The following is a 72,089-nucleotide window of genomic DNA, read 5'->3' as shown; positions in this document are numbered from 1 at the left end:
CTAACATTTCAGCAGAGAGTTTGGGGAGAAACTCAAGAACACCTAAAGAAAAAGAAACCTGAAGACCAGAGAGTAGCATGTTATAGCCAAATTCTGATTAAAATGTGTTCTTTGACATTTTGAGAGGTCTTTCGATTTCTAAGTAAACGTGTTTTGATTGACTTAGGTAGTCCTGTTGAACCTGTTAGGTAGTTTTGTCCCATGTCCCTTCTATTAAAGCTTCAATTCTCTTTGATATTTGAGAGTGAATGGTGTAGTAATTTGTGCCATGACTAACAAGGCTGAATTACTTGTCAATACTGTGGTGGGCACCTGTTTCCTAGTAACTCTTCATGGGTCAGGTATTGAGGTCAGTTCTGAAGAACTTGAGGAAATGAGAGTAAGTAAGGAGAGAAACGTTGGGTCAGACCTTACATTTAAAATTGTTTTTCATGGAGAAAAACATGATCTTTATGAAGATGGAAGCAACTGTAAGCGTTTATGGAATGTCTAGAAAATTACTATGAGGTAACCCTAAGGTCAATGGAATGTATTAAAATATATCTGCTTCTAGAGAAAAAATAAAATGAGATAAATGCTTAGCCAGAAAAAGAAAACATGAGATCAAACTTCTGCATGTAATGTTTTAAAGAGATATGATTCATTTAAATAACTTTCCAAGCCTCTGTTATTTACAAGGCAAAAAAAAGATCATTTGATTAAATTTTAATGGAAGTTTCTTTTGCTTTTCATGTTCATTACATACCAATTGTTGATGGTGTCCAACATATTTTACGTGCTTTCTATACCCCCCATTTGCAATACAAGGTGTCTTAGATATGATCAATAGATTCAGTATATTGATGTCCTTTGAATGATACTGAGAGCACAGTTTTGTGTTTGTTTTCTGCCTAATCATTTTCAGAAGCCGCTATAATGACACATACGGCAGGATCTATAATAAAGCAATTGTGTGTATATAGAAAGAAATGAACCTAAAGTATAACTTTGTATTCATGGAAAAAAATTGATATTGGATGGTGAATATTGCTAATTGCAGTAACAAGTAAAACATTGAACGTATATGTAGTGGGCTGAGCAGAGTCCTCCTGAAGTAAATACCCATGTGTAATCTTATGTGACCTCATTTAGAAACAGGGTCTCTGCAGAAGTAATCAGTTAAGGTGAGGTCATACTGATTTAGAGTGGACCTTAAATCTAAAAAATGGTGTCCTCCTTATAAGAAGGAGGAGGATACACAGAGAAACACAGGGAAGAAGGCCAGATGACCACAGAGGTGTGGGACAGACACTCTCCCAGAGCCTACAAAAGGAGCCAACCCTACTGACACCGTGATTTCAGACTCCTGGCCCTCTGAACTGTGAAAGTACATTTCTGTTATTCTAAGTTTGTAGCCATTTGTTATGACAGCCCTAGGAAACTAATATAGCATATTCTGATTACACTTAAAATTCATTAAGTTAACTCTACCTCCATACATCCCCATACACTTTGTATAATCTAATTTTTAAATCAAGATAATATGATAGACTTTAAAAAAAAATCTTCCCAAGCTACCTAATTAATTTTCTCCCAATAACATTACTCAGCATAGTTTTTATTTCTAACAAAAATATACAGCAGAGGATTATTTATAACGTGATGATTAACATCAGCGTCTTGCTAAGAGTATCTCACTCTTAAGAAAGGAGACCTGTCTTTCCGATGCAGTTTCAATGCAGTGCATGTGGTGGTGTGCCTCCCACTGCCCCCTGGAGGACAAAACGCTCGTAGCCCAAATGCCCAGAAGGTTGATCACAGGCAGTTCTCAGCTGAGACCCTCTCTGCAACTTCCTTTGCCAAAGACAGCCACTTTGCCCCAAGGCCATGCCTCCTTTTTGGGGTAGCACACATAGGATGCCAAACAACATCAGGAATAAAGGTCAGCCCCTTTGCTTTCATTAGGCAATGCTCTAGTGCCTTTCCAGTTAGAGCCTACTGGAGTGGGTGGGTGTGACTGCTGAGGTCTTGTGAGAGTGTGAAAGCTTTCCACTTCCTCCTTTGCCCAATCCTGCTTGTTCTTTCATTACCCGAGATGTGTTCATCCCAAAAGAACCCCAATACATTTCTTGCACACAAACATCAGTCTCACAGTTTTGCTTTCCCAGAAACCCTGAGTCACAGGAGAAATATCTTCAAGTCCAATTTAAGCCACCAGTTCCATCACACTTAGAAAAAGTTGATAGAATATTCCGCCACAGTTTTCTCCCCAACAAAAACAAGTCAGTACTCCTGGTTATTTGATTTAGGTCTCCTATAGGTCTAAACTACTGAGCAATTCTATAGCTATTCCATATATTTGCTCCCAAATAATACAAGCCCAATATAATGGCATATGTTGGTTATGAAATCTGGAAGGGGTTGAGCTGCAGATGTGAATAATAGTACAGCAATACATATTTTCTGACCCACAGTCTGTTCAATATTTAGGTTTTTGCAAAATGAAAAGAGATAATAAACATAAGAGACAGGAAAAAGAGAGAAATAGGGAAATGAAGAGACTGTTTTGAAAGAAAAGAACTAATTTTTATTAACTTTGAATATCAATGCTATGGTCAAACTTTAGCAGTCCGTGTTAGCACATGGTAGGTATAACTCACCTGAAACAGAGCTTTTCTTTTCTTCCCAATTTTCTCACTCTAAAACTTATGGAAAAAAAAAAAAAAAAAAAAAAAGGACAAAGAAACAGATGAGATTTCTTTCTTGCACACTCACTTTTATACTGTAACGGGAACATTCCAAACAAATACTGATTGCAAATTATATAAGGGATGCTGCATTTTGAAAGAAGTTATAGCCTTACCTCTTTTTCCTATTTAGTACAAGTTTTACAGGCTAAACTTGCCCTCTGAGTAGACTGTTGAACAGGCAAGTAAAGTAATTTGCTTGGTATAATCTTGGTGCTGAGGGAGATAACTCCCTCTGTATGATATTTGTATAACGAGTCTTACACCCACAATTAGCGTTAGGATGCCATCTTAAAGGTGACCTTGATTTATTTAGCTGGTTAGTCACTAGATACTTTATGGAGTTCAATATTCTAAAGATTGATCAGAAAAGGAAACTTTTAATGTCCTTAATGGGGACATTAGTGATATTACAGTGTGAAATTAAACTGAAGGACAATCTCAACAAACCTTTTTTTAGTTCTAATAGCATACCCCAGGGAAAGTTAATAGCTAGTATAAATTGGTGCCTATTTCCTTTATCTCATTTTCTTTATCTGGCTAAAATAGATAGCAGATGATTACGTTGAATATAAATTAGAAGCATTACCTGTTTTCTAAACTTGACTCTTATAAAAATAAATGCATAAACCTTCGTAAAGTCAAGGAGAATTTTTATGGAGATTCAATAGTACTTTCCAAAACTTGGGTGCTTTTTTATGGTCAATAATAGAACTCTTAACATTTTTCACTGTGGAATGACAGCAGTGGATGCATGACTCAGTCACTGATTTCAATTTTGATTTGTGAATAATTACTCCAGATGATGAAGTGTGGGTTGCAATTCTCATCAGGATGGAAAGTATCAGCCAGAGAGACAGTTTTCCACTTCCTAGGACAGAATACAATTTCATGTGCTTCACCCCAGTGAGGACTCTGTGATGCCTGGAGTGAACTCTGGACAGAGGTGAAAGAGTGCTGATTTCCATGCAGGTTTTGCCAAGTTCTCAAGAGCACCATCTACTGAGTCTTTTCCTGCCATTCTTTGGGTTGTAAGTAGGCATGTCTTGCTTTCTGCTGTATGGTTTACGTAAGAATCAAATCAGACAATATGTGCAAAAGCAAGCTAAAAACTATAAAACAATACATAGACAAAAGGCATTTGAAAGGTATTACTATTCCTTATTCAAATCTGACTTTATCTTTCTTTTCTTTTCTTTTTCTTTCTTTTTTTTTTTTTTTTTTTTTTTTTTTTTTTTTTAATAATAGAAAGAGATTTAAAAGAACACCTGAAGGGAGACAGGAAGAGAAACAGAATATGAAGAGGATTCAACCAAACAGAGTCAATGAAGGAGACAAAGAAACTTAAATAATAAGAGCAATTTTTAAAAATTAGACAAAAAGGAAAGGATACTCAGTGCATAGTTGGTGGCTTAAGAAAATAAGATTTTTTTTTAAAATTATGCTTTAAGGTCTAGGGTACATGTGCACAACATGCAGGTTTGTTACATATGTATACATGTGCCATGTTGGTGTGCTGCACCCATTAACTCATCATTTACATTTAGTATTTCTCCTAGTGCTATCCCTCCCTGTTCCCCCACCCCATGACAGGCCCTGGTGTGTGATGTCCCCCACCATGTGTCCAAGTGTTCTCATTGTTCAGTTCCCACCTATGAGTGAGAGCATGTGGTGTTCGGTTTTCTGTCTTTGTGATAATTTGCTCAGAATGATGATTTCCAGCTTCATCCATGTCCCTACAAAGTAGGACATGAACTCATCCTTTTTTATGGCTGCATAGTATTCCATGGTGTATATGTGCCACATTTTCTTAATCCAGTCTATCTTTGATGGACTTTTGGGTTGGTTCCAAGTCTTTGCTATTGTGAATAGTGCCACAATAAACATACATGAACAAAAAGAGTCCTTTATTAATGATACTTTCTTGTTTCTTGCTGAAATAAATGAAAAAATCCAGTATGTCCAAATATCCTTTATAGCTAGGACAGGTGGTATAAGAAGCCAACTTTAAACAGCTTGTAATAAATATGCAGGGAAATCTGGATGTTAGAAAGTCCAATGGTAAATTCAGTATAAATTTATCATTATACATATTAAAAAGTAAAGTAAATACAAGCACCAAAAAGCCTACTAGAGCTAATAAACAAGTTTGTGAGATCACAGAATACAAAATGAACATATATAAATGAATTAAACCCATTTACAATAGTATCAAAGAGAATAAAATATTTAAGAATAAATTTAACAAAAGCAATGTAACATTTGTATGCTGAAAACTACAAAATGATGATGAGAGAAATTAAAAATCTAAATAAATCAAGACACATTCTATATTTATGGTTGGAAGTCACAATATTGTTAAAATACCATTTCTCCCTAAATTTATCCATCAATTTCAACAGAATCCATTTCAAAATCCCTGTGAGCTTTTTTCTGTAGAAATTAAATGTCGATCCAACAAATTTATACAGAAATGAAAGTACTTGAACCTTAAACAGTTTTCAAAAAGAGGAACAAAGTTGTAGGACTCATATTGCCTAATTTAAAACATTACAATAAAGTTGTAATCAAGACATTATGATATACATAAAGGAATAGGTTAGACCAGTGAAACAGTGTCAGCGTCAAGAAATTTACCCCTCCATTCATGGTCAATTGCTTTCCAATAAAAGTGCCAATTTAGTTCAGTTGTGGAAAAGATTGTCTTTTTACCAAATGGTGGCAGGACTATTTAATATCCACATAAAAAATAAGAAGAAGGAGAAGGAGGATGAGCAGGAGGGGATGGAGGAAAAGCTTCATCCTTACCTCCTCATGGCATACACATAAAGAACTCAAAATGTATTACAGACCTAATTGTAAAATCCAGTAACAGAGAGCTTCTAGAAGAAAACACAGGAAAAAATCGATATGATCTTGAGTTAAGCAAAGAGTTTTACATGTGACAGCAAATACACAATCTATAAAAGAAAAAGAAAAAAATTGTATTTCAATAAAATTAAAACATTTTGTACTTCAAAAGATACCATTCAGAAAATAAAAAGACCTATTATAGACCAGGCAAAAACATTTCCGAATCATACATCTGATAAAATACTTGCAGCTAAAATGTATTAAGAACTCTTGCATCTCAGTAACACAGACAACTCTATATTAAAATGGACAAAAGGATTTTTTTTTAACAAAGAAGACATATGCATGGTTAATAAGCACATTAAAAAAATCATTAGTCATTTTGGTAATGCAAACCATAACCCCATGGAGATATCACCATATGTCACTAACATGGTTATAATTCAAAAGACAGATAATATCCAGTATTGGTAAGAACATAGAGAAACTAATCCTCTCACATTGATGAATGGGATGCAAATTGTTGCAAACCATTTGAGAAACAGTTTGGCAGTTTCTTAAAAAGTAAACTATGAGCTTATTATAGATTCCTACAATATTTCTCCTAAGAATCTACTCACTAGAATGTATGTATCCACCCATGGACTTTGACATAAGCACATACTGCAGAATTATTTGTAATAGCCAAAAACGGCAACATTCCAAATGTCTATCAACTGATGAATGAATCAACAAAATGTGGTATTTCTATGCAGTGAAATGGTAATCATGATAAATGACATGAATGAACTGCTGACATACATGACACACTGAACTACATGACATACTGAACTACATGACATAGATAAAGCTAAACTATCGTAAGCCAGACATTCGCAAAGTTTTTCTTAAAGGGCCAAATAGTAAATGCTTTAGGCTTTTCAGGTCCTATGGTCTCTGTCAATAACTCAATTCTGTTGTTACAAAAAAGCAGCCATAGACAATGCATAAACACATGAGCATCGTGTGTACCATGATAACTTTACAAAAAGAGGCAGTATGCCCACAACCCATATTTTGCCCCAATCTGTGCTAAGTAAAACAAAGCAAATGCAAAAGTCTACATATTATATCATTCCATTTACATTAAATATCCAGAAAAGGCATATTATAAGCATAGAAAACAGTAGATTCCTGGGTGTGGATGAGAGAACTGGGATTGACTGGAAAATGACTTGGGGAAAGTTTTAAGGGAATATAGTAATGCTGTAATCGTGGATTATGGTGATTCCAGCACCACTATATAAATTTACTAAATATCATTATATTTTCCACTTATTATGAGCAAATTTTGTGATATGTAATTTAAACCTCAATACATTTTGGTAATGTGAACCATAACCCAAGCTGTAATGAATAAACAAAAAGAAAATTCGAGACTAAATAAAATAAGCAGTTGTTCAATTCCTATCACTGGAAAGGGAAAAAGTGAAAAATATTTACAGAAAATAACTTAAATGCCCTTCTTATTACCTTTGTACGAAAAAGCAAATATTGGCAATTAATTATGAAAATATTTCTCATCGACTCATGACCAAAAATGAAGAGAAGTTTCAGAAAATTTGCCTGCTCTGTCTGATTGATTTTTCTGCTTCTAAATGATTCTCTCCAGTCTCTTGATAACTAGCAAGATTTACAAGCTCTGCCAATGTCAATTGTCACCCATGTTGCACAATATTCAGCATAGTCTGAAGACCCTGGTGAAAGGGGAAAATATAACAGATTTTCAATAAGTTGGTGTTGACAACTAGTAAAATGACTATAATTTTAAAATTTAATTAATAAATGTAAAAGTAGTAGTAGCTGAACTGCCATATTCTATCTTGAAAGCATATATGGAAATATGTTTATAAAACATGCCTGTGATATAAATTTGAAAAATTCCAAAAAATAAAATAAGACTGAGAGAAGCTGGTAGTTAGTATATATATTTCAGATCAAAATATGAATTTCAAAAAAGCCAAAACAGTTTTAGGACATCATAGACTCATTCTGTTATAGTATGGAAATAATAAAGGATCTACCTACACTTCCATGGGCTGATAAAACTAAACTTCACCCAAGCTATTTTGTTCTGGGTATTATATTTAAGAAAAATATTTTTAAAATTTCACAGAATGAAAGCACATAGTCAGATTGAATTGCAAGTGCTCATGATGGACAGTGTGGTGATGAGTTCAGGAAACTTATTATATAAGGGAAGGGAAAGTTGAAGAACTAATCTAAACTTTGACCAAATATGAGATATCATTAGAATCATCTAATGATGAAATGGTTTGGCCCTAAATGTAATGAGTTTTCTAACATGGGATGTATGTAATTAATAATTTATTCAGGATTGCAGCACTGTATTAGAGAAACAGCAATAAATGCCACTCATTGACTCAAAGGAGCTCCAAGTCTAGCACTGAAGGAGGCAGGTTAAAGGAAAATTATAATGAGTAATGACACAAGTTCAGGACAATGGGTGTCCTTGAAATCCCTTACAAAACTGAGACCTGGAGGACAGGAAAAGCTTCTTAAAACAAGTTACAACTGAGCTGATATTTTAAGGAAGGAATAGGACTTATCCAGACAAAGAAAGGAGGATGGGATGTTACAGACAAAGGGATGTGCAAAGGCATAGAGACATTAAAACTCACAAATATTTATTATTCACAAACATTATTACGCACTATGCATCAAGCATTGTAGGTGCTGGAAATACAATAGTGAATAAAAAATACATATGTAAGTTGTAAGTATGGTTTATTCGAAAATAAATACTACATGAGAAATGCAGCAGGAAAGAAACATATGAAGTGTCCTGAGTGGAAGGGTCACAGTTTTCAGTGGAGCAAACTGGAAAGTTCTCACTAAGAAGATGATGTTGAGTAAAGATCTAAAGGAAATGTAAGAGCAGAGCTCTCAGGCAGAAATGGCACAGCAGTGCAAAGGCCCTAAGCAAGAGTGTTCCTGGTCTTCCCAGGGTGAGCGGTCCTGGGGGATGGATGAGAGTTGAAGGAATGTATCTGAGGTGAGACCAAAGAAGTAATTATTTGCTCTAAGAGGACATATTGTTTCAGGCTCATTTAAGGTCTGATAAAATGAGAGAAAATAGCTGTGAACTCCAAATATTTGAGACAGTCTCAGTTAATTTAGAAAGTTTCCTTTGCCAAGGTTGAGAACCTATACCCATGACACAGCCTCAGGAAGTCCTGATGACATGTGCCCAAGGTGGTCAAAGCATAGCTTGGTTTTATGCTTTTTTTTTTTTTTTTGAGACGGAGTCTCGCTGTGTCGCCCAGGCTGGAGTGCAGTGGCACGATCTCGGCTCACTGCAAGCTCCGCCTCCCGGGTTCCCGCCATTCTCCCGCCTCAGCCTCCGAGTAGCTGGGACTACAGGCGCCCGCCACCGCGCCCGGCTAGTTTTTTGTATTTTTAGTAGAGACGGGGTTTCACCGTGTTAGCCAGGAGGGTCTCGATCTCCTGACCTCGTGATCCACCCGCCTCGGCCTCCCAAAGTGCTGGGATTACAGGCTTGAGCCACCGCGCCCGGCCGGGTACATGAGACATCAACCAATATATGTAAGATGTACATTGGTTCCATCTGTGAAGGTTAGAAAACTTGAAGCAAGGACCGGTTTCCAGGTCACAGGTAGGCAAGAGAAAAACAGTTGCATTCTTTTGAGTTTCTGATTTGCCTCTCCAAAGGAAACAATCAGATACATATTTATCTCAGTGATCAGAGGGGTGACTTTGAATAGAATGAGAGGCAGGCTTGCCCTAAGCAGTTCCCAGCTTGACATTTCCCTTTAGCTTAGTGGTTATGGGGTCCCAAGATTTATTTTTCTTTCACATTTCCCCCTCTTTCTTTTTAAAATTTTTTGGAGAACGCATTTTAGAAGAAAACGAGTCTCTTGTCTCAGGCTTCATCTGATCTCTCATGGCTAGGATGGTTTATATCTAGATGGGTAGGTCCCCAAGTTATTAGGAAAGCTCACTTTTAGCATGTTGTAAGTCTCATGACCTACAAAGAGAAAATAGGGGGAGGAGGGGAGAAAAACAACAATCAAAAGGAACAATCCTGGAAAATCAATATAGTCCATATTACTCTAAGTCCATAGTATATCAGTATGCAGGTATGAAAGTGGCTTATGTATGTAAATAGGTTTTTGTTATTTTCTTTTGGACTTGAAGTTGTCTAGCTTCAGTTCACAAGGCTTTAAGAAAGCACAGCTTAGTTTTCAGTAATTTCAAACTAGGAAAAATGAGGGGAAAAGGAAAAGAAAGAAGAAAAAAATTGAAAACATTATTTTGGAGACTTGTAGCCAGGAAAAATTAAAATTCAATCCAAACTAAAGAAAATAATAAAAATTGTAAACCATCAGGTAAGACTAGAATTTAACTGCAGATGTATTACAGTTTTTGAAACAGATTTTTTGTCACTCCAGTTTCCCATTTTTACTATGACAAATCATGATAGGACTGATTTGCTTTATTACACCTTGCCTGATTATTTGTACAAAATGAGGTAAGAAGAATTATGTTTTACATAAGCTTTTTAAATTGACTTTCACTTTGTTCCGTAGAAGGAATCTCAGATAAAACTTTTTTAAAGCCAAGGCCAGCCATGGCTTTGTACCATTAAATCCTGTGAGTTGTCTAAATTCCTCTCCTCTTGAGGTCCCAAGATAACCTTGGGCTCCTGGACCTGTCAGAAAGTGACATTCTTTGCTTACCACAGGTCAAGAACCCTGTACATAGACTGTGCAGACAAGGTATGAGGCCAGTTTTCCGAAGGAGCTTTTATTGACTGTATAAGTTAAGTTTGATTCCTTAAAGGAAAGCACATCAATCCAGTTAAACTTTAGAAAATGACCAGTTTCTCCAATGGTGTCCTGTTGCAAAAGAAAACATTCTTATTGCACTTACACAAATAACTATATTGCCATAAGTTAAGAATTCCTCACAAATACTTTACAAATTCTGGAGAAATCAGGCAGAAAGAAACAAATATGCTCAAATTCTGTTCACAGGAGTATATTTTACTCAAATGCTACTTGCAGTAAATAGCTCAAAAGTTTTCTTGACTCTGAAAAACAGAACAAAGAATTAGCAATGTCTTAAGCAAAAAACTCAAAATATTACTTTAGTCTTCAATTAGTTCAGTCCATGCAGTTAACTCTTGTTCTTCAAGATATTCATGGACATTCCAACTCTCCATGAGAGTCCTGAAAGTTTTACTCTATTCTAATTTCACAATCTCCAAAGTTATCAGAACCCAAATTCAAGAACAACTGTTAGAATTACTGCTGATTATAAAACCACCTTCTAAAGAGGACCAAACCAAGGCAACAACTGTCTGTGGATGACAAAGTTTTCAGGACAGCCATAGTCAAAGACACAATTGACAAGGAAATTGGTTACCTCTGTGGCATGCAATAATTTATCATAATAATTATAATTATTAATGACAATGTACACTGAGTCATATGAGAATTGTAGGAGTTTCCCATAATTTTGAAACACATACCAATAACATATTTATGCAAATACAGCTCAAAGAAGGTCAAACACCATTTCCTATTTGGCAATGCTTCCTTTATAATTGTTATACCAAATAAGCCAAATATATCATTTTTGGACTTTAGAGAACCTAATATATTAAAGGATTAATTAGGTCAGAAAAATTCATAACTTGTAATTTGATTTTGTAAAGTTTGTCAAATATCAAAGGTTTATAACACTTGATATCACAAAATAGAATCGCAGGTTATCATAAACGAAGTCATTCATTCAACCAAAGTGATAACTCAAGGATTTCATAAAAAGGCAAAAACACTTTTTTCTGAGAGAGGAGTCTTAATTTTCCAAACAATAAGCTCTAATAAGAACAGCGTAAAGCCAATTAAATTTGTTTTTCAAAATTTTATAACAATATATACAATTTTATTTATCTTGACCATAAGAGATAATTTCCATAAGTCTTTTTCAACCTTTATTAAGGAGTCTGTTAATGCTTCAACAAAACCTTGTTATTCTGACACAAGGGCCCATATGCTGGTTTTGCATCAATGTACATTTGACATTAATGGCTAATTTATAGAGAAACTGAACTTATTTATCTCTCAAAATTGGTCCTTAAAATCTCATGCACCCACCTCTTCGACAACTGTCCCAGGACCTTGAGGAGTTAAATAGTTTTAATTTCTGGCCCTGTGTCTCAGAAATACAGTTTACTTGGATTGGCATCTGCTATAGAGACTGAAGATGAGGTTTTGACTGCTATTGGTATAAAGATTTAGCAGTACGTGGTGTCCTTTTAGACCCAGGCATCAAAGCCCTGTAATTTAACGGCACAATGACTTTAAAGCACATAGAGAAAGTTATGTGAATGAATAACCTAAAGAAAAAAAATTAATCTAAATTTTTTCCTAAGCAAACCAAATCTTTATAATAATGGCAAAGAAATTATTTCAATAAAACATAAAATCTGTTATAATTTATTAAGAGTAAATCAAACCCTTAAGAAAATTTTATTTTTCTAACCAATTATTTAATGTAAAAGTGGATTTTTTTATATTAAACCCAATTTCTAGAAAGATCATTATAGCCAGGTGTGGTGGCTCAAGCCTGTAATCCCAGCACTTTGGGAGGCCGAGACGGGTGGATCACGAGGTCAGGAGATCGAGACCATCCTGGCTAACACGGCGAAACCCTGTCTCTACTAAAAAATAAAAATAAATAAAAAAAAAAAAAAAAAAAAAAAAAAACACTAGCCGGGCGAGTTGGTGGGCGCCTGTAGTCCCAGCTACTCGGGAGGCTGAGGCAGGAGAATGGCGTAAACCCGGGAGGCGGAGCTTGCAGTGAGCTGAGATAAGGCCACTGCACTCCAGCCTGGGCGACTGTGAGACTCCGTCTCAAAAAAAAAAAAAAAAAAAAAAGGAAAGATCATTATAATTTCCATTTAATTATAGACAACTTGATTATATAACAACTTTTTTTTTTCTTAAATAAATCCCTTTATTGTGACTTACACAGACCATTCATCACATGCTTGGACTTTGTGGTTTGACCCAAACATCCCTCTTTCTTAAACAACCAGTAATTTTATTCTAAGACTAAATTTCCCAAATAAGATTCTTTCTCACATAAAATTATTTCTGTTTAAGATTTTATCAAAAAATACCCTTTTATTTTTGTAACCGTTTTTACATCTCTCTTATTTCCTGGTTCCTTTTACCTTGTTTTATATATAACCTTTAGATAAGCTTTGAATTAGACAAAAATTCATCTTTTTAAAAAGGACCTTTTTTAGAAAGAATGTTTTCCTACAATATACTTTTATTGGAAAATACCTCAATAATGAAGTATCTAATATTGAATTTAACATAACTTTAGATTCTAAATTATGAAAAGTTTGTCTACAAGTATTTACTCAATACATTTACCAAATTATTTTAATCATTTACCTAGATTATTTATGAAAACTGTGATAATTCTTAAAGTTATGAAACCACCATTGCAAACTTGTAACTGAGGCAGTAAAAAAGATCTGAAGTAACTGACCCCATCTTGCTTCTAACCTCCAAGCTGTCCTTGTTAATTCCTAAGTGTAGGCCGAACTAACTTTGGGAATAAATTATAATTTAACTTTGAAACAAAGATGATAACAGTCCTTTCCCAAAACAAACCCCCTTTCTGACTGTGGTCTAGACTGTCTAAAGCCACAAGATTAGAAGTTTTAATTATTTTACTAAATAATCCAAGATTTAGCTATTTTTATTAAACCAGTATCAACATCTTATTTATCAAAAATTACACAAGCAAAGATTATTCTGGGGGCTGGAGTTTTGTAGTTTTGTAACCCCTATGCCAAATTTTGACACCTATGGCATTTGGCAGGGATAAGTATGAAATTGTTTGATTAATAAATGTAAATAAAAGTATATGCTGACAATAATTAATACATCATTAATATTAGTTTACCAATAATTTTAAAGCTAGCTTATTTATTAAAGATTTTACTTAGGTTATGTAAACTCAGAAAAGCATTTGACTAGTCTTTCCTTTTCTCTAATAATGTATTTAAGTGTTTTATTTTTCTTCAAGCCAATTAATGAGAACTCTTTTATACAGTTTTAATAGTGAAACATTGTGTACGCAACACATAAATACATAGATGTTTTAGGCATACCAATAGAAGTACATCTTATAGATTCATAAGACCTTTCTTTTTTCCTGATCTTAGACTAGCAAACTCTTGATAACCTGTTTCATTACCCTGGCAGTTGTCAGCTAATAGCCCTAAATCAGCAAATTGAAGGCAACAACTCTTAGGTGAAAATCAAATAGCAAAATTTACATCTCAAGGTACAGAGAGAAAAAGGGTGGTGATGCTAGAGGGAGATTAAAGACAGATGCCAAATCAAACATAAAATTATTAGAAATCTATCATAGGATTATATAAGGAGATCAATTTATTCAGATAGTGACTACCTATATTTTAACTGGATCTCTGAGCTCTGGGCAGAGCCCACACTGAATCCTAGCTCTCCAAAAGGCAAGAATTATTATGAGACTAGACCATGTGGTGCTTTTACAGTGCACTTAATTTTATTTTTAAACAACGACATTTCTAAGTGTCTAAATTACAATCTCCCTTAAAAACCCAAGAGTAGCCTCTGTTACAATAACTGTTTTAGTCAAAAATCCAGATAACACAATACAAAATCAAGCAGTTTAAGAGCTGAGATGAATTTTTCTGTTTATACTCTTGGGACCCCATAAGAAATAACAGAGGTTTCTTCCTAAAAGTAAGTCTGGCACCTTCTCCATTTTCTTTAAGAAATCTCAGGCTACTTTAAACTATTTTAGTTTTCTCATGCAGCAGGGGGTGCAAGAGAAAGGAGAGACAGCAGAAGTAAATGAAGAAAATGGAATTTAGTCAACTGAGAAGAAATAAAAATTGCTCAAAAAAGACCAAGTCCTAGGAGAAAAAAACAAAAACAAAAACACAAAGACTTTTTAAATACAAACATGCACACATAGACACACACATTTTGGATGTTAGCTTTTAATTAATCTGACTTTTAACCATTGAGCCTCTTCAAAAAAATGTTTTATCTCATTACCATATGTCATCTAGGACAAATTGCTGCTATTTCAGGATTATCAATATGAAACCAGAAAGGGCTTAATTTAGGAACCAAACCCAGACTGTCATGAAAAAAAAAAAAAGGAAGACGGAACTTTGGCTAGGGAATTGCAGTGTGGGGTGAGAGCTGTTGCTCTTTCAGTTTAACATGGCTAACAAAAAGGTAAAAAGCTGGCCTTGTTACATAAATAAAGCCTCTTAAATAGCCAAAACCAAAAATTGTTTTTATTTTTTTCCCTTTTGCTGGTTGTTTTTCTCCCCCCACCACACCACCTTTTGTGTGTGCATGTGGTGGGAATTTAGCCACTTCAGAGGCCTTCTTCCCCATTATTTAGAACTTTCCTTCGGATTTGATTGAATCGAACAGAATTGGTCAAACCCAATGGGAAAAAAAATTGAAACAACTACAAAATCAGAAACAAACAACAACAAACAGTTAAGCAAAACAAACAAGCAATTGCACAACTTACATGGTTACTGAGCACTCTAATCATAAGGAGAAATTTAGACCAGCTTGTTGTTAATCTCAACTTTAGCCAAGACAAACCCCAATTCTTACCTAGGGATGGGTCTCAGGCTGAAGACTACTTTCTACCATCTGAGTAGCAGGAAAACAAAAACAAAACAAAACAAAAAAACAAAACAAAAACTCTATAAAGGAGTTACCTGCCTTCCGTCATCATGGAGGCAGGAAAACTTGCTTCTCTTGTGTTGGAAGCAAGTAAATTGCCAAAAAAATGGAGTTATACAGCAAAATGAACTTTAGGTATCAATCATATTTGGGGAGATCAGAGATTCTCTGGAGGGGTTGCCTCCAGGCCTTAGCAAATTATCTTATTGGTTTGAGCCATAAAGATAGCTTAAGCTGGTACCAAGCACAGATAAGAGATTTGTCAAAGATTCGGAGCACCTCCACTCAGAATCCTATCGTGGTTGCCAAAACGTCAACCCTCAATATCTGGGACAGGTTTCAGTTATTCTAGAAAGTTTATTTTGCCAATGTTGAAGATGCATGCCCATGACACAGCCTCAGCAGGTCCTGACGTGTATCCAAAGTGGTCAGGACACTGCTTCGTTTTATACATTTTAGGGAAACATGAGACATCAACCAGTATATGTAAGAGGTACATTGATTCCGCCTGGAAAGGCCGGACAACTCAAAGCAGGGCGGGCGTGGGGGTGGGGGGCTTCCAGGTCACAGGTAGGCGAGAGATAGATAAGCGATTACATTCTTTGAATTTCTGATTAGTTTCTCCAAAGGAGGCAATTATGCATTTATCTTGGTGAGCAGAAGGATGGCTTTGAATAGAATAGGAGGCAGGTTTGCCCTAAGCCGTTCCCAGCTTGACTTTTCCCTTTACCTTAGTAATTTTGGAGCCCCAAAATATATTTTCCTTTCACATAGTACTTTCACAGAACTTGAATGTATTCAGAACACTCATAGGAAAATCACCAGGAGTTGCAAGAAGTAAAGATAAATTGAGCAAGCAGGCACAATTCTGTCCTGGAGCCCCCTGCGTAGGATGACCACTGGCCAGGTTTGTTCACAACAGCCTAGTATGCTCCTGTTGTCCTGGAGCGATTTTTGGTAGCACCCTATTTCATTCTCAAAGGTATCCTGGTTTAGAGACTACATTTTATGGTGCCTAAATTTCAATTTGTATGACCCCACTACATGAAGGAACATGCTTTTGGACTTACAAGAAAAGCAAAATGCTGGAGGCTGGCAGCACATGAGCTCAACATGGAGGCAATGTGGTCAAAACCAGGCTGTAGGCCAGACACCTGTGCCATGGTGCAGGCGAGACCTGCTCAAGGCTGCAGTCAGTGCAGCGCTGGCATCGAGGGCAACTCCAGGCACAGAGAAGCTTGTGCTCATTTAGTGGCTCCATTCTCCATCGTAGCTTGCACTCCTCCAGGGAGCATCCAGGAAGACAGTCTGCTGTCACACGTGCTGTCTTTAACTGGGCTGTGTTTTTTTTCCCCCTTAAGAGGGGATTGTTTGTTCTCTATAGAGTGCAGTAAAGGCTTGTGCCTTAGTAACCCCTTCATGCTTCATGAGCAGTGGTTCTGATCCCAACATTAACAAGTTCAGAAATCATTAGACGATTTGGTCGAATATTCTGGAATGCTATCGAGTACAAAACACCCTACTCAAAAGTGCTTATATCTGCTGAATGCCTCTGAAATGGAGCATAATTCACTATTAGCATTATAGTTTTATGCCACAGCATCTGTTATGTAAGTAACTTCAATCTCATAAAAAATTTACAAGTAATAATGCTACTCTAATTCTAAGGAACTCCACCAGACAGCTGAATCAACTAAAGTACCAGAGTCTGGCTTCTTAAGCAATGTTAAAATCAAATAAATTCTAATTTTTGTTTTCAATAAACTTCCCACATAAGAAGACTATTCATCTTATGCATGATGGGGAAAGAAATTAGCATTAATTGAGTAACCATAATATATTAGACAACATTTAAGTATTACCTAATTTTTGATTTTTTTTATTTTTAATGATTATGGATGCATAATAGTTGTATATATTTATGGGGTAAATATGATATTCTGATACAAGCATACAAAATGTAATGATCAAATAAGGGCAATTGGGTATCCATGTCCTCAAGCATTTATTATTTCTTTGTGTTAGGAAGATTCCAATTCTACTCCTTTAGTTATTTGAAATAAACAATTATTATTGTTAACTCTAGTCATCAAATATACACATTTTATTTTTTTTTTTCCTCTCTTTTTCTTTTTTTATACAGCTTATTCTTTCTATCTAATTGTAATTTCGTTTCCATTAACCATCCCATCTTTATCCCCCCTCCCACAATGCTTCCCAGTCTCTGGTGACCATCATTCTACTCTCTGCCTCTTATATCCTGAGGTCATTATCATGGGAAAATTAGATAATGTCATCATGGCCTCAGAACGTAAGTCTTATCTAATTTAAAGATGAAAAAACTGAGGCTCACAATGGTTTGGTAACTTGCCCAAAGACATTTAGTAGGTGGCATAAACTTCATGCAAAGCTAGTCCCTTGAACTTTAAAGCCCCACTTATTTCACTAAAATGCAGTCTCTGTTACTGTTTGCAACAAATATTCTACTGCATTGCTGATAGATCAACAGTCTAATTGTCTTTAAATATAGAAAACACATTCCATTAAATGTACTGGTGTTGGTGTCCTTTTTATATGTAAACTGACTGGGTCATTTCCTGGGATGATTGATATGTTTCACAGAATAAATTGGTAATAATTCTAATGGACACAGATAGCCTTCACTACATTCAAGGAACTGTTCTACCTACTTGTATATGAACTCGTATCATCTTCTCAATGATATTATAGGGTTACTGGCGCCATTCTAAAGATAAAGAAAATGGAGTGTCATGATGCTAACAAGGAAGCTGTCTGAATGTGGTTTTGTTGATCACCTGGGCTGCCTGGAAGCCGGTGAGCTGGGACCATTCTCTCAGGGACTGGCACTGCCAGTTAATTGACTCGAGTCAAAGGTGGTGAGACTAATTTTTAACTTAGTCTTGCAAATAAGTGGTTATTATTATTTTACTGTAAATAATTTTTTAACAAATTTTAAAAAATAGAAGGCAGTTTTAGAGTGCATAGGCAGAAACAAATAACAGTACAGCCAGGATAACATAACATTTAAAAACAAAGAAATAAGTGACTTAGACAGTGTTTCACTTAACAAAATTTAGAAAACAATACAGTTCAAAATATATGCCATAAATGTTGCAAAACATAAGATCTGCCTCAAAGTACAGATTGGATTGATTATTTCTGGCAAATGCCTAAGGTGTCTCTCTCAGGAAGAGCCCATGTGCCTTCATTTCTCAGGTTATGCTTTCACTAATAATGGTTTCAGTTAGATGTAACTTTCTACTAAGTTGAGAAACAAATGTTTCACCTCTGCAAATTAAAAGCCTTGTCCTGGCCTATACTGTGATATGAAAAATTATTTCAAAGGGAAGAGCACATCTAACCATGAATGACCTTGAAAGTGAAAATTGGAAATTTCACTTTCTGCTCTAGATAAACCAACACTCCAGATATTCAAAAGATATAGAAAATAGACACCATATTAATGCATTGTTTTAGATTATTGTCATATATTAGACAGTTTTGTGTACACAATAAAGAGAATATTCAATTTTGCTTTGGAACACAAGATATTTATTTATAACTTCTATAATGTTAGAGGTATTAACAGGCTGTCCTTCTATTACTTTTATAATTTTATACAAGTATAAAAATTACTTTTATAATTGATTGTATTCAAAGTGCTTTATGGATTCCACAGAAATAAACGTTCATGAGAACAAAACATTAAGCAAATTGTTTTATTTTGGTTCTTGCTATATTGGAAAATTGTCTTCTTAATCTCATTGATTTTTTTAGATAGAAATGTATGATTTATTGCACATAAAAATTTATATGAGTATGGATTTTCTTCAGTGTTGGTCCTCAAATACAATGAACACCATGTTTCAAATAAAAGATTTTATACATAGAAAAGATTACACATTTATCACATATAAAAGTCTTACAAATTTAATTTTTATTGATCTGAAAATGCTGAGAAATTACAGTGCTATTATCAATTGCATAAGTGGAACCAGAGAGGAAGAACATAAGAGCCATCAGCGTATGTGGTGGAAATAGCAAAGAAAGACCTTTAACACCTAAAATGGATATGCTTTGTCATTGACACTATAGTGTTTTGTTACTGCTTCTATGATATTAACAAATCCTACTTTCATATCCCTTTATAGAAATGGAAATTTTATTCAAAACACTGTGCCTTTTAAACTACAGCTTTCTAATCACTAAATATATAAATAAAATGTTTTTTATTTTAATCATTTTTCTGATTTCCAATTTTTTAAAATTTTACTTTAAGTTCTGGTATAAATGTGCAGAGCATGCAGGTTTGTTACATAGGCATACATGTGCCATGGTGGTTTGCTGCACCTATCAACCCATTCTCTAGGTTTTAAGCTCCGCATGCATTAGGTATTTGTCCTAATGTTTTCTCTTCCCTTGCCCCACCCCCTGACAGACTCTGGTAAGCAATGTTCCCCTCCCTGTGTCCAGTGTTCTTATTGTTCACTTCCCACTTACGAGTGAGAACATGCGGTGTTTGGTTTCCTATTCAATTTTTTAAACTGTAGAAAAATTCTCAATAAACTGTAAAGATCGATACTATGAATACTGGCAAAGTATTAGTCACAACACTGCTTTCCATTTCACTCTTCAAAAAATTTATCATGAATTATTTCTCCAATCAAATTATATGAGGAGCTTACCCACATACAAGAGGGTTGAGCCTTTTCAGTGAGCATTTTCATGATCCATTCGATTATATCAACATGGCAGTCTCCACTGGCTCATTTTCTATATCCACACATGCTAAGCCAACACTACTGAAATTTTGGTCAGTTTCCTAGGCACTTCAAATCATGAACATTTTGTTTCAACATCTTTACCAATGCTGTTGTTTTTCTGAATTATAGCGCACTGCTCTGCTCTATATTGTAAATTTAAATGGAGCCATGTTCCCAGTTCAATTAAGGAGTGTGCAGCATGGGTAAGCCAGCTATTTGGCTACTCTAATGGGCAGATCAGGGCACTGCAAGACCCAGCTGCATGGCTGTGAAATAAGAGGATATGTGGAATAGTTGAAAATGCTCAAGAGTTGGCAACAAAAGCTGTAGTTATTTCATAAGGTCTTGTGTTTATGTTAAATTGTTTACTTCTTCATTATCTCTTTCACCTATTAGATTGTAAGATCTCTGAGGGCACAACTTGATTTTATTCATCCACTGTAACTTCATTGACTATCGTATTTTCTGCCACACAGGAGAAGCTTAAAAATTAATTTTTGGTTTAACAGATTAGGTCATTTTTGCTATACTGAAGTCTTAATGTAGCATTTCCATATATATATGAACATATACTACGAAGATTAAATATAATTTGCATTGGAAAATTGCTTCTGTTAGAAGAATAAATAATATGTAATTATAAACATAAAAATTTGCAGATCTTTTAAAATAAAACTATAAAAGTTTATATAGAGACATAAAAGAAGACTAAAAACGCACAGAATTTCTTATGTAACCAGACACAATAGCGAACAGGTATCTACTCTACAGATTTTCTACACATGTCATGAAATTAAATTAAAATATAATATAGTTAAGGAAAGACTAAAATCAAGAGCTATGATGAGAAAATGTCCCTATCCAATATTGAAATGAATTATGAAATAATAATGATTAAAACCTTGTGGAACAGACATAATATTAGAACAGGCAAAAAAATTTAAAGATAGCTTCAAATCACAAAGGAATTTGTTGTAATTTGATGTTCTAATAAGTAGGAAAGTTTGCTTATTTGGTAAAAAACTGAGGGATACTGGCAACCAACATGAGAAATTATCTAGATATAGTAAACCAAAAATGAAATCCTAAGCTCCCTACCAACTGAACGAATCCCCTCCTGGCGAAGGGGACCCCAGAGAAATCTGAAAAATGTCGCTCCTGGCCATGACCCCAAGGGAGGTGGGACATACCTTATTATATTTCCTCTCTTCTGGAGTTTAGGCACAACTGACTAGGTTAAAAATAGAAATCACGAAACTGACAGAACAGACTCTCAGTGGCATAAGATACCAAATTGTAAACAAAACCTAAGACCACGCCAGGCAAGGCTTCAGTTACTCCCTACAAAACATAAAATCTCATTAAATGGGGTTTTTATTAACCCGGTATAATGTGGCTGACTTTCCAACTTAATGCTGGTACAGCATCACATGTTAGATAGCAGCCCCTGAAGGATATCAAAATATTTTATCCCAAATACATGCATTTGACGTAGTTTGAAATGGCTCTGCAAAGCCGTCTTTTTTGCGGGGGCAGGGGAGGGGCGGGAATTTGCTTCTGTAGGGAATGTCCATTAATACAACTATGCCTTTCTCAGATCTAGGAGTGATTAACTGAAAATCTAATGTCATTAATGCCTGAAAAGCAACGTCTACCATCAATTCTCTTTGGGGCTGCTACTTATGAGACTTCATCTATGTAACAAGAACCTTGGCTGCCACAATCCCCTTATCTTAACCCAAGCATTCATTTCAACTGGCTTCAAGTCCTTAGACAATAGCTTAACTCTCTCAGCCAGTTGTCAAATAATCCCTAAAACCACCTATGACTTGTGAGCCTTTGCTTCAAGATGTCCCACCTTTTCATGCTGAACCAATGTATATCTTACATGTATTGTTTGATGTCTTTGACTGTAACCCTTGTCTCCTCAAAACATATCAAACCTAACTGCAACCTGACCAGCTTGGGCATGTTTTCTCAGGACCTCTTGTGACTCTACCCCAGATCCTGGTCAGTCATATTGGCTCGGAATAAACCTCTCTAAATACTTTATTTTCTGTTAACAATATACATCTCCCTCATTAATCTATTTCAAAGTAAATTTCAGGGGTCCAATGATTTAAGCATAATAAAATGAAGACATAAAAGTAACCAGACAAAACTTAGAAAAAATTTGACACTTTTGGGGCTGGGCACAGTGGCCCATGCTTATAATCCCAGCACTCTGTGAGGCTGAGGTGGACAGATCTCTTGAGCTCAGGAGTTCAAGACCAGCCTGGTCAACGTGGTGAAATCCCACCTCTATTAAAAATACAAAAATTAGCTGGCACGCACCAGTAGTCCCAGCTACTTGGGAGGCTGAGGTGGGAGGATTGCTTGAGCCAGGGAGGTGGAGGCTCAGTGAGTCAAGATTGAGCCACTATGCTCCAGACTAGGTGACAGAGTAAAACCTTGTCTATGAAGAAAAAAAAAGACGCTTTTGGTAGTATAAAATATTGTTAAAATGTTTAAAATTTTTGCTAATAAAGATACTCCATCTTTCATAAAAACAATTTTGGATAATTATTTTTCACTCATTGAGATAAGAAAGATTAATTACCACTTGCAGTGGTAAATGAGGAAAGAGAAACTGATACTCTCATGCATAGTTCCTAGGAGTGTAAAATCACGTGAGGTTTTTGGAGGACAATACAATGCCCTGTATAAGATTAGTAAATACACACACCTCTTTACCGCACAGGTCTATTTCTAATAGTCTATCTTCATATTTATTCTACAAATGTCTGTTGATGCTATAGAGGCCAATGAGAACTTCCCCTTCGTCTTCTGAAGGTTTTCTGAAAAATCAACTGTCAGAAGGCAGGTTAATAGGAGAAAAGGCCTACGATTTTTTTTAATATGCACGGGAGTCATGCACAATGTAAGAACTCAAAGAAAGGCAAGATGGTTCACCCTTTTATACCACCCTGAGGTTACAGGAAGAATGCAGGCTCCAAGAATGACACAAAAGAGGTTATAGTGCTAAATGTATTTTAGTGGCAAGACAGGTTAAGGGATGGAGAGGCGGTCTTGTTATGTAGACGTAACTTCATAGGTAAGCAGCCCTCTGACAGAATACATGGTCATTGTTTCTTTCAGACGCTTAAAGCTGGCAGCCTTTCAGTTAATCTTTCTAGATCTGTAAAAGGTAAGACCTCAGAAAGCTTGACTGCATCAGCAAAACTCATACACAAAAACCAGCTTTGCAGAGATACTTCTGTTTGCAGGCAGTCTCAACAGCCACCTCAAAATATCAGAAGTATTATATTTTGGAGTGAAATAGTTTAGTTTCCTTCAATGCAAATACAAAAATTATACTTGAGGCATTATATGAATTGAAGAAAAAAGAAAAAAAGAAAAGCCCTGAAAGTCCAACAACAGATTCTGAGAAGGTAACTGGTAGCACATCCATACCAGGGAATTCTATGTGAGAAATCAAAACTCGATGCATTTGGAATGTGGTCATGATAACAAATAATTGATTTTTTCTAAATTTCTGTGTGATATATTCCAAAAATATTATCAAATGATAGAATATGTAGGAGAAATGTTTCACAATTTATTATGCACGATTATAGTACAAATTCACCCTTGCTAGAGATAGGAAAACAATTAATACTTAAAAAATCCTACATCTTAAACTTTGTATTTTTCTTGTAATTCATTTCCCATAAGTTAAATTTTGTTCATAAATCATTTGATGGTGATAAATTGTCTAACATAATTCAAACATTTTTTAGGTATTTTAACAGATGTTCCTTAAACATTGCAATAAAGAAAGAAGCACTTTTTGAAAAGCACTATTTTGTGGAATTAAATAGCACTCATGAGAGCAGCAAATCACCTAATTATTTTTCACAACATGGGAAAAAGATTGTCATCTGGGTTTAGTTGGTCTGGGCACATTTATGTGTTTGGAAATTTCAGAACTGTGTGTTGGATGAGCTTTTGAGATTTAGTTTTGAAGGAAACTAGTAACTCTGCTAGTTTAATGATTTAATATTTCTGATTTTTCAGAGATCTTGGTTGTTTAATCCAACTTTAGTGTGTGCAGATCAGAGGAATGGAAGAAGACAGTGTGGCTATTTTCTAAAACCTTTCCATAACTTGTCTGAATATTTACCCACTCAAGAAGTGTTTACCAAGCCTATTGTTAAAAATACAATTTCTGAATATTTCTAATACTTTAGAAAAATAACCTGTATTCCTTAAAAAATGTCATGAAGAAATTGAATTTTGTTATATGAGGGAAAAGCTTTTATAATTCCCAAGACAATAAGTTAAGGTATTGAATTATACACAATTTAGTCAAGTAGAGCCTGTTAAAATGTTCATTTTCTAATTTTAAGATAGAATATTTGGAATACATATATAATTATGTATTATTTAGTATTGTGAAATTAAATAACTCAAAGTTGTTGGATCTTTATTCTGAGCCTTGAGAGGAATGTGACTATGCAGCCTGAGTCATGCAGCAGGCAGCTCCAACATCTGCCTTTTTTTTTTTTTAACTGTAAAGGATCAGGAAAACCAAATGGTGTCAGAGATAAGACCTCTTCAGATTGCTCCTCAGATTACCTCTCCTTAACATGTAATACAGTCATCTTCCTTGGAATGCAGCAGTCTGTAACTGATCAAATTTCTATCAAATCTCTGTAACATATGCACTGGTCTTACATGGGAAATATCATTATCCTGTTAAAATATCTCTGTCTCTACCTTTATAAGTGAAACTTTAACTTCACTTTGTAACACTGTGTACTAGTCCATTCTCATGCTGCTATAAAGAAATACCTGAGGTTGTGTAATTTGTAAAGGAATGATGTTTAATTGACTCAGAGTTCAGCATGCTTAGGGAGGCCTCAGGAAACTTACAATCATGGCAAAAGGGGAAGCAAACATGTCCGTCTTTACATGGTGGCAGCAAGGAGAAGTGCTGAGCAAAAGGGGAAAAAGCCCCTTATAAAACCATCAGATCTCATGAGAACTCACTCACTGTCATGAGACCAGCATGAAGGTAACACCCCCGTGATTCAATTACCTCCCACCAAGTCCCTCCCACGACATAGGAGGCTTATGGGAACTACAAGATAAGACTTGGATGGGGACACAGTCAAACCATATCACACTGCCCATTCATTTGGAGCCAGTGTTTCCGAATGACGTTCCTTAAGTTTTATATTCAAATAAACTCTCTACTTCATCCTATTTTCTGATTGACAGTATACCCATATATGCACAAGTTGAGCACTTTTATCATAGTTGCTCATGTCACATCTCCTCCTCTCCTCTTTCAGTTTTCTTCATAGAACTCATCCAATGTATTAAGTATGTGAGTATCTATTTGTTTATTGCCTATCTCCCCAACTAAATTGTAAATTCCATAAGAGCAGAGATTTTTGCCTACAGATAAATATTTGTTTCATAGATGAATATCTAAAGCTAACAGTCTGAGACTGGGCATGTTGGCTCGTGCTTATAATCCCAGCATTTTGGGAGGCCTAGGTGGGTGGATCACCTAAGGTTAGGAGTTCAAGACCAGCACGGCCAACATGGTGAAACCCCACCTCTACCAAAAATACAAAAATTAGCTGGGTCTGGTGGTGCACACCTGTAGTAACAGCTACTTGGGAGGCTGAAGCAGGAGAATCACTTTAACCCAGGAGGTTGCAGTGAGCTGAGATTGTGCCACTGCATTCCAGCCTGGGCAACAGAGCGAGACTCCATCTGAAAAATAAATAAATACATAAAAAAACCTAACGGTCTGGTTGATAAATACATGGTGCATCGGTCATAACAATATACCCTTGATGTCCAACTTCTACAATTCTCTTATGGATGGAAAATAAACTGTTTCCAATTTCTAAATGCTTTTATCTACTGAGGATTTTAGATAACATTTATACAAATATTTTCCTAAATGTACTAAAGATAACATTTTTAATTTTCTCATGGAGATATTATGAGGATTAATAAAATAATGCACTTTATGTTTCAAATCTAAGCAACCACAAAAACAAATTACTTTCATCACTATGTGGGAAGTGCATTTGGAATTTGCATAGTATAATGCAGAGGAGTTTAATATAATAATGACTCTTTAACAGAGTTATTGAAGCAAACAGGTTTATTTGCAGATAGGTTCTAAGATAGAACAATATTAGCTTCAGGGTGACACAAAACTGTAGGAAATTATTTGGAATGGCAATAAGACCATTATAGATCATCTGCCAGACAAAATAAGCTACCACTTTGATTGTTTATTATGCTTCATTGTAAGTGCTTTATAAAAAACATCTTTGCTTAATTATCATAAGTTATATCTTTAGCAACTAGTTCCATCCCTGCTCACTGTGTAATTTTGTCAAGTTATTTAACCTCTCTGTCCTTAGTAGCTTCATTTGTAAAAGGGGATAAAAGTATCCTCACTGAGTGGAGTTTCGAGAAGCATCACCTGTATCAATTTTGTAAGGGGTCTGCTATATAGGAAACACTGTGAAGGTATTATTATTATTATTATTGTCAGGAGGAGGAGGAGTGTTTATAAAAAAATAAAATATGAATTTTATTACTAATTACAAAACATTAATACATATTAAAACTGCAAGGTGTCAGGCATTAAATAAATCCTACTCCAATGTGTATAGTAGAACACTATTTGTTGGCTTTATCAAATCATAAGAATATCAGTAAATTTAAGAAGAAAGATAAAAGACAAATGTGAAGCAACAATATATATCAACCAACAATTATGGAATACATTGAAAGGAAATAAGTAGCTTTTACTAACTTGTGTGACCTGGATAATTATTTTCCAGTTTCATTTCTTTCAGTATAGCATTGCCTGAATATGCTGCAATCTTTTTGACCATTTTGCTATTGAGAGGTGAAGTCAGCCAGGCTTCTGGGTTGAGTGGGGAGTTGTAGAAATTTTGGGTCTAGCAAAAGGATTGTAAACTCACCAACCAGCCCTCTGTGTCTAGCCAAAGGATTGTAAATGCACCAATCAGCATGTGTAAAAACACACCAATCAACACTCTGTAAAATGGACCAATCAGCACTCTGTAAAATGGACCAATCAGCAGGATGTGGGCGGGGCCAAATAAGGGAATAAAAGCTGGCCAGCCGAGCCAGCAGTAACATGCTCCCCATGCTGTGGAATCTTTCTTGTTTCACTCTTCACGATATATCTTGCTGCTACTCACTCTTTGGGTCCACACTACCTTTATGAGCTGTAACACCCACTGTGAGGATCTGCACCTTCACTCCTGAACTCAGCAAGACCACCAACCCACCGGAAGGAAGAAACTCTGGACACATCTGAACATCTGAAAGAACAAACTTCGACACACCATGTTTAAGAGTTGTACCACTCACCGTGAGGGTCCGCAGCTTCATTAAGTCAGCGAGACCAAGAACCCACCCAAGGGAATAAATTCTGGACACACTATCAGCTGGTGTCCCTATTATTTCCAACATTCAGCTATTATGAAGAGGTTGCTAAAAACATATGTCTATGCTGTGGCTCAGAAAACAGTACCCAAAATGAAGGCCTTAACAGCAGCCTCACAAGCAAAAGTTTTTCTCTGTCCTCTTGCCTCCGGTTCCTTAGTTCCATTCTCTCCTAAGGCAAGCCCTGGAAACCAGAACTCCTTTCCCCAAAGCCAACCATAAAACCTAAAATTATTACTCTAACATTTACTTTCCCCTATCTTTGTAAAAACTGTCCATCAAGAAATTATCTTACCCATCGTATTTGACTGTATGTCATAAGATCCCCACATTGCAGAGAGTGCCTTACTCTACCTCCAGAAGAAAGGAGTACATGCTCCAGAGACTCAAAGAATCCAGGCAGCCTTGGTGGATCTCCCCACTCTTCTACAAGTATCACATTATGCTGTTTTTGTCCAATCACATTTCTACACAGCTCTCCACACTTTGTTAAACCTAAGCATAAAAATGGACGATTTCTCTGTGCCTTTGGGCCTTCATTCTGAAGACTCCCATGTATACATATTAACTAAACCTGAATGCCTTTTCTCCAATTAATACGTCTTTTCTGAGTTAATTTTTCAGAGAACCTTCAGAATGCCAAGGGTTTCCCTTCACCCTTACATATACATATGAAAATATGCAAATAAAAATTTGTATTGAACTAACAACAACAAAAAAAAGCCTAAAAGCATAAAAGCATAAAGCAGGAAGAAAAATGACAAAAATAAGAATATTATTTAATTATGAGAGTACATTTAAATCAATTAAAATGCTCTCTTCTTATGAATTGACAGAGATTATTGAATTGCATTAAAACACAATACTTTTAGCTCTAAAGAGAGCTAAACAGAGTCAACTAAAGAGAGACTGTAAACAGTGACACAAAATATTTAAGACATCACCAGCAAATATTGTAAAAGAAGAACTCATTCTGAAACATTAAATGAGGCACAGAGGATATTAATGTTTTATAGATACAATTGACAAGTCATTCGAATCATAAATATTTTTCTACTACATGCTATAGTAATTGCAAAAAAGAAATTAAAATTTAACCTTCAATTTTAAATGTGATGTTAAATTTGTTAAGCTTTAGGAAACTGAAAAGAATAATTCTTTAGGATAATAAAGGATATTTAAGTCAAATACTAGTATTTTATTTAAGTATAAAAGTAGACACATAATTACTAAAGTAAGCAATTAAAAATGCATATGTATCAGCAAAACTATCAGTATGTTGAAGACCTTCTAATAATTACTAAATTACCAAAGTCGATGGAAATATTTGATACAGGTGTCAGAAGGAAAAAGATAAATATTGTTTTTATATAATTTTGTCGACTTCGCGAAAGACATGAAAATCTATAAAAATGAATGTAAGGCTTCAGAGAATTGACTAACCACAAAAGTAAATTAATATTTTAGGTTGTAACAGTTTTCCAATGCACAAGTACTGTCCACTAGACTGAGACAGACAGAGATAAATGACAGATGGAAGGATGGAGAGACAAAGTGGCATTTCAGAGAGAAATTAGATGCTTTAGTTTCTTAATCACACTCTGCTAATTGGTTAAGATTTCAGAAATGGTTTGAATTAGATTTCTAGCTTATTCTAAAATTTCAAAATTAAACATAAAATTTAATATAAAAAATGAAATCATGGAGGTAATGGATCCATGTTTAGGTAAACTTGTGGTAAAAAAGGATTGTTTTCAGCATGACATCATGACAAATGTTACAGAAATGTTTGATAGCCTCCATGAGATTTTAATTTTTCTTCCACTGACTGAATAGAATGTTAAAAAATCTGTATAGAAAATTGATCGAGAACCATGTTTAAAGTAAAAGGACACACTATAGCACAAATATTTTCAGAGAAGTGATTAATATATTGCGTGAAGATCATAAAAATAATACTGATACCCTGGTAAAAGCCCAGTAGGAGAATGGGAAAAACACGTGACCTTGCAGTTCACAAAAAGAAAGAAATCAGCCAGTTATCAGAATGAAGAAGGAAAGGGAAGAAGAGAAAGAAAGTGAAGGAGAGGTAGGAGAAGAAATTTAATGGAACAATATTCAAATAAAAGTAGCAAATATATATTTCTGAATATGAAAACAAGCAAGTGACTGCTCCCAGCACTTTGTATTGCCCCCATCATTCATTTACACATTTATTCTTGTATCCGTTCAACAGTGAATTCCAATGTTTTCAGCCCCTATGACATTGCCAATGCCAGACGAGCTTACAGGTTTTAAAGGTAAAAACACAGGAAAAAAAAATCTGTGATTTCTTGGTTTAGAAATTCTGTGGAGGCCCTTCTCACACCATTCTGTTATCTGCGTTTAATTAACTACTGTGCTGGAAGGTCCTCAGGTTGATGCTTGTGTCTTCTTCATCGTAGCTCTGGTATCTAAAAAACAGTTGGAATATATTAGATAGGATATAGATATTTCAGGGATTAACAAAGAAATACAGTGTTACAATGGCAAGGGTAAGAAAAAGTGAAAATAGTTTAAATTGCTAACAGTATACAAAAATTGATATTCAAAAAACTGGCTTCTATTCGAATATTAAAAGGATAGTTACAGAAGAGTATGGATTTGAAAAGATACTAAAAAATTGCTAGAAAAAATCTATTATTCTACTTAAAAGAAAACTATCTGTGGTTGACATGGCAAATATAGGGACCACTATTTTCACTATGGTGTCTTGTCTTGGTGTGCTTAATATTCGATTTCTTTTTCTTTACTTCCCTCTATTTTTAGAATTTTCTCAGATTACTCAATAGTAATTGTGAAGTAGAAATAAAAGTGAAAGCATGTTTTAACTCCTTAAAACATGATTCGAGTAAAAATCACCTATATACCCTAACTTTTGCACAAACATTCATACAAAACCAATTTTTAGAGAATTTTTCCCTTTCTGTTTGTCTTTTTACTATTACTGTTGTTGTTATTATTATTTCAGAGACAGAGTCTTGCTCTGGTGTCCAGGCGGGAGTATAGTGGTATGATCATAGCTCACTGCAGCCTTGGATTTCTGGGCTCAGGTGATAACTCCTGCCTCAGCCTCCTAAGTAGGTTGAACTGTGGGCTCACACTACAATGCCTGGCTAATTTTAATTTTTTTTTTTTTTTTTTTTGGCAGAGACAGGGTCTTGCTATGTTGTCCAGGCTGATCTTGAACTCCTGGGCTCAAGTAATTCTCCCATCTTGGTCTCCCAAAGTTCTGGGAATAAAGCTGTTACCTACCACACCCATATTTATTGTTTGTAATATATGTCTGAAGTTGCTTTTCAATTTTCTTATCTGTGTGTTTCAAAAGTATTACCACCATTTTAAAATTAGACGTACATGATTAAAATTATTCTACATGCATGTCACAGAGAAATTTATTTATTTATTTACTTTGTAAATTTTTTGCAGGGTCTTCCTATGTTGCCCAGTCTGGACTTTAACTCCTGACCTCAAATTATCCTCTGCATTGGCCTCTCAAGTTGCTGGTATTACAGGTGTGAGTCACCATCCTGGCCCCATTACAGAGATATTTAAGGTACAAATTTGTGAAGAATGTTTAAAATGTACTGGCTTACACAATCCGGATAAAAGCCACAAAGGCACATATAGCCCCAAGGGTTGTGGTAAAAGCATTTTCTATAACATTCCAAATTTCTTACAGTATTATTAAGATCTGCCGTTAAATACTGCATAATTAGGCTTCAATTTGGCTGCACTGTTTCTTCTGCACGTTAACTGTGTTTTTCATTATTCTACTTTTATAAGATTACATTTACCTTTGAGCCTGAACTTTTCATTCTAGCTGTGTAGTCTTGATAATATGGTTAAATAAACTCAATGCTGATCACCTAAGTCATTCTGCCAAAGTTTCGCCATCCCTGAGATTTTCCTGTGATTTACTTTTTATTGGCTGGATGTTTGGGTTGTTGTTTAGTTATCTTCTGTTTATTTTGTTTTTAAGAAGTGGAACTGAGTACCATTTTGCCGGATTTATTTAGCTGTTGTTGCTTGTTTTTTTCTTTGAGGTATGTAGCAACCTGACTGGTTATAAATATTATTAGTTTAAATTTGATTTCCTGAGTTTCTTGGTAAAGGTGATTCTCTACTCTTCTGGCATTGAGTGATCTATAAGAAATTCTGAGGCAAGAATGAGTTATCTTCCACATCTGTAGGTGTGACCTCCACCATAGGTAACCTGTTCTTTTCTGCCATGATGCTGTTTAAGGTCTGCTTTTTTTTTTTTTTTTTTTTTTTTTTTTTTTTTTTTTTTTTTTTTTTGGTAGGGAGTCTTCTTGCTCTGTTGCCCAGGCTGGAGTGCAGTGGCACAATCTCGGCTCACTGCAACCTCCACCTACTGGATTCAAGAAATTCTCTGCCTCAGCCTCCCGAGTAGCTGGGATTACAGGCACCCGCCACTATGCCCGGCTAATTTTTGTATTTTTAGTAGAAACAGGGTTTCACCATATTGCCCAGGCTGGTCTTGAACTCCTGACCTCGTGATCCACCCGCCTCGGTCCCTCAAAGTGCTGAGATTACAGGTGTGAGTTACTGCGCCTGGACAGGTCTGCTTCTTTAATGTCCTTTTTAACCAGCTAGAGATGAATTCTGCTCCTACGGGATTATTCCTCCAATTCAGATGGATTGGGCAAAGTTGGACTCCTTGATGGCCCATTCTGCCTCAACTAAGAATCTCCATTTATTGTGTTGGGCATCATTATTTTCTCCAACCCACTTCACCATTCCTTAGTCTGCTTCTCCCCCATAATTTGGTTAATGTCAGTGAGAAATTATCTTTTACTGACCGTCTCTTTTCATTCAATATAACTTTAGTGATTTGGACATAGGTAAGGTCAGGGGCCACATCATGTTGCAAGGCAATATTCCATCTAGTTCATGCCTTGCTTGCGCTGACATGGCATGGGTTTTATCACCTTTTCATTTCACTATCTTCTGTTGTTATTTTCTAGCAATAGATGCCAATTTGACTTGATTTTATCAATGTCTTCTAATTTCTATTTTTAAATTAAGCAAGAGGCCCAAATTTAGGAAGCCTATATCTTTTTGTATTTTACAAACAGAAAAAAGATTATGGAATGAAAGGTATTTGCAGATAAAATGATATAGGCCAGAGTTCAGCAAATGTTTTCCATCAAGGGCCAGGTAGTAAATCATTTCCTCTTTATGGGCCAAATCATCTCACGTTCACACCACAAGGCGCAAGAAGCCACAGATAACAGATGGCATGACTATGTTTCAAGAAGTCTTCATTTACGGACTCTTAAATTTGATTTCTACATAATTTTCACATGTCACAAAATAATATTCCTCTTTTATTTTGTTTTTCTTTTACCTATTTTACAAAGCAAAAATCATTCTTAACTCATGGTACAAAAACAGGTGGTGTGTTGGATTTTGCCCATAAGCTGGTAGCTTTCTAACCCCTGTGGTCAGCGGCTACACTTTGGAAGTTTAATCAGCGTGGTTCTTGAACAGATGTCTTGTTTTGTTTCTTCATCAGACAGAAGCTTTCTCACCACCCAATATGCGTTTAGGATTTAGATGAATAAAAATGCTGAGTGTTTAGCTCAGGGTTTCCCCATAGATGAGAAACACAAAACAGACACAACAGGAGACTTGTTGGAGTGTGCAGGTAAAGGCTGCCTTGGTGTAGTTTTCTTTGGATGGAAGAGACTTTTAAACATGTGATACCCAGAAGACAAAGATTCCCCTTGAGACTTTTTCCCGCTGTCAGCTGTGGTTGCTTTGCTCCTGTTTAATGTTCCCGGCTGAACCCTGAGAGGCTGGAATTATAGACACAGCACTGTATTCATCTTTATCTTTTTTTTTTTTATAAGATTTGTAATGATATCTCTTGTGCTAGAATTTAATCTGTTTTTACAGCATCCACAGCTACTAAAAAACTTCCTTGTGACATTTTCAATGTGTAAGGTTCACTCAAGACATGACTTCTCTCTTCTGGTCCTGTTTTGATGGCAGATATGAAGATTTATTACACTTTCTCTCATCTCACTAGGGCACATTTTTGTTACTAAAGAAGTGCTGCCCCGTTACTATCTGTGGAGTGTTTCCAACGCCTCAGAGCACAGCAGGAATGGTTGCTGGTGAAGGTCTTGGCTGGAAGCTCCTCAGGCCCCAGCTGTGCCTGCCAGACACAGAGTCCCCATGCCCCACCCAACCCCTAGGCTTGGCAGTGTCCCCAGATCTGAACCCAGGGTAGGGCTGCTTCTTTTACTGCAGCAACATGGTTTAATCCTTGCATCTGTGTTAGTCAGAATGTCTGTGCTTTGTTATAGTAACAAATTAACCTCTAAATCTCAGGGATCTGACACACTAAAGGCTTATTCATCCATTTCACTTTCTAGGCATTTAGATATTTATGAATTAATAAAAATAATTATTGAATACTTTTTTTTACAAAATATTTGTACTTTTCTGTTTATTAATGATGGTTTGAGATTTACAGGTGATTTTGAAGTATATTAAAATGTGCGTATACACGCACACACACACACACACATATATATATGTGTTTCTTAAATGTCTTTGTGCCCATACTAGCTTTCAGTCCATGGGTATTAGTTGAATATGATCCTAAATACTCTATCCATTTTATGATTTCAGTTTTTAGATGTTAATCGTTTTCTGATAACAAAAATCATATACTCATCAAAAGAATGTGGAAAGGGTCCAAAAGTTCAAGGGAGAAAGTAAGGAGCATTTACACAACCGCAGACGATAGGATGCCCCTCCAGTGTGCTGTGCTGTGTTCTTTCAGTCCTTGGCATTATCATTCGGAACTTTAGACAGTTTTGAAGAAAAAGTGGTTAATGTGTTGTCATTGATTTCATCTGCATTCCCGTAATTACTAACAAAAAAGGCCATCTATTTGTGTAATTTGAAGTTATTTATGCTACATATCATCATATTTTGAGACTTTCGTCTGTTAGGGAGTTTATCATTTTCTAAATGGTTTGTCTGAACTTTTCAGGTTATTGATTTTCGTCCTTTTCTGTCACATTTGCAATGATTTTTTCAGTTTATCTTCTTAGTTATAATTGTATGCATTGCATTTGTATTGATAAGAATGTCTATGCTTTGTTATAGCAAAAAAGTAACCCCTAAATCTCAGTGGCCTAATACACTAAAAGTAAATTTATCTTCAGTTCCTAAAGCAGGTGTTGTACCATCCATAGCAAATCTGGTTAAGTAAGGAGGACAGAAATATTGGGCTTTTTGGACACTGCCATCACCATACAGGTCTTGTATGTGTTGTCACAGCAGGGCAGAGAGAACCGCAGGAAGGATAATGCATCCTCTTCCGTTCATCAGCCTGGAAACTACAAACTTGATACACTTGCCTAATTGGGCAAACCAGTCCCTGGACTCACAGGCACATGGTAGAAAGGACAACGTGAATCTTCAGTGAGGAGCAAAGGTCTCCGCCATAGTATTCTGCTGCAGAGTTTTTATGATTTCATTTTGAAGCATCCAAACTTATTTTGGCAATTGCTTTGTTAGACCGTTATATCGTACCGCTTCCTTCCTTTCATCTGCTCATCTCTTGGCTTGGACTAACTTCATCTTTTTTTCTACCTGAGCGCTCCAGTTCTTTCTGCAGGTCACAGAGCAACTGGCATTTCCCTTTTCATGACTTCTTGGTCGCTAGAGCACATCCACCTTTTTATGCTTCTATGCATGAATTACAATGTATTTCTGAAACACCATTTTTTTTTTTTATTATGTGCATCTCTTCTGTGGGTGCCTTTGGGGAAGGGACATATTGTTTCTGTGGAATGTTTGATTCCATGTGTGCACCTGGAGCAGCACTCTGTACAGTGGGACAGCCTGGAGTGCAAATGCCTTTCATAGCATTTATTATGATGGAGCTTAATGATTAAGTGGTCAGCCACTTGGGCTTTATTATCTCATCTTAAAACTATAGGTACAAAAATAATTTTCGTATGAATTAAATAGAATGACTTATGCAAAATACAAATTATGACACCCAACATAAATTCAAATATTAACAGTTTCATTTTTTTAAAGTTCTCCTTTATCCTCTTTCTTCCACAGTTTCTTATGTCACAGAACAGTAGAATATTTTAAGACTCTTTATTATATGGCAAAATGCTTCCCAAATTTCATTTATTTATTTACCAATTATACCATCTTGTAATAACTGTCAACAACATACATTATACTCTACTTAACATTACTTTTCTTATATTGACCCAATTTTAGTTATAAGACATACTTTAAATGAAAGTTTTATATCATTAACATTAATGGAAAACCAGTAACACTTGCCGTAAATAAAAGGTGACAAAACAACCTTATTAAATTAAAAATTAAATTGTAAAATAAAAACAAACTATAAATTGTAGAACACATTAAAATGATTGTGAAAATGCTCATTGGAAAATAAGTTCTTTAATGAGAACGTTTGAAATATTTGTGATGATTCAGTAATAAAAAATATTTGGCTCAGTATTGCTTAGTTAAATATGCCACAGTGGACTGTCTAAAAGAAATTCCGTTTCTGAAATTTTCTGATGTTTATTTGCACTGAAAGAATCCAAACTCAGATACATAACTTAGGGAAACACAAAAGCATTTAATGAATTTCTTGAGAGGTCTGAACACTGACATAAAATACTGTAACAAAATAATAGAAATGACTTTTGGTGCACAGATTTTTCTTTCAAGATGCTGCCTTCTTAAAACAATCTTTCCTACTGTTCATACTGAAAGGTTTGATAAAATAATGAAGTTCTTACAATGCAAATAAAATAAGAGATTTTTCTCTTAGTAAACCAATGAGCTTCATAACAAAACAATAATCAATTTAGTCTCTACCCACTTATTTATATAAAGCTGAGAAAAAATAAAAATTTTCAGTATCCTGCTCTTAACTGGCAATTATCTAGCTTTCATCAATATGTCTCCAGAGTGTTCACACACAGTCAACTGGAGTACCCTTTTTATATTACACTATGGTACATGGATGAAAGCCTCAGATTTGACACATCTTTGCATTTGCACTATTCTTATTTACACAAGTGTATTGCTTCTTGTGTAAATGCTTTATTGTTCACAAATCTCATTTTATTTCTACAAATTGGCAAATGTTGAAAGAGTGCTGTATGCTCAGGGCTCCTTTTTACACCTCCAAACTGGTAAACACCAAAAGATTTGGTTCACAATAATGGTGGTGTCATCCGTGTACAATGGATGATATTGATTCAAAAAGAAAAAAACAAGCAAAAATTACAAATTTATATATTTTGGCTGAATTTCCAACCCTATTATGCATAGTTTCTGACAGAGGTATCTTAACAATCAATTTACTGCTTTGTTCATAATTATAAGTTTTACCATTTCTTGTAATTTTTGCAATGTGTCTTTCCAATTATTTTGGCATCTCTGGCCCATGAAACTAAATATGAAAATATAATTAGGGCTTCATGATTTTTCCATGTTCAGTTCCTGTCACACTGAGCATTCATTTCCAGGACACTAAAAAATCCTTCTACTTTCTTTAAAAAATTCAATTAGCTTTGCATGATATTCTTTGTGTGTTTTCAAATGAGCCTTAAGGCCTGTTGCTTTCACTACAGAATATGAGTGTTTACAACTGTAAGACAGATGATGAAATAATTCAATCACATCTTTAGGAAATGGAAACACATATTAAAAACAATAATCATCTTCATGTTGTTTTGATTTTTTTACAGCTGGAAATGTAATAGGATATGTACACATAGAGAAAGAGTGATAATTTAATCATCACCACCACTAATGCATACATTTTTATCATAATCCTTGATATTGAATATTAAAATGCTCTAATTATTAGATTTTGGGAGTAGAATATGTATGTGTATATGTATATGTATATGAATTTCCATTAAATTAAACCCTTTGATTCTCTTCATCAAGGGGTCTATGTTCTTCCTAATATTTTGCCTACTCGATTGATCAATGTCTAAGAGAAATTTATTAAAATTTTCCCCTCGTTGCTGTGGAATTCTTACTTTTTCTTGTGTTTGCATAGACTTTTGCCTATGTGTTTCCTGTAAATACGTGTGTTATGACTTCTAGTCCTTCTTGTTGGGTTGCCTCACGTATCATTGTTATAGTACCCATATTTCTCTATCATCTTTTGTTTTAAATTCTAGTTTGTCTGGTATTAAAGCACCACTTCCAAGTTTTAAATTGTATACAGGCTCATAGCCATTGTTATGCTGGTAAATGTTTAACAGCTCGTTATCATGGTGAAAGCCCTGATTTGAAGAGCTTGCTGGTTTCCATGCTGTAAATATTCTGTCCACAGAGAACATCTGCTCCCTGGGGCCAGTGCTGGCTACCAGCACACCGCTATTTACGTCCTCTTATTTCCCAGATGGCAATTGCTTTTTCCTAAACCATGTTAGCTTTCCCCAGTTAGGGAGCTGCTCCAATCCAGTCTCTGCCTGTCTGCTCTAGTCTTCACTCTCACGTGTACGACCTTAGGCTGTCTCCCACTTGGGGATCTGCAGCCTCATCTGTCATGCCTGCTTCTGGTTCTGAAATTCACCCAGCCTCAGACTTCAACTCCTACTCATGGTTTTGCATCTTTTATCATGGTACCTTTCTACAACAGCACGTTTAAAATAGAAGCGTAACTATTTTAGTCACAATTTTTGCTGAGTTTTAGCTAATGTATTCTCAAGTTAGGTGTCAGATAGTAATGTTCCTTTCAGGAAAAGAAAGTACCTGAAAATTAGTTCTTTCAGTCATATGTGATCTACACCTTATAAAATAGTTTGGAAAGCTTTAGCAAATAATTAAAGGTTAGGAAAATGCATTAGGAGAGCACTATCAGTATGCAGGGAGTCCTGCACTTCCCCCAGGTTGGATTGAATTTATAAGTGTGTATGGAGGGTGGGTGGATTTGACTTTTGTTTGTGTTAGAAACGTCAGTGGAATCACCCAGAGGATGCATATCTGGTGCCAGGACCTTAGCACACTGCATAGCCTGCTCTGTAACGAAGATGAGTGAAATACAGGTGTGAACTCAGAAATAGCTAGCTGCAAGGCCGGGCGCGGTGGCTCAAGCCTGTAATCCCAGCACTTTGGGAGGCCGAGACGAGTGGATCACGAGGTCAGGAGATCGAGACCATCCTGGCTAACACGATGAAACCCCGTCTCTACTAAAAAATACAAAAAACTAGCCAGGCGAGGTGGCGGGCGCCCGTAGTCCCAGTTACTCAGGAGGCTGAGGCAGGAGAATGGTGTGAACCTGGGAGGCGGAGCTTGCAGTGAGCTGAGATCCGGCCACTGCACTCTAGCCTGGGCAACAGAGCGAGACTCCGTCTCAAAAAAAAAAAAAACAAAACAAAAAACAAAACAAAAAAAAAAAAAAAAAAAAAAAGAAAGAAAGAAATAGCTAGCTGCAAAAGAGATAAAACTGAAATGGGATGGACTTGTGTTGCCAGAATTTGTTGAACCAAAATATGCATGAGTATTTTCCCTGGCCTGGAAATGGACTAGATGAGAGAGAGTAGTCAGGGATCACCTGAGCTTCTATTCCAGAGGGCCCCTTAGATGGCTGTGGGGCCTGCGAGATGATGGGGAAGGGCTACCATGAGATGTCTAGCAGCTAAGAAAGAAGTCATAAGTGACCAGCAAGGAGAGAAAGGTATTTATTCAAATGTAATGAGGGAGATTACAAAGAACCTGTAAATGCACACTATGACAGAAAAAATCAGCTTCAACTCTGGCAGAGCCCAGAAAGCACTGGAACTCACCATCATATTGATGGAAAAGTAATTTGCCTATTCCCTTTCCTTTCCTCCCTCCTTTCCCCCTCCTTATTTTTCTCTGGACTGGCCCAAAGCAGCATGGGTTAGAAAAACATGTTGTAGTGGTAAAAGCAATCAGCAAGGACAGAGGGGAAAAGCCAACCACTCCTGTCTTCGCCTTAGTGTGGACTGGAGAAACTGTCTAAACTAAGGCTTAGATTGTGACATAAGACTGGACATATTAATCACTGACCTGAGACTATTTTGCAATTACATGACATTGGAGGACTTTTTATTATTTGAGAGTAAACAAAGAGTAAGTAGAACCTGCCCCAAATTATGTCCACAGAGATGGAAAAAGTAGTCCTGCAAAGTGAGGTTTTACGTAAGTAACAGTGGATATAGAGGGGGTTATTGTGTTGCTTTTCTGATTTCCATCTAGGACTCTTAACTATTCAATATAACAGATTAATTGAAGTTAAACCTGTGTGTGTCTCTTTTCATCCTTTCTTTATATACATATTTTCTACGACAGCTCTGCACGTGGTGTAGAGAAGTGATCAAGCATAATATCACCGCAATGCATTGACCATGAAGCCCACTAAATTTACTTTACAAACAGAACATAGCAGCAGCATATCTGCCATTTAAAATATCTTTGGTGAGATATTTAATGGCAAGTTAAAAATGAACAAATCAACAAATATTGCCCTTTTGCCAATCTAGGTGACTTAAAATATGAAGTCTACACCTATAATCCCAGCACTTTGGGAGGCCGAGGTAGGCGGATCACGAGGTCAGGAGATCGAGACCATCCTGGCTAACACGGGGAAACCCCGTGTCTACTAAAAAATAGAAAAAAACTTAGCCACGCATGGTGGCAGGAGCCTATAGTCCCAGCTACTTGGGAGGCTGAGGCAGGAGAATAGCGTGAACCAGGGAGACGGAGCTTGCAGTAAACCGAGATTGCACCACTGCATTCCAGCCTGGGTGGCAGAGGGAGACTACATCTCAAAATTTAAAACAAAAACAAAAAAAAAAAAAACATGAAGTCTATTTTTGAAGACTATGAGTAATTAAGTTGCTATTCATTTGGCCCAATGTTTCTGGATGTAAAACAAATACACAAAGCTTACTTTGAATTCTTCTGAATGGTTACTAGAGGTAGCTTCACACCGTCTCACCATCGAAATACTGTCTACATCTATGGATGAATAAGTCAATGTTGGAAGGAAGGATAGATATCGCTAAGTCCAAAACCTTTGACTCCACAAGTAGACAAACAAACTCAGAGTGGAAAATAGGCATGGTGATTTTACATATTTCCATCTATCCACTCTAGTGGAACTGACTTAAAAAGGTCTAGAGTCTCTTTTCACTCCACCATTTACCAGCTGCACTACTTGTGGAAAGGCACTTGACATAACAAAAGCTCTATATTCTTACTGTAGAAGGGGAGAAGTGCTATCTCTCCATCTCATAGAGTTGTGTTGTATTTGGGATGATGGACATGTGTGAATTCTTTGGAGAACCTATACCTTTAATACATTGCTAATGAAAACAATAGCTTTCATGCTACTAAACTACAGAAATTGTGTTAGCTACCGGCTTAATGATATCCTAAACAATAGTATCTTTTTCCATAGTAATATAACATCAAAATTAAGGGGGATTGTTGGAAGAGCTAGCTCTCCACCCGGAGCCCAGAGAGAAGATGCCAGCCAAAGAAGGCCACTTGTCCCACAGTCGTGACATAGCTGCAGTAGAGTTGAAAGATGTCTTCACAGGTAATTAATGTAAATATATAAAGAGAGGTTAGAATTCATTCTGACTTAATTATCTTAAATACTTCCCTCTTGCTTTTTTTTTTCAAGAGTTTACTTGTTAAAGAAAAAGGTCTGACATGTAGTCATTATTTTTACAATAAAGACAAAAGCACTGATACCTAGAGGTATTTCTTAAGTCAACAGTATGGATGGAATAAACCACCTGAAAAACCTTCCCAGCATCAGCCCATTCTAGCCTATACTTTGAAGAGTGGACTAAAAGTTGAGCCAGGTTAAAGATGATCTCTGACAGTGCCAGAGATTTGAAATCTCATTGTAGGGGCACCAGGGAGCGGCTGTACAACTTCTCTCATTAGGAACCTGGAGACTCTCTTGTGGCTCTCTTAGAGATTTAACCACTTGGTTTTAGATGCACACACAATTTCCCACAACACGATTGAGAAACTTATGAAGAAAATGGGAAAATATGCTTTAAGTTGGCCATCCTGAAAGCCAGTAGTATTGACAACTGAATCATTACCTTACACATGTTTGGAAGTATTCATTGTATCTGTATGCTCTTCATTTTTCAAATTACAACAATCCTGAGTGGTGATTGTGTCATTGTTTACAGGGAAGTGATTATACCATAACTATAGAAATATGTTACTATAACAAAGTATAAAAGAAGTAACAGATGGGTATCTATTACAGAACAATTTTGCCTTCCCTTAAATGTGCTTATAGTAAAACAAAGAAATGCAGATTTAAAAATACATGAGTAAAACATCTTTAAGAAGAGGTTTTAAACATTTATCCATTAAACATCAAATGGTCTGTTTTGTTTTATTTCTGCAGAACATTAAACTTATGGGATTTTTGTATCTCCCAATGAAAGTCCCTGGTTGGGTATATTTCTTGCTGTAAGTAACCACACCAATCACTTTGTTCAACCTGTTTACTTTACAGATGAATAAACAGAAGCCAAGAAAAGATTATGCCTTGCCCACAGTTTACAGTTAACAGAAAAGGCAAATATAAAGCCCAGACATTTGGCCCTAGGTGTTTCCCCATTTTCTACACTGGATATGTTGATTCTGCTCTTTATTTAAATGATGCATTAATTTTATGACTTCAAGGTGACTGGCACCAAACATAATGTCATTTTTCTGATTATACTCTATTCCCTACAAGATTTGGCATATGTTTTTCCTCCCAAGCCCTTCAATATTACTGTGCTGTAACAAAAAGTAATAAAAACTGCACTCATAAAATAAGACATTATTTGAATAGTTTTGATCTCTCTCTCTCACAAACACAGGGTTCAGGTAGCTGGACAGATGGCTCAAGGAGAATTGAGAGGGTTTAAAACTAATGAGGGGTTTGGAAAAGAGTCCTGACAGGAAAAATTGAAAGATTTTGGGGAATACTAAAAGCCCACCTCAAAACAGTAACAATGAGTTTGTCATGGGATTAATCTGTAGGGTGATGCTATTTTTTTTTTGCCCAGTTTTGCCATGGCCTCTTAAAGTAGGAGAAGCTATGGCCAAGTAATTGAGCTTATGTAAAAGGGAGTTTGTAATAGATTATAAAACTAACTACAATTATCACTGCTCTCTGACTCCACACTCCTTGCAATGTAATACTGCACCTCCTCCTAAGGCATAGAGTCTATTTTTCTTCTCTTCAAATCCTTGTGGTTCTTGGGATTTGCTTTGATCAGTACAATGTAGCAAAAGTGATGATATGCAGAGCCCATGCCTGGGCTCCAAGGAGACTTGCGTGCCTTTTGTCTTTCTCTCTTGAAATCCCTGCTTACTCCATAAGACCAGGCCCAGGCTAGCCTCACTGAGAATGAGTGACCATGTGAGCAAGACCCAAGCTGACCCAGCTATTTCACCTGAAGCTCCCAGTGACGTGATAGCCAGCACAGCCACTGTCAGGAAAGCCACCCGACAGCTCACCGCTGAGTAAGATGCATACTCTAGGGTGGATGAGTGAATGCGTGAGAGATTCCATTCAAGACCAGACTCAATTACTCACTTGAAGAATTATGAAATAAATACCTGATTGTTGTTTCAATCCACAAAGTTGTGGTGGTTTGTTACACAGCTCCTTTTAGTGCTTATTAGGGAAACTGCTTTGGAAGAAACCAAAGTGAGGTAAGAATAGGGATGATAAACTTAGTGGAGGTGTACCAATGTTGTTAGAAAGATACTGAGGCAAGACACTGAATAAAAGGAAAAAGTTAAAAATCTGGCTTTCAGGGAGTAGGATGCCAACATATATTTGAGGAGTTCCACATAGGTGATAACTGACCATTGATTTTGTAATCCATTGCTACATCACTTTTCACATCTCTGTGACCCTTTATTCAAGTTTTAAGAAAAGCAAATATAGATAGAGAAAGAAGGAAAGAAAGAAAGAAAGAAAGAAAGAAAGAAAGAAAGAAAGAAAGAAAGAAAGAAAGAAAGAAGAGCAGAGAAGAGAAGAGAAGAAGAAAAGAAAAGAAAAGAAAAAAGAAAGACATCTTCCAATGATGAATGAATTATTTGGCCCCTCTTTGGTCAGGAGTCCACCCTGATGCAACCCATGGATATAGCATAGATCAACACTGCTCAATAGATCTTTCTGAAGTTACACAAATGTTATATAGTAGATTATGAACTCAACTGCAAGGACCCAAATATATTGTACTATTCCTAGAAAAAGGAAATATGGGAAGTTCAGGAATGATAAACATATCTATTAGTTGGAAAAAGTTGAGAATGAGTAGGAAGGTACAGTTAGCATGACTGGTTGGCCTTAGAGAAGACAAAAAAAACTTCCCCTTAGTCCTCTGAGCGTTCACTGGAAAATCGACTCACGAAAGGCAGAGTACCAGGTGAAATGGAATACAAATTTATTAGTGTGCATGGGGGAAATTACAGAGCGATTGCCCCACCATGCAATGGGGTAGAAATGGTTCTAGACTTTCTTAGGGGTGAGAGAGATGAGGAGTGTGGATGACCTTAGGGAGGTAGTAGATAATCTTTGGAAGAATTCCATGGGCTTGAAGAACATACAATGACTTGGGACAAAGTCTGCTGCGCTTACAGAGCAGACAGAGATTTGTGACAAGTCTGCTCAGGTGTGTTGACAGACTTCAGTCTTTCTTCCTGCAATATGAGTTCAGTCAATAAAACCGCAGAAATAGGAACCAGAGGAAACTGGCAGGTGCAGATTTTAGGCAGATAAAGCAACTTCAGAGAACAACTTCATCCTGTGCTTTGGGAGAGACAGAGGATGGAGAGATAAGAGGTCAAGAGAAGGTCAGAGAGACCTTGAGGCTTCTTCTCCAGTTCAGCATGTCAAAGTGCCATATTTTGATGTATCTGTTTTTGAGCCCCAACAGACTGAAGTTTCAAGTAAGAAGAGTTTTAGCACACAGGTGAAAAAATTAGGGTCTGCAAACATTTGGAAATGGGTGGATGGATCTGCCAGGACATGGGTAACAGGAAAGAGGAGTTGGAGTACGATAAGAAATCTTCTCTCGTTTTAGTGTGTCCTGGCTCAGCAGTTTTGACCATGGCTGCCCGGTGAGTTGACAAGCCAACCTAGGTGAATGCAGTGAAGCTGCAGGATCAAATAAATGCCTCCAACTCTGGAAACTCAGCATGACAAGGTACGTATTACCACAATGTCTTATTTCCTCTTTTTGTAATATTTTGTGCATTATTGGGAAAAAATGTAGAAATAAGTGTTTATGTAAATGGGAGAATACCCGACTAGAAGTAAGTCTGGAAACTAATACTAATATAACAAGTGGTACTGGAAATTACACTTGTATAAGCATTCAATTTGAGCTAGAATGGGGACTGTTCTAAGACACACACACACACACATGCACACACACACGCATGCTACTCCATCTTCATAACGCCTACTAGGAGGTAATATTACCTCATATTACCTAATGTTATTATCTTTATTTTGCAGATGTGGTAACTGAGGAAGAGACAGTTTAAGTTTCCCAGAGTCAGCCTATGGTAACTGGGCAGGCAGGATTTGATGGATGGGCTGTTCATCTAACCACATACTGTACTACCCCTAGGGCTAAGTGTATACTATTAATAACCTACTAATAGAAGGAAGAAAAACACACACACACACAAACAAAAATCAAAACAAAATATAGATTCTGAAGACAATATAGTAAGAAAGAAAATTTCCATAAGTCATTTGAGAAAGAGTGTGATGTACCATGTACCAATTGTGAGGTACATAATAACATGGCTTCGTGGTTCACCGTGGGCAGAATACTTGCACTGAAATCTAAATTCCGCCACCTACAAGGTGTATGTCCTGTTGATCCTCAACTTCCTTATTTGTGAGATGAGGCCAGTAGTAGAAACCACACAGAACACTTGTGAATTAACATGCTGAGAACAGTGCCAGGCACATAGTAAGCACTGGATAAAAGGTAAATTTTATTATCACAGGCAAAACCAGAGACTTAATTAAAAACTCATCTTGCATAATTAAGATCTCCACAGGCTGAGAGCATTAGAAAAGACTGGAACAGAGAACGTTTTAGGAAGTAAGCCAAAATTATACAAAATTGGGACTTGGGAGAACTACTGTTGTTTAAGTACATTAACATCAGACCAGGGAGAACCCTGAGTCACATGCTATGAAAATTAATGGTGGTTTGGTATTTTTTTAAGTTAGGAGTAAAGCTAACTAAAATCAAATCTGGATGTTTCAATGACTGCTAGCACAGCCTCATGGCAAAAGGCAGGTCTGGAAAGTGAGAGACTGTAAGTAGAAGGCTATTGCTCCAGGGTGACCTGAGTTAGTGAGGCCTGGCTTACAGCTGAGGCAATAGGCATCACAACACAGTCTTACGTAAAACTGTGGGGACTTGCATCTGCAGGACATGGTGCCTGGAGGCAGATAGATGAAAGAAGAACCAAGCATGACACCAGACATACAGCTCTGGGACTACAGGAGGTCCATTTCCAGGCTAGAAGTTGAGAAGACACTGCAGCTTAGTAAGGCATGGTGGAGAAGAAAGGAGAAATCCAGAAGTGGGCAGAGGAGGAATTCTGACAGATGACACAGAGGAATCCAGAAAAAATATTTACCCTTGACAGGTCATATATTTTAAGTACAGTTGTTCTGGAATAATGTCAATCTCCCTGGCCAGAAGTCATTATGTACTTCTGATTGTTCTTGGAATAAAACCCCCAAACGTTCACAGATCCGAAGAGGTAAGGCATGCTCTGCCTCCTCACCTGGCCTCTTTTCCACCTTCCTTTTACCTATTCATATTCAGGCCATAACGCGTCTTACTTAAAAATGGCAGCCCTAGGCCAGGCGCGGTGGCTCATGCCTGTAATCCCAGAATTTTGGGAGGTTGAGGCCGATGGATCACCTGAGGTCAGGAGTTCAAGACCAGTCTGGCCAATATGGTGCAACTCTATCTCTACTAAAAATACAAAAATCAGCCGGGCGTGGTGGCAGGTGTCTGCAGTCCCAGCTACTCAGGAGACTGAGGCAGGATAATCGCTTGAACCCAGGAGGCAGAGGTTGCGATGAGCTGAGATCATGCCACTGCACCCCAGCCTGACAACAGACTGAGATTCTGCCTCAAAAAAAAAAAAAAAAAAGGCAGCCCTGTGCTTCTTTTCATCCCCAGACTTTTATCGTGTTCCTCCCACCTCCTTCTCATAGTAAGATTTCCATTCAGATCTTAATTCAGTGATGTGTTTTCAAAGAAATGAACCATTGACCCTCTTTACATGGTCTCTTAACCCCTCATGGCAGATTCACCTACCTAATCTGTCCTCTGCATTTTTCCTGACATTCTTCCTTTTCCATTGCATTACCATGGAGGCATATGCATGTGTGTATGGCTGAGAGCATCCCTAAAGGCTGGAAAAGAATACATATTTTCTTCAAAATCAATGACAAGAAATGACAAAATAAACTACTCTTTTAATTGTATGGCTAATAATATTTATAATTTTATTTTGTTTCGTAACCATTTTAGGAGAATAGGTAAAAATGAATAGCAAGTTAATTCTGTATTTAATGAACTCGTAAAGCTCAAAGTTAAGCCAGTTTGTTGCCTCACAGCGAGTTTCCTTGGTAACTACATCTTCCATTTTCAAATGGACCTCTGTTTGAATTTTCTCCAAGATGCAGCCTACATTCCTCATCAGGATAGGTGTTCATTACAATCACACTGTGTTTGGAACCGAGTGGGGAGGAGAGTGGCATTTTTTCCGGAGTAACAGCTGTGAAGATGAACAGATGCAGTTGATTAGCTGTGCGGTGTTGCTGATTCTAAGTAATTGTTATGAGTATTGAAATGTGGTTGAAATGATACGCTTGGCAATATCAATTTCTGTAGCATCTTATTCCTATTCACCACATTTGTAATTCTTGTGTTTATCCAGTTCATGGGAATTTTCCTTTTATGACTATTTAGATTTCATTAGTCATCTCCTCTGTTAACATACCAAGCCATGGGTATGTTTGTTAGTAAATGATCATGAAGGAGAGATATGAAAGGAAATAGACTTCTCGAAGTAAAGAGCTAAAAAAAAAAAAAAAAAAAAAAAGAAAAAAAAGAGATGATGCATTCTTATCTATATGGAGTCTGGTATTGAAATAATACAGAGCTGTAGAATAAACATGTTAAATTAATAAATATTGAGCCCCCATCACTCACTGAGATTAGGGTTTGTGATTTGGACTGTGCTGCAAATGAGAACAGGTTAAAACCCCATGTAAGCCCAAACTGTTACATGTGTTGTGTGCTGTATTGAAAACACCAACTGTCTGATGTGCTCATCTATGTCCCATCAAAAATATATGCATCTTGATGTGTATGAGTACATATTGGCAGCACATTCTTTGTAAGAATATTGTAATTTTAATCTCAGTAGAAGGGACGATGACTGTCTACTGCCTTTGGAATATATTTATGTGACATATCTGATGTTAGGATTCGCCTTCAGACCCATTATAAAACTCAAGGGAGGAGTATAGGGAAATGTATGAACATGACTTTATGTAGTTTCTCAACTGCTCTCTTCCCCCATCAAAAACAAACAAACAAACAGCAACAAAAACCTACTGGCCTGGCGCAGTGGCAAATGCCTGTAATCTCAGCACTTTGGGAGGCCGAGGCGGGTGGATCACCTGAGGTCAGGAGTTTGAGACCAGCCTGGCCAACATGCTGAAATCCCATGTCTACTAAAAATACCAAAAATTAGCCGGACTTAGTGGTGGGCGCCTGTAATCCCCAGCTACTCAGGAGACTGAGACAGGAGAATCTCTTGAACCTGGGAGGCAGAGGTTACAGTGAGCCAAGATCACCCCATTGCACTCCAGGCTGGACAAGAAGAGCAAAACCTCATCAAAAAAAAAAAAAAAAAAAAAAAAAGAAAGAAAGAAAGAAAGAAAGAAAGAAAGAAAAAAAAGAAAACAACAACAAAGAAAACCCTATTATTAGTGATTTCTTAGGTCAGAGTAAAGATAAAATGGGGAGACTTGATAGGCTTTGGTTTGGTGCAGTTAATGGTCACAGGGTTGGTTCTCAGGTTTATAGTTGCTTTTCTGTCTTTATATGCCTGTCCTCCAGTCTTGCTTCCTATGATATATGCTTTTTGTTGCTGTTTCATAGAATTTTTAAATATATAACACTCAATATTAATAAGAATTATCTCCATGTAAATATTAACTTATAGCTTTGATCAATAAGATATATGAAGGCATAAAATTAACTTAGATTTTGTATATTAACCTATGTAGAATAATTTGAAAATGCACAGAATTGAGTACTTAATAAAAGCAAGGAATGTGAAAAGTCACTTTTGGCAATGTCAATGTAATGGGAAAAAGTCTGGTTGATTATTTAAAATGGGTAGCTAATTGAAAATCCTACACAGGACAACCTGACACTTGAGTGTGAGAAGCTTTTTTCTATTTCATTTCAGTCTGGAATAATTACATTATGCCACAACGTTCACGTGGTACTGAAATAACAGTTACTGTTTATAAGCTTTCAGTGTTGATTTAATGTTAAAAAATATCCCAGACTTACTCTCTGGTACCATAGGCAATATTATAGCAATGTGTCATATTTGACTAGACCACACATTTGACTAAAAGGGACCTGTATATACATGTTTTCACCCATGTCTTTTAGCCTTAGTTGCTGAAGAACACACTAGAATGTGCCACTCATTTAGAACAACATGAGAAATCTCATGAGGTATAAGTTAGAGAAGAAATTATTTCAATGAATATGTCAAGAAAAAAATACCTTAAGAAAAATAAGAGAAGTATTTGCGTGGTCTAGTGCCAGAAATTTCAGATTCTGCAACAGTAATCTGATGAACTTCCATCAGTTGTAAGACCAATGTTAGGTATTTGTGAGTGATCTCAGTCTAGGTTTATACAGGTGACAGTTAATGAGGGTCTATCTTCAATTAGTTGCTGTCATTGTGTTCAGTTTCAACAGAATGGTATTATCACAATATTCATTATATCCATGTACATAATTAAGTTTCAGTTTAAACGAATTGGGAGGAAATCTTAATTTATAAAACACCAGCTGAGTATTCAGGAAGTTTTTTGTTTCAACCATTTAGGCAACAAGTGTTTAGATCTGGGAAAACTGGGACAACTGAATCATGTCTTAAACATTGAGTGTAGCCCCGATGCAGCGACAAGGTAGATCGGTCTATAGCCATGCTGCCACATAGCATAACCTGCTCTTAATTTTTCTTGACAAAGTCCTCCTTTTAGCAGTAACTTCCTCTCTTATCCACAATTTTGCAATTTTAAAAAATGGCAACGTGAAGGTTTGTAATAGCTTATTTAGTAGTAATACTTGATGGAACATGAAATGAAGCTACTTATAATGTTTGTCTCACTTAGCAAGAAGATTCATACATTTCTATACAGAATATTAACAACTGATTCGAGCTTCTTTCCACCAATTTCTGCAAGGGGTATTTACTATATTTCTATTGCTGAAACATTCTGGGTTTTGGGCTAGATTTGGTTCCAATTGTTTCAGATAAATTATTGTACACCCGTATAGCTGCTACCTCTATAAGTACTGAAGCACACACATAACTTCGTTTTGATACTAGATGGCCTTGGATGTTCCCTGGAGAGCCACATTCCACCTGACCACATGATTTGCAGCCACCCTGGTGGGAAGAAGAGCGCAGGCATAACTGCCAGGTCATCAAGGGTGCTGCCCAGAGCTCGAGCTGGTTACTAGCTCTGTGACCTGCAGTGATTTTCGTTCTATTCATGTTTTACCCCTTATGTGTAACATGCACATGACCATTCTTACCCCATGAGTTAGCTTTAGTAATGGAGGTGATATGTCTACGTACATAAAGCTCAAGAGACACAGCACTTTATAAATGGTAATTACAAATCTAATAGAGGATTTAAAAAATCTTAATTATTCAGTAAAAAGATAATCCTATTAATGCAAAATTAAAATGTTTTGTTAAATAATGGAGGGATTGGTCATGAAAAGTTTCTGGGAGATAGGTAATCGATAGAAGAGCTTCCAGGAAATTAAACTGATGACTCCAAACATATACAATACTTTTAAATAATTTTATCCTTCTTCCTTACATTTGAATGTGGAATTATACTCAGAACTCTGAAATTTGGATATAAATCACACAAGGTGGGAACAATCAGATGTATACACACAAGCAAGATTAGAAACAATTTTCCATCTAAAACGTGAGCACCACAATCCATCATAGAGTGTTAAAGCCATAAGTCTCACCTAATTTTGAGTAAACTGAACGCACACATGCATATTAATAAAATAAATAGTGATGGAAAGCACTTTAGGATAAGTTTCTGAATCTATTTTTCAGTATTTAGTGCCAACTTGACACCAATAAATAACAACCCTATAAAATATGGCTGTCTTCAATTTAGTAATCTCATATCCACTTGAAAAATTAATACATTCCTTTATAATTCGAACAGGGAAGTATCTATGGGTAAAAGCATATAAAAAACTGACAAAATTAGTATTACATTGATAATTATTATGAATTTAAATTGAACTCTAAATCTTTGAAATCACTTTTTTGTTTAACATAGATTTCTTTATAATGTCATTTTAACAAGTGAATTTAGTTATTGAAAATAAAATGAGAAAAAAGTAATTATGGCAATGTTTAAATTTCAAATGTACAACAGATAGTTAGTAGCTCAGTGTAATTCCATCACATAAGTACTTTGCTTTGTAATTCTAGAGTCAGTAAGGAATTAAATTCTATCCATAATGGATTCACTAGAAGAAAAATAAAGCCTCCGGAAGTCAGTCTTAATGTCTTTTCATTTGGGGTAGTACTACTATCAATGAAATTATTATATCAGCAAGAAAATCTCTCGCTTCAGTAGTTCTAAATATTGCCAGCAGAGCAGGGGCTCTTAAGGAATGTCAAGGTTAATTATTTAGCAGTAATGACCATTGTGGAGGACATTACTACAGCTTCCAGTATAATTTTTAGCAGGGTGGGGAAATATCTATCTATCTATCTATCTATCTATCTATCTATCTATCTGTCAAATTATTCAGTTCAAATTGTAAAGTTATGGCTGTAAAGGCTGTAAAATATTTCATCTTAAGACAGCAAGATATTTATTAACATCTACGATTTTATATATGTGTATCAAAGCATGATTATCTAGTACAGCCATGTACTGTTAGGTGTATACTATATGATATGCTAGTCAATCATTTAGAGTTTCTAAATGATTTTGTTTCTTTACCATTTTCTGCTGGGTATTTAACTCAGTGTTTCCAAAAGTATTTACTATACAAAGAAGAAAACTGTGGTGATACACCCTGGCTGCAGAGCACTCTTCCCCTCTCTGTGCCTGAGGTCAGGGAGGAGGCCGTGGGGCATCAGAAGCAGCAAACAGACCCCTATGCACATAAACAGCTCAAGGCAATCCACTGCAGGGCCACAAAGGCAGAGGCCACGTCCAGAATGCCCACGCCTCGCCCTGCTCTATCAGTTTTTCAGACTGTGTTTTAACTTTTCTCCAGCATAAAGTAAAAGAGTCTAAATCCCAGAACGTCTTGTTTTCATAGTCTAAAGTTAAGACCATTACAAAAATTTATATTTTAAATTTGAAAATTGATGGTCTGTTTCATGGTTAAATGTGTCATGCAATTGGGATATATAGAAACACTTTGTCACAAGAAGTGAAAACATTTAATTTAGAATATATTTAATTTTTAAAGCATGTAGCAATTGAACCTAGATGGTAATTTACTGATATGAATTATTATATTCGCTTTTCTTTTGTAGAATCAAACCAATTATCCCTGGTATGACTGAGGGGATAAATCTATGTGGCTGAGGCTTTGATTATGAAGACTCCAACATACCAGAATCAAGGAGGCTTCCATGTTTTATGGACAGAAGAGAGGGTGCCAATATCTGACTTTCTTGAATAATTATTATTGCCATTATTATTATTATAATATTAATATTTTCATTATGCAGTATTTCTATTTCATGGTGATTGATAAATCTTTGTATTCCTATCAACTTTGCAGTAATTAATATTCGTGTTTTGCTTTATTAATTTCTTGAAAAATACAGAAGGGAAGTTGTTAGTCATATCTATCAGAAATATAATCTATAGCAGTGGTCCCCAACCATTTTGGCACCAGGGACTGGTTTTGTGGAAGACAACTTTTCCACAGACCAGGGGGGCAGGGGAGATGGTTTTGTGATAATTCAAGAGCATTACATTTATTGTGCATTTTATTTCTATTATTACATTGGAATATATAACAAAATAATTATACAACTCACCATAATATAGAATCAGTGGGAGCCCTGAACTTGTTTTCCTGCAGCTAGACTGTCCCATCTGGGGGTGATGGGAGAAAGTGACAGATTATCAGCCATTAGATTCTCATAAGGAGCATGCAGTGTAGATTCCGCGTATGTGCAGTTCACAACAGGGTTCTTGCTCCTATGAGAATCTAATGCGCCCGCTGATGAGAGGAGGCGGAGCTCAGGCAGTAATGTGAGTGATGGAGAGGGGCTGTAAATACAGATGAAGCTTCACTTGCTCACCCTGCTCACCTCCTGCTGTGTAGCCCAGTTCCTAACAGTATCGGTCTGTAGCCTGGGGCATGGGGACCCCTGATCTACAGGATATCTTCTTATCTTCTCTTATCTTGCTATTATCAAACTGTAAAATATTACCAATCACATTCCATCATTGATTTTTGCCATTAAGGTTAAACAACTTCTCATCTGCTTGGTAGCTGTCTGATTTCTTCTTTCTTGATTAGACTATTGATAGTCTATGCCTACTTTTCTCCCCCATTAATCTATTTCTTTTACTCTTAAGGACTCATATTTATTACATTTTCTGAATATGTATCTACTGTCAATTTATTCTTTACCTACATATTCTGCTTGTCTGTGGCTTGGCTTTTATCTGTGTAAGGGGTCTTTGGGTAGTGCCAGCATTAATTTTTAATGTAATACTCTAGAACATATCAATTTGTATTTCACTAATTGCTTTTTGTGTCATGTTTAAGAAGTTACTCCCTACCTACATTCATGAAATAGTCTCTTATATATTCCTCTAAAATATTTATAGTTATTTCTTTTCCCCCTTTATCAATATAACTTTAATGCATTTTACCTTTTTATTAGATATAAATTTGGTTCCAGTGATGAGGTGAATTCACATAAGATTTGAAGCAGCAGCCATGTTCTTTGTCCTACTGCTGCTGAAAAGTGCAGGAGACATATGAACATTTGTGACTCCCCTCAAGGCTCCAGTGCCTGACTGAACCATCACGTATTGAGGTGAGAGATGGCTGTGACCCAGAGAGCAGAGGTGGCACTAGATGCCTGTAGATCTGTGGCTAAAGGGAGGGCAGTGTTTGTCAGCTACTTTCCTGGAGGGTGTCCTCACCCACCACCCTCTAGTGCCCCAGAGGAAGTTAATTTTAGCTAGGTATTCTCTTTCTGGTATGGAGCAGCTTTCTGTTCATCAAATTTGGGAGTCTCTCGGTTGCTTTTAAAAGCCAACCTTTTTATGAGCCATAGCATTCCTACAAAATATTACTAAGATTGTATTTCTGAGTAATGGGATAATAAGGAAATTGCAACACTGACATTTTCTCTTCCTAAGTTGAGTCTTAACTTGACAAACTTTCTTTTTTTTTTTTTTAAGATGGAGTCTCGCTCTGTTGCCCAGGCTGGAGTGCAGTGGTGCGATCTTGGCTCACTGCCACCTCCTCCTCCTGGGTTCAAGCGATTCTCCTGCCTCAGTCTCTTGAGTAGCTGGGATGACAGGCGCCCACCACCACAAATACAATTTTCGTATGTTTAGTAGAGACTGGGTTTCACTATCTTGGCCAGGCTGGTCTCGAACTCCTGACCTCAGGTATTCGCCTGCCTCGGCCTCTCAAAGTGCTGGGATTACAGGCGTGAGCCACTGTGCCCGGCCAACTTGACAAACTTTCTAATTGACTGGCTCCTGTGCATCGCTCATCCTTCTCTCTCATTTGTTAGTGGCTAGGAAAAAGAAAGAAGTTTGTTTTGTGAGAAATGTGAGTCCTTTTAAAGTCTCAGGCTAACAGAGGCATTTAAAGTGCAACAGCAGTCTCTTCTCACTCTTCCTTGAGCTAAATAATGACCTCTTGAAGTCACTTGCTATATGGGCTTTACACTGACTAAAGCCAAGTAATCATAAAATGCCATATGCTGGACACCATAACCCATGCCCTACAGTTCAGCAACGTACAGCCAAACCCTATCCAATGTCATCTCTGCAAACCAGTGAGAATTTCTGTCAATCAACTGTGTCAGCACACTCCTTGTCCCCTTTTTGCCTACAAGAACCTGCTTGTAACAGAGGTCCAAGGGTGCCTTCCCAAGGCAATGTGGAAGTGCATCCTGAGAAGCTGTCCTCACTTTGACTCAAGCAAATGCTTTAAAATTATTGTTTGTGCCTCGGCCTCTTCCTTTAGGACAACACTAATTAGGGCCCTCTGAATCAGTGGACTGGAGAAGAAAGGGCCTGATCTTTGCCTTCAGGTTGGTTCCCCTTGTCTCAGTGAAGCGGGAGGAATTTGGGGAAAGGCTCTGATGTCAGTCCTATTTTCTGTTGCTTTGAGAATAGAAACAAGTGGCTTTTCTGATTTTGTAAGACCTCATATTACAGATTCTTAAAAATGTAGATTTCAGGCCACCGAAGGTGAGCCTCCCTCTCTTCAGGACTCCCTTAGTTCACGTGTTTGCAAACTGGTACCCCCTTGCTTGAGATAAGCTCACTTGTAGTGTCTTCCTCAATGCAGCAGAGGAGTATCTGACCCCCATGAGCATTCTGCTTGTCTCAGTCAATTTCTCTGCAGCTTGAGGCTCTTGGGCAACCCGATCTGTTTTCTGATCATTAAAGTGGCTGTTTTAGGAAAGCTTTGCTGCAGCATGACAAGGGGCGGTTTTCCAGGCTGGAATATCTGTCTTCTTACAGTCCACTGGAGTCCAGTCTCTAAGAAAACAGATTATGGTTCCATTCCGCCCTCACTGTGTTCAGAAAGTAAAAAGAAAAAGTTTTATCTGAGGAGGGAGAGCCCAGCCCACCTAGTTTTAGCTAGGTCCATGGCAGTCAAGCTCCAAACTAATTTTCACATGTAGGGAAGTTTACATTTTTCTCCTTAGGGGTGAGTCTATAAAACAAACTGATAGTACACAGATTAACAGAAAATTAGGCTTACAAATTTTATTATGTGCACAGGAGTTATACAAAATATAAAAAATCTCAAAGAAATGACCAGATAATTGCCCCTTTTACATCACCTTGAGGTTACAGGAAAATTGGGTCCATGTGTCTTGTTCAGATGGCTATCTTGGGTAGTCACCCCACCCGAGGTCTGATGGGCATTATTTTGACTTGAGGAGATGTTGGACTAATTAGATGAACTAATTGTTAGCAGTAACTCCCCCTAAGCAGGAGGATTCCACAATGGGGGCTCTGACCCTGGTTTGTTTCAAGATTAGCCTCTGGGAGAGAATGAGACAGTGGCCCAGAAAAGGTTATGGGGGAAGGCAAATCGTGAGATGGGTAGAAAAGGAGCCTGGCCCCAGTGGCGGACTTGTTATGTAGATGAAAACTCACAAGTAGCAGTTCCCAGAGAGAATATTCAGGAAATGTTTCTTTAAGACATTTAGGGTCCTCAGACTCTCAGTTAACCTTTCCAGGATCCAGACAAGGGGCCAGACCTCAGAGAAAGCCTGGATGCATCAAGGCAGATTCTCCACGGATGCATCAAGGCTTCTCCCCAGCAAGACAGTTTTGCAGGGCCATTTCTGTCTGCAGGTCCACTGAAAAGCCATCCCAAAATATGCCAAAGTATATTTTAGGATGAAAAGTTTTGGTTTCCTTTATTCAGACCCCCACCTTATGTGAACACTGTTCAGACTTGTGCCCCACAAATACTGAACTCCCGACACAGCTGTTGATCTTGGTCCCAGATCCCAGCAGGCTGTAGCTGCAGTTCTCTTTCTTGCTTTGCATTTCTATTCTATTGATGGGACATAAGAACAATTTCCTATGTGTGAACCCAATTCCATATTTTTAGTTTTCTCTTTTTATGTTTATTCTATCAATTTAGGTGTTTGGAGAAGATAGAATGCGTCGAAGTAGAAACTTACTGAGTTATTTTGCTTTCAAATTGTGGGATGTGGCCTTCAGAATAATTTTAAAACATGTCAGAGTAACAAAGTTTGATATACATTGTCCATTTCTTGGAGCATAAAGTGAATGAAATATTTTTCCTTTTTTAGATATTGTCAAACTTAAGAGCTTTCTAATTAAACAGCTACATATTTAAAATGATAAGTGAGTAAGAAGCTGAGGGAATATGTTCCCCATGTGGGAAAGAAAGCTTTGAAGGTCTTTGGAAATCAGAGGTGCTTAAGTTGTATTTACAGGTATCATCTTGTAACCAGACCCAGGTTTGGCTGCTCATCACTGAAAGCCAAACACAAGAAGCGAGGGTTGGCAGGAGGAAAAGCAGTTTTAATTCAAAAGCCAATAAACCAAGAAGATGGCGAACTAACATCTTAAAGAACCATCTTAAATGTTAAGGTTTTTTAAAGAAAAACTTGGTAAGGGAGAGTTGGAGGCGTGCAGGGTGTAGGGTCTGCGTGTCTTGTTTGATGACTATCTTAGAATAGTCACCCCTCCAGAGGTCTGATCGGCATTAGTTTGACTTGAGCGGATGGTGGTGGACCAATTAGCAGTAACTCCCCCTTAGCAAGAGGATTCCAGAATGGGGGCTTTGAGCCTGGTTTGTTTCAAGATTAACCTCTGGGATTTCTAGGCAAGATCATAATTAGATAAGCATGTACTGCTAGAGGAGAGTGTCTAGAGAGGGAAGAAATAAAGAGGTGAGAGAGGAGGCAAGGACGAGAAAGAAAGTGTGTGATTTTTAAAACTGAGATCCCTGGTTACAATCTCCGGCTGATGGGACTGTATCTCCCCTTTCATTCTCTTCACTTCTATTTTTCTCTATTGAACATGCATTGCTTTCATAAGAAAATTATTTAATTTTTATTTGGCTTTAAAAGAAACTTCTAGGAAGCTACTCTACAGGTGTTTTTAACTTTTGCTGTAAGATTGTCAGAAAAAAAAAAATAGGCTGAAGATGATAATGATAAAATAGTTGTCAGCTGAAATGTCATAACTTTCCTGCACTGTATTTTTATGATTCCCTCCTCTTGGAAGAAGAAGTTCACGTGTCATAACAAGTTTAGGTTAGATGTTATTTGGGGATTATCAAATCAGGCCAGAGGGAAGACTTATTTTGTTTTGTGTTTTAACATTAGCAAAAACAGTCTGTCTTCCCAAGTCAGGTTATCTGGTGGTGCTGTGGTGGGCAGTCATCGTCTCTGCACTGCCTCTGACTGGCTTGCAGGAGAAGAGAAATGAGTGTGAGGTGACTTGCTGCTTTGGAGACGTTCCCAGCCAGGACAGCTCCACAAGGAGCAGGCGTGGGATGTGTGTGGACCTGCACCAGGAAGAGGGCAGCTGGCCTGTGACGACTGGCCATTAGAATGAGTGCCATTAGAATTGCCTTTTTTTCAAGTTGTCATGAGACTCAATCCTGTTTTTCTGCCTATTCTCAAGAAAAGAAAGAAGGGAACCTGCAATATTAAGCTGACATCCATGAGGAATTGTCAACCCTCACCCGCCACCAGTTGTGTTCATGGTGAGAGAAACTGTCCAGAGAAAGCCACAGCAGCTCAAATCATCTTGGTTCAAAGTAGTCAATTAAAGTACTATTCACTTTTGTTATAGATTATAGTATGAAAAGTATTTAGTTTGGTACAACACTAACATGTGTTTGCAGGAAGAATTAAAAAAATAATAAAATTTACTAGAAAATTCTTCAAGCTAATCCCGATGGTCTTCTGCGAACCTCCCTTTTATATCAATTTCGCATAGCTTTTCCAATTGGCAGATAGATAATGGGATGACTCTCCTCATTGATTGCATAACAGAAGCCCACACAGATCCCAGGGAAAGCTCTCCCAGGCTTGGGTGGGCTTTAACATATCATTTGGTATTAGTGATCTTTGAGGGTCTTATCTTCCTGCTAAATAAATCACCCCAGCCCCTTTAAGCCTGGTGTCGTTTGTAATTTTTTAAGTTTCTTTTCTCTTTCTTTCATTTCCAACCAGTCAGCTTCGAATAGGTCAATTTACTCTACAAATCACAGCCCCCAAAGTTACCCAACATAGATGAAATTACAGTAACAATTTTGTTAAATATTCTGGAGGACATTATGTCAAAGTAAATAAGCCAAGCACAGAATGACAAATACTGCATGATGTTACTCACATAGCAACCAAAAAAGTTGATCTTAAAAGTAGAGACTAGAATGATGGTTACCAGGAGTTGGAGCAGTTGGGGCAGGCTGGGGAGATGTTGGTCAAAAGATTCAAAATTTCAGTTAAATGTGAGAACAAGTTCAAGAGATCTGTTGTACAACATGGTGACTATAGTTAATAGTATAAAATATTCTTAAAAGTTGCTAAGAGTGGACATAAAGTATTTTTACTACACACACACACACACACACACACAAAAGATACCTATGTGAGGCAATGCATATGTAAATCAGCTAGATTTAGTCATTCCACAATGTATATACACTTCAAAACATCATGTTGTACATGATAAGTACATATAATATTATTGTCAATTTTTTAAAAACACAAATAATTTTTAAAGGAGGCAAAAATACACCTGTAGAGTAGCTTCCTAGAAGTTTCTTTTAAAGCCAAATAAAAATTAAATAATTTTCTTATGAAAGCAATGCATGTTCAATAGAGAAAAATAGAAGTGAAGAGAATGAAAGGGGAGATACAGTCCCATCAGCCAGAGATTGTAACCAGGGATCTCAGTTTTAAAAATCACACACTTTCTTTCTCGTCCTTGCCTCCTCTCTCACCTCTTTATTTCTTCCCTCTCTAGACACTCTCCTCTAGCAGTACATGCTTATCTAATTATGATCTTGCCTAGAAATCCCAGAGGCTATGTGTAATTTGCTGCTGTAATGCAAAATAAAATTTAAACATGCTTTGGTAAAATATTTTTTAACACACAAGTACGTTGTTACTTTATGCATAGTAGCGAATACCAGTCCACATTTGTATAGAGCCAAGTGATATGTGAAACATGCTTTCTCATTTCATGTTGAAAATAGAATCTCTACTTACAGAATATTTAGAGGAAGAAAATGCCTCTGATCTTTCAGTAGTGCAAGCTCTCTGTGTTATTTTCTTCTAGAAATATTTATTTGGGCTAACTTAGAAATGTTAAAAATATCTAAAAAGTTTTCTGAATATAAGAAATACTTATTAATATAGAAAATCTAATTTTGTATTAATTACAGTAATATTATTGTGTTTTGAAAAAACCTAATGCACCTCTATAATTACCTAAATTAAACTTAGGTCATAATTAAGTGCTGGGGAGTTTCATATTTCTTACCTTAAAAGTGAATTTAAATGCTACAGTTAAATATTTTAAAAGACATCCCAGCAAACCTCAATATAAGATTGCAAGTTGGAGATTTCTTTGTTTTCCAGTCTTTACTTCAGGGATTTCACTTTACAATTTCACCTTCTAGAGGCCAATGTAGATGCTGCATAAGCTGCCATCGGATGCTGCACCCATGTGATTTTCAATTTTAACAGGTAATTTCAGGGCAGAAAATTACTTTTGAAATTTTTTCAGCAGGTATCATTTCTATTATTTTTGTAATTGTTGTATTACTCTGTGTTCTCTTGTACAATAGGCTACTTACCTGAGACTCAAAGACAAGTATGTTTCTCCCCATCCAAATGCATATTCTAGATTTGTTACTTTAAAGATACTGAAATGGTTTATTTTTTAAAAAATCTTATTTGTTTGTTTTCTGTTCTTTTGTTACTTTCTAGTATTTACTTTGTTACTACTCGATAGTTAGACTATTGTAAATCTTCTCTTAAAAAACTAATTTTTTAAAGTGTAGAATACTTTTGTTAAAGAAAAATATTTGGTTTATATTTCATTGTTACCAATGTCTTAAAGATTCAACAGTTAGACCATTTAACATATTTAGGTACTTTTCAGGTTTGCTATTAATGATGAAAAATATGTCAATAAAGATTCATCAGGAATTTACAAACTGAAAATTGTAGTAATAAACAAGGTGGGTTTGAGGGGCAGAAGGAATCCTGTGTGATTGGAATTGTATTGAAATTGATTGTGTGAAAGAGAGTTTGAGGGTTATAGGAGATGTGGTCAGTGGAGATCTTAGTAAGGGCTTTAATTTTGTTCTGCAAGTGAAGGGGAGTCATAGGAAAGATTTTAAAGGAGAAATGTGATCTGATATTCAAGTTCGAAGATCATTGTCAGCTATGTGAAGAAAAGAACAGGGAGAGGGTCTGGTGCAGAAACAGGGACCCCAGAAAGTCACTTGCTAGGGATTTCAGGTGACAAATGGAGATGTCATGGCTTAGACACTGAGAGATGGAGGAGAAAGGAGTCTAATAGGGCATATATGTTACATAGAGACATGGAAGAATTTACTGAGGAATACATCTGATTTATAAAATAAAAATAAAAGTAAAAATCACTCCTAGAATTTTTTGTCCCAAGAAGAATGAAGAGTATTATCACATATACTCTAGTTGGAGACCCTGTTGGAGAAGTGAGTTTGGGAAAGAGATGCAGAAAAGGAATTTTGCTCTGGATGTAGTAATTTGAAGGTGTTGTTAGATATTAAGTGAGGAATTCAAGCAAGCAGTTGGATATATGAGTCTGGAACCCAGGGATATAGCTGGGCTAGAAAATACATTTGTGAGCAATCGGTGCTTGAGTTGTACTTACAGCCACCATTATGAATGACAACATGTACTATGAGAGAGAATCAGCATGAAGATAGAACAATCCTTGTGTGTTGCTCATTTACATTTTCTTCTAGTGCTTTTATTATTTTCATTCTCCCTATTTGGTACCTGTTTTAGTTGTAGGGAGAAAATATTTAAAGTCAGCTTGTTTTTTAGCATAAAAACGTGTTTTGCAGGGGTCCGTCCCAAGATGGTCAAATAGGAACAGCTCTGGTCTGCAACACCCAGCGTGATCAATGCAGAACACAGGTAATTTCTGCATTTCCAACTGAGGTACCTGGTACATCTCATTGGGACTGGTTGGAAAGTGGGTGCAGCCCATGGAGGGCGAGCAGAAACAGGGCAGGGCATTGCCTCACCTGGGGAAGTACAGGGGGTCGGAGGATTTCCCTTTACTAGCTAAGGGAAGCCGTGACAGACTGTAACGGGAAAATCAGTACACTGCCACCTAAACACTGCACTTTTCCAAAGGTCTTAGCAAATGGTACACCAGGAGATTATGAGATTATATCCTGCACCTGGCTCAGTGGGTCCCATGCCCAGAGAGCCTTGCTTATTGCTAGTCCAAGATCAAACTGCGAAGTGGTAAGCCTGACTGGGGGAGGGGTGTCAGCCATTGCTGAGGTTTGAATAGGAAAAACAAAGCAGACGGGAAGCTCGAACTAAGTGGAGTCCACTGCAGCTTAACAAGGTCCACCTACCTCTGTAGACTCTACCTCTAGGGGCAGGGCACAGCTGAACAAAAGGCAGCAGAAACTTCTGCAGACTTAAACATCCCTGTCGGGCAGCTCTGAGGAGAGCAGTGGTTCTCCCAGCATTATGTTTGAGCTCTGAGAATGAACAGGCTACCCCCTCAAGTGGGTCCCTGACCCCCATGTAGCCTAACTTGGACACACCTCCCCGCAGGGGCCAACTGACACCTCATACAGGCGGGTACCCCCTGAGACAAAGCTTGCAGAGGAAGGATCAGAGAGCAGTATTTTCTCTTCTGCAACATTTGCTGTTCTGCAGGCTCTGCTGCTGATATCCAGGCAAACAGCGTCTGGAGTGGACCTCCAGCAAACTTCAACAGACCTGCAGCTGAGGGACCTGACTGTTAGAAGGAAAACTAACAAACAGAAAGGAGTAGCATCAACATCAACAAAAAGGAAATCCACACCAAAACCCCATCTGTAGATCACCATCGTTAAAGACCAAAGGTAGATAAAACCACAAAGATGAGGAGAAACCAGAGCAGAAAAGCTGAAAATTCTAAAAACCAGAGCACCCCCTTCTCCTGCAAAGGATCACAACTCCTCACCAGCAATGGAACAAAGCAGGACGGAGAATGACTTTAACAAGTTGACAAAAGTAGGCTTCAGAAAGTTGGTAATAACAAACTTCTCCAAGCTAAAGGAGGATATTTGAACCCATTGTAAGGAAGCTTAACACCTTGAAAAAAGATTAGACAAATGGCTAACTAGAATAAACAGTGTAGAGAAGAACTTAAATGACCTGATGGAGCTGAAAACCATGGCATAAGAACTACATGACGCATGCACAAACTTCAGTAGCTGATTCGATCAAGTGGAAGAAAGGGTATCAGTGACTGAAGATCAAATTAATGAAATGAAGTGAGAAGAGAAGTTTAGAGAAAAAAAGAGCAAAAAGAAATGAACAAAGCCTCCAAGAAATATGAGACTATGTGAAAAGACCAAATTTATGTTTGATTGGTGTACCTGAAAGTGATGGGGAGAATGGAACCAAGTTGGAAAACATTCTGCAGGACATTATCCAGCAGAACTTTGCCAACCTAGCAAGGCAGGCCAACATTTAAATTTAGGAAATACAGAGAACACCACAAAGATACTCCTCGAGAAGAGCAACCCCATGACACATAACTGTCAAATTCGCCAAGGTTGAAATGAAGGGAAAAATGCTAACAGCAGCCAGAAAGAAAGGTCGGGTTACCTACAAAGGGAAGCCCATCAGACTAACAATGGATCTCTTGCCAGAAACCTTACAAGCCAGAAGAGAGTGGTGTCCAATATTCAACATTCTTAAAGAAAAGAATTTTCAACCCAGAATTTCATATCCAGCCAAACTAAGCTTCATAAGTGAAGGAGAAATAAAATTCTTTACAGACAAACAAAGGCTGAGAGATTTTGTCACCACCAGGCCTGCCTTACAAGAGCTCTTGAAGGAAACACTAAATGGGGAAAGGAACAACCAGTGCCAGCCACTGCAAAAACATGCCAAATTGCAAAGACCATCAATGCTAGGAAAAAACTGCATCAAATAATGGGCAAAATAACTGGGTAACATCATAATGACAGGGTCAAATTCACACATAACCATATTAACCTTAAATGTAAATGGACTAAATGCCCCAATTAAAAGACACAGACTGGCAAATTCGATAGTCAAGATCCATCAGTCTGCTGTATTCAGGAGACCCATCTCATATGCAGAAACACACATAGGTTCAAAATAAAGGGATGGAGGAAGATCTACTAAGCAAATGGAAAGCGAAAAAAAAAAAAAAATGCAGGGGTTGCAATCCTAGTCTAAAACAGACTTTAAACCAACAAAGATCAAAAGAGATAAGGAAGGCCATTACATAATGGCAAAGGAATCAGTTCAACAAGAAGAGCTAACTATCCTAAATATATATGCACTGAATACAGGAGCACCCAGAATTCATAAAGCAAGTCCTGACAGACCTAAAAAGAGACTTAGACTCCCACACAATAATAATAGGAGATTTTAACACCCCACTGTCAATATTAGACAGATCAATGAGACAGAAAGTTCACAAGGATATGCAGGACTTGAACTCAGCTCTGCACCAAGCAGACCTAATAGGCATCTACAGAACTCTCGACCCCAAATCAACAGAACCTACATACTTCTCAGCACCACATTGCTCTTATTCCAAAATTGACCACATAGTTGGAAGTAAAGCACTCCTCAGCAAACGTAAAAGAACAGAAATGATAACAAACTGCCTCTCAGACCATAGGGCAATCAAATTGGAACTCAGGATTAAGAAACCCACTCAAATTGCACAACTACATGGAAACTGAACAACATGCTCCTGAATGATTACTGGGTACATAACGAAATGAAGGCAGAAATAAAGATGTTCTTTGAAAGCAATGAGAACAAAGACACAACATACCAGAATCTCTGGGACACATTTAAAGCAGTGTGTAGAGGGAAATTTATAGCACTAAATGCACACAAGAGAAAGAGGAAAGATCTAAAATCGACACCCTAACATCACAATTAAAAGAACTACAGAAGCAAGAACAAACAAATTCAAAAGCTAGCAGAAGGCAAGAAATAGTTAACTAAGGTCAGAGCAGAACTGAAGGAGACAGAGACACAAAAAACCCTTCAAAAAAAAAAAAAAAAATCAATGAATCCAAGAGCTGGTTTTTTGAAAAGATCAACAAAACTGATAGACTGCTAGCAAGACTCACAAAGAGATAAAGAGAGAACAATCAAGTAGACACAATAAAAAATGATAAAGGGGATATCATCACCGATCCCACAGAAATACAAACTACCATCAGAGAATACTATAAACATCTCTAAGCAAATAAAATAGAAAATTCAGAAGAAATGGATGAATTCCTGGACACATACACCCTCCCAAGACTAAACCAGGAAGAAGTTGAATCACTGAATAGAACAATAACTGCCTCTGAAATTGAGGCAATAATTAATAGCCTATCAACAAAAAAAGTCCAGCACCAGATGGATTCACAGCCGAAATCTACCAGAGGTACAAATAGGAGTTGGTACCATTCCTTCTGAAACTATTCCAATCAATAGAAAAAGAAGAAATCCTCCCTAACTCATTTTATGAGGCCAACATCTTCCTGATACCAAAGCCTGACAGAGACACAACAAAAAAAGAGAACTTCAGACCAATACCCCCGATGAACACTGATATGAAAATCCTCAATAAAATACTGGCAAACCGAATGAATACAGCTGCACATCAAAAAGCTTATCCACCATGATCAAGTTGGCTTCATCCCTGGGATGCAAGGTTGGTTCAACATATGCAAATCAATAAACATAATCCATCACATAAACAGAACCAAAGACAAAAACCACATGATTATCTCAATAGATGCAGAAAAGGCCTTTGACAAAATTCAACAGCCCTTCATGCTAAAAACTCTCAATACACTAGGTATTGATGGAATGTAGTACCTCAAAATAAGAGGAGCTATTGATGACAAACCCATAGCCAGTATCATACTGAATGGGCAAAATTTTGAAGCATTCCCTTTGAAAACTGGCACGAGACAGGGATGCCCTCTCTCATCACTCCTATTCAACATAGTGTTGGAAGTTCTGGCCAGGGCAATCAGGCAAAAGAAAGAAATAAATGGTATTCAATTGGGCAAACACGAAGTCAAATTGTCCCTGTCTGCAACTGACATGATTATATATTTAGAAAAACCCACATTGTCTCAGTCCAAAATCTCCTTAAGCTGATAAGCAAGTTCAGCAAAGTCTCAGGATACAAAATCAATGTGCTAAAATCACAAGCATTCTTGTACACCAATAACAGACAAACAGAGAGCCAAATCATGAGTGAGCTCCCATTCACAATTGCTGCAAAGGGAATAAAATACCTAGGAATCCAACTTACAAGGGATGTGAAGGACCTCTTCAAGAACTACAAACTGCTGCTCAAAGAATAAAAGAGGACACAAACAAATGAAAGAACATTCCATGTTCGTGGATAGGAAGAATCAATATCATGAAAATGGCCATATTGCCCAAGGTAATTTATCAGTTCGATGCCATCCCCATCAAGCTACCAATGACTTTCTTCAGAGAATTGGAAAAAAACTACTTTAAAGTTCATATGGAACCAAAAAAGAGCCCACATTGACAAGACAATCCTAAGCAAAAATAACAAAGCTGGAGGCATCACGCTACCTGACTTCAAACTATACTATAAGGCTACAGTAACCAAAAGAGCATGGTACTGGTATCAAAACAGAGAGATAGACCAATGGAACAGACCAGAGGCCTCAGAAATAGCACCACACATCTACAACCATCTGATCTTTTACAAACCTGACAGAAACAAGAAACGGGGAAAGGATTCCCTATTTAATAAATGGTGCTGGGAAAACTGACTAGCCATACATAGAAACTGAAACTGGATCCCTTCCTTATACTTTATAAAAAAATTAATTCAAAATGGGTTAAAGACTTAAATGTTACACCTAAAACCATAAAAACCCTATAGGAAAACTTAGGCAATACCATTCAGGACATAGGCATGGGCAAGGACTTCATGTACTAAAACACCAAAAGCAATGACAACAAAAGCCAAAATAGACAGATGGGATCTAATTAAACTAAAGAGCTTCTGCACAGTGAAAGAAACTACCATCAGAGTGAACAGGCAACCTACAGAATGGGAGAAAATTTTTGCAATCTACCCATCTGACAAAGGGCTAATATCCAGAATCTATAAGGAACTTAAACAAATGTACAAGAATAAATCAAACAACCCCATCAAAAAGTGGGCAAAGATATGAACAGACACTTCTCAAAAGAAGACATTTGTGCAGCCAACAGACACATGAAAATATGCTCCTCATCACTGGCCATCAGAGAAATGCAAATCAAAACCACAATGAGATGCCATCTCACACCAGTTAGAATGGCGATCATTAGAAAGTCCGGAAACAGGTGCTGGAGAGGATGTAGAGAAATAGGAACACTTTTACACTGTTGGTAGGAGTGTAAACTAGTTCAACCATGTGGAAGACAATGTGGTGATTCCTCAAGGATCTAGAAGTAGAAATACCATTTGACCCAGCAATCCCATTACTGGATATATACCCAAAGGATTACAAATCATGCTACTATAAAGACACATGTATATGTATATCTATTGCGGCACTATTCACAATAGCAACGACTTGGAACCAACCCAAATATCCATCAATAATAGACTGGATTAAGAAAATGTGGCACATATACACCATGGAATCCTATGCAGCCATAAAAATGGATGAATTCACATCCTTTGTAGCGACATGGATGAAGCTGGAAACCATCATTCTGAGCAAACTATTGCAAGGACAGAAAACCAAACACCGCATGTTCTCACTCATAGGTGGGAATTGAACAATGAAAACACTTGGACACCGGGTGGGGAACATCACACACCAGGGCCTGTCATGGGGTGGGGGTATGGGGGAGGGATAGCATTAGGAGATATACCTAATGTAAATGGGTGCAGCAAAGCAACACGGCACATGTATACATACGTAACAAACCTGCACATTCTGCACATGTACCCTAGAATTTAAAGTATAATTTAAAAAAAAATGTTTTGCTTCACTTTTCTTTTCACATCTATTCTTATTTAACACTCCCCTTAGGGGTAATTCCCAGGTTGAATTTTCCCTTATTTCCCTTAATTTTGTAAAAGACAATCTGGATTTAGATAAGGAGAGAGTTTATTCAAAAAGACTATTGCAGTGGAAGGAGAGGATTGTTGCATAAGGGAAAGCAGACATTGCAAGAGGGAGAGCACGCCAAGGGTAAGATCTGAGGGTCTCAACTTTCAATCAGAAAGGTCTTTTCTTACATAGGGAGGGAAAAACAAGATTAGAAATAACTGGGCCTCTTGGAATTAGGTGAGTCCCAGGAGTGAAAAGCAGATTGGTCAAGATCTTTTCCCTGAGGTCAGTTGATTCTTTCAGAGCATTTGTAAAGACAGGTTGGTCCACTTTCTGTTGCTGCTTAAGCTCAAAGGTGAGTCAAAGGCCAGGGGCCTGGAGGAGGCATTCATCCTGACTCAAGTTTGGTCAAGTTAGTAGGCATTTTGTCCAGATTGGTAGAGACAAACAGTTCAGCTAATCACTTGGCAGACAAAAACTGAGGATTTAGAGGACCTGCGTCTGGCCTGGTCACAGATATACAAGGGGGTTTTATCTAAATCATATGGAGAAGGGTGGTTCTTTACAGTGATATGACTCACAAGGATGGGGTTGTTTCTTAACCACCACTGCTTTCCAGGAGCACAGACTCTGGTAAAGTGCAAAATTGTCTATTTCAATATAATGTTTTCTTTTTATTTTTCCTTTGCATCTTTATTCTAGGAGAAAAGTCTAGGGATTGTTCTTGACTCTGCTGATTCTTTTCCATACTGTCCAATTTGCATTTTTATTCAATTTCCAATAAGAATTTTAAGTTTGCAACTGCATTTTCTATTTCCTTAAGTTTTGGGGGATGATATAATCATTGATTTGTCTATCTGTCTCATTCTATTTTAGGCTTGCCTTTTAGATCTCTTTTATAGAAGCTTTGTCTCGAATCCTATCGTATACACTAGGACACTGTACATTTTATTCTTGCATTTCCAGTAAACATTCAGAGCTATGCCTTTCCTCTGACTCTCCAGAATAAAGCTTGGATTTCTCATGTGTTTTATAAATCACCTGGTTTATTTTTACGACTTTTATTATTTTTTCCCTTTATCCCACCACTGATGACTTGTGCTGGGTTCTGCTCTTTTTTTCCATTGCTTGTTGTCGGAATCCCCTTTTTAAATCCAAAACTAGGGAGCAGGTTTGTTAAACACATACTTCAATTTTTACTCTGTAACCTACTTTCCCAGAGTAAGACGTACCTTATGCTTGGTTCTCTGACACTTTCAAACATTGACACACATATGGAGAGTGTGGAAATGCACTCCAATTATTAATTTTCCTTCCCCTGTCTCCTCCATAGGTATTTGTCAAGATGTGATTCGACACTGATACTCAATCTGCCAAATTTCCGATTTACTAGTCTTCTGTGAGATAGTCCACGGATTGAAAATGCCAAATTTATGTTTCAGAGATAGTACTGCTTTGGGTTTGGCTGGTAGGGACCATGAATCCCAGAAGCCAAGGATACTGTAAGAAACAAATGACTGATGAAACTACTGTCTTTCAGACGGACAAGACTAAGATAATAACACTCCAGTCATTGCTGCAGTATAATTCCTGCTTCCATCATTTTGGTTATATCATTAGTGGGTTAGGTTCTTTTAGAATTTTGGAGTAAGTTAAATTATAATTTTAACTTCTCGTGTTATGCTGTTTCTTTTTGTCATACTCTTTAACACATTTTTAGTCTTTTTTATTTTAAAAGGTCCAGCTGGCAGGGAGGTGGGAATTATGCTTGAAGGAGGCTGGAGGCTGTGCTGGGAACAGTCAGCTATCCTCCACTTCAAACTGAAAGCTAATATTTACTCAATATGAGTGGAAGGGAATATTGAAACTACGCTGCACAATAATCCCCTCTCAGCCACACATAATAATTTAAATCACACCACACCAGAATCATGGCAAATTGGGCTACAATTTTTAATGTACTAAGACGTTATTCAGTAGCAAGTTAAAACTTAAAAGAATGCATTTTAACAACTTTTAGAACTATTTAGTCAATTGCGGTAGCAACATGCCTAGATTGTATCTACTCACTTAAACTGAAACAAAAGAATTGGAGAAATTTGTAAAGCGTTGAAGCAAAGTAATAACCTTTCAGAAATACTAGCATAAATAGGCTTTGCCTCACCTTCCAACCCAACTGGTATTGTAGTCATTTAGTCTTTGCCATTCACATCATTTTATCTCTTTTAAGACTATCTCTATAGTGCTTCTTTTTCAAATATTTTAGTCCAATATTCCATGCTGGCATCAAATTACCTGATAGGAATAAAATAAAATGCTGTCAAAGTATATAACAAACACTGTGGCTGAATTTTCTAGAAGTTTTTCTTGAGTTATAATTTTCACAGTATAATACAATTATTATTATGCAATTAAAGCAAATGAGTAAAAATAATTTGGTATGAATTTGGTGACTACATTTTAAAAATTTGATTTATAGCCTTCTGTATATGCTTTTTCATATAAAGGTAAGTGTCAGGTTGATACTTGTAAACAGACCCAAGAATGTTCTGGTTAATCATGAATGCATTAATATTTAAACAAGTTCTGATTGATTTGATATTTACATAGAAGTTGTGTATTTAAAGAGTGTCAAGATGTTCAATAGACGACTTTACAGGATTTGTTGTCAACAATACCACTACAAGATGGATTGACTTCTTATGGTGATTTTAGCTATTATCTGTCCACAATTTAAGCCACATACAATTACTTCTGATTTTTTCCCCTCAACACTCTGTTTTACTTTTGCTTTTATTTCCATAGTAACCAACTAGCACAGGAATGTTCAAACAGTTCTGTCAGTCTCAAATCTCTTGCCAAGTTACTCTGCTGAAAAGGTGCTACCTTTATCATATGCATGGCTCAGTTTTCTATTGAGTTCTGTTTCTGGTTATTTAATGTGCATCAAATTTTATTTTTTTATTTCAAAAGGTACCAGATTAAACATTTAACAGTTAAATCCATTTATTATAGCAATGAGTTTTATTTTTAAAATTTAATAATGCTTCTTCATATATTGAATGTGTGAGTATCTTTTAATCAAGATAAATAGGCTTCATTTAATCTTTGAACATCTAATATATTTTGGAATGTTAACAGTTATAAACATATTTAAGTTAGGATTATTGCACTCTGAAAACCATATTTTGTGGGGAAAAATGTCATGAAAGTAATTATTTTAAAATAAGATTTTAAAATGTAGACTGTACAAATTATGATTGATTTATAAGAGAGAGAAAGATTTATTCTGATTCAGGAGGAACCTCTGCATAAATGAGCACTTTCCAGAAAAAAAATCTTAAGAGAAGATACTTAGGAAGAATAATAGAATCACAGAAGACAGGAGACTGGGAAAAGTCCTAGGTGTTCAGAGAAAATAAGAGACATAATGTTCCTAAAGTAGATAATAATTGGCATGTTAGATGCTTGAAAATAATTTAACATGGATGTCTAAATGAAACTGCAGTTTGTGAGCAGAATATTTTTCTAAAGATAAGAAACTGCCTGGATTAGGCAATCAAGAGCCAAAACATTCCTGAAGAAAGGAATCAAAACATGTGTTTTGAAAAAAAAAGTGGGGGGGCAACAATATGGGAAATGGGATTCAAGGGAAGAGTGTGTACAGGGAACACATTTGGAAACAGCTATGTGGTTTAAGGAAGAAGTGGTGGTGGCCTGAACTACAATGTTCCATGCAGATATGAAGAGTAAGAGATTTGAAAGATATTTGATGTATAGAAGCTCCATTACTCATGTGCAGATGGGTAAGGAAGAAAGAAGAATCAAGAATGAAGTAGCTTTGACACTTAGGAGTGTGGCCATGCCTTCAGTGGATGA

Source organism: Rhinopithecus roxellana, chromosome 6, assembly GCF_007565055.1.
Source record: "Rhinopithecus roxellana isolate Shanxi Qingling chromosome 6, ASM756505v1, whole genome shotgun sequence".
Classification (NCBI taxonomy): Eukaryota; Metazoa; Chordata; class Mammalia; order Primates; family Cercopithecidae; genus Rhinopithecus; species Rhinopithecus roxellana.
The sequence above is the reverse complement of the archived record's forward strand: the minus strand, read 5'-3'. Positions refer to the sequence as shown.